The sequence below is a fragment of the Hyperolius riggenbachi genome, chromosome 7 (assembly GCF_040937935.1).
Source record: "Hyperolius riggenbachi isolate aHypRig1 chromosome 7, aHypRig1.pri, whole genome shotgun sequence".
In the NCBI taxonomy this organism is placed as follows: domain Eukaryota; kingdom Metazoa; phylum Chordata; class Amphibia; order Anura; family Hyperoliidae; genus Hyperolius; species Hyperolius riggenbachi.
Genome location: NC_090652.1, coordinates 219,387,619 through 219,459,707, shown reverse-complemented (window position 1 = coordinate 219,459,707; position 72,089 = coordinate 219,387,619). Strand labels below are relative to the sequence as shown.

Below are 72,089 nucleotides of genomic sequence, written 5' to 3'. Positions count from 1 at the left end.
AATTTGCAGATGCTTATACTCCTGAACAGTCATTTTGAGACATTTGGTTTTCAGACTACTCACAGTTTTGGGCCCGTAAAATGCCAGGGCAGTATAGGAACCCCACAAGTGACCCCAATTTAAAAAAAAAGACACCCCAAGGTATTCTGTTAGGAGTATGGTGAGTTCATAGAAGATTTTTTTTTGTCACAAGGTAGCGGAAAATGACACTTTGTGAAAAAAAAAAAACAATTAAAATCAATTTCCGCTAACTTTTGACAAAAAATAAAATCTTCTATGAACTCACCATACTCCTAACGGAATACCTTGGGGTGTCTTCTTTCTAAAATGGGGTCATTTGTGGGGTTCCTATACTGCCCTGGTATTTTAGGGGCCCTAAACCGTGAGGAGTAGTCTTGAAACCAAATGTTGCAAAATGACCTGTAAAATCCTAAAGGTACTCATTGGACTTTGGGCCCATTAGCGCAGTTAGGGTGCAAAAAAGTGCCACACATGTGGTATCACCGTACTCAGGAGAAGTAGTATAATGTGTTTTGAGGTGTATTTTTACACATACCCATGCTGAGTGGGAGAAATATCTCTGTAAATGGACAATTGTGTGTGAAAAAAAATAAAAAAATTGTCATTTACAGAGATATTTCTCCCACCCAGCATGGGTATGTGTAAGAATATACCCCAAAACACATTATACTACTTCTCCTGAGTACGGCAATACCACATGTGTGCCACTTTTTTGCAGCCTAACTGCGCTAAGGGGCCCAAAGTCCAATGAGCACCTTTAGGCTTTACAGGGGTGCTTACAATTAGGCACACCCAAAATGCCAGGACAGTAAACACACCCCACAAATGACCCCATTTTGGAAAGTAGACACTTCAAGGTATTCAGAGAGGAGCATAGTGAGTCCGTGGCAGATTTCATTTTTTTTTTTTGGTCGCAAGTTAGAAGAAATGGAAACTTTTTTTTTTTTCCTTTTGTCACAAAGTATCATTTTCTGCTAACTTGTGACAAAAAATAAAATCTTCTATGAACTCACCATTAGGAATGCTCATTCGGTTTCCGCGGAAATGCAATTTCCAAAATTCCGATTGGAAATTGCATTTCCGCATCGGAATGCGGAAATCGGTAATGCAAGTGCGGTAGGCGGATTTCCGCCGGAAATCGTGGAAATTTCCGCCGGAAATCGTGGAAATTTCTGCCGACTTTAACATCGAATTTGGTGTTTCTAGGACTTACGGGGGCTTTGCTATTAACCGCTAAAGTCGGCGGATTTTTACTGTAATGTAAAATGCAGAAAATCTGCATCTGCCTATTTTCTGCATTTTACATTACAGTAAAGCCCCTGTAAGTCCTAGAAACCCCAAATTTTCAGGTTTTATTACGCAGAATCTTGTGAACAAGATACAAAAAAGTTTTCAAAAAGACCTTATAGTTTTTGAGAAAATCGATGTTAAAGTCGGGCGGAATTTCCGCGATTTCCGGTGGAAATTCCGCATTGGAATGCGGAAATTGGTAGCGGAAAGGCAATGGAGGAATGCGGATTTACAGCGGAATCGGAAATTGGCTATGCCTCTCAGTGAATACTTTGGGATGTCTTCTTTCCAAAATGGGGTCATTTGGGGGGCATTTATACTATCCTGGAATTTTAGCACCTCATGAACCATGACAGGTGGTCAGAAAAGTCAGAGATGCTTCAAAATGGGAAAATTCACTTTTGGCACCATAGTTTGTAAACACTACAACTTTTACCCAAACCAATAAATATACACTGAATGGATTTTTTTTTTTATCAAAGACATGTAGCACAATAAATTTGGACAAAAATGTATACAGGAATTTTACTTTATTTGAAAAATGTCAGCACAGAAAGTAAAAAAAATAAAAATTTTTGACAACATTCATGTCTTTTTGATGAATATAATAAAAACTAAAACTCACAGCAGCAATAAAATAGCACCAAAAGAAAGCTGTATTAGTGACAAGAAAAGGAGGTAAAATTCATTTAGGTGGTAGGTTTTATGACCGAGCAATAAACCGTGAAAGCTGCAGTGGTCTGAATGGAGGAAAAGGCTCTGGTCCTTAAAGAGGAACTCCAGTGAAAATAATGTAATAAAAAAAGTGCTTCATTTTTACCATAATTATGTATAAATGATTAGGCAGTGTTTGCTCATTGTAAAATCTTTCCTCTCCCAGATTCACATTCTGACATGTATTACATGGTGACATTTTTACTGTGGGCAGGTTATGCAAACTGTAAACAGCCATTTCCTGTCTGTGAACATTGTTACATTGTGGCAGTTTGCCCAGAGTACCGTACGGTACCAGAGCTTCTTGTGGGAGGGGTTTCAGCACAAAATCAGTCATACAGCGCTCCCTGATGGTCTGTTTGTGAAAATCATTATATTTCTCATGTAAAAGGGGGTATCCGCTACTGATTGGGATAAAGTTAAATTCTTGGTCGGAGTTTCTCTTTAAGGGGCGAAAAGACTGTGGTCCTCAAGTGGTTAAGGACCACAGCCTTACACCCCCCCCCCCCCCCTAGTGACCAGGCTATTTTATTTTTTTCACAAATAAGTGCTCTGTAGCTTTACTGGCTTGCTGCAGAGCCACACAAGCAAGCACACAAATGAAGCTTTCTGTTGGTGGGCTCTGATTGTTGCTGCAGCTTTTTTTTTATTAATTTAATTATGATTACATTTGTATTACATTTGTTTGTTTCTTTTTTTATTTTCCCTAATCCCTCCCTCCCCCTGCCAGCCAATCACCGTGATCAGCTCTCATACGCATCAGCCTATGAGAGCAGATCGCTCTCTGAGCCTCTCCAGGGGACAGCCGAGTGTCAAGGCTATCCCCAATACAGCGCTGCCGTAGATCACAGCCCTGTACAATGTAAATAGACGGCGTCTAAGAGTCTCCTATCGGCGATCGCTGCTGGTAGACTGATGACGGAGTGGAGCTCTGTCATTCAAGCGGGGATGGACGCGCACCGGTGTGCGTGAACCCCTGCCCAGGACTTGAGGCCTTTTGGGGTTAGGCGGTCCTGGAGCTGCCACCTTCCTGACCCCTATCAGCATTAGGTGGTCGGGAAGGAGTTAAAGGACATCCAAGGTGAAAATAAACTGATGAGAAAAACAACTGTATCTATCCTCCTTCTTCTAAAAAAAATGACTTTTTTAGATATCCCACAGTTTTTTATTTTATATTTAAATTGAAGTATGCCAGAGCTCAAATCTATGAATTATTGACCCTTTTAATCTTTTTCCTGTTCGCAGAAGCCATTTACTGACATGAAAGTGTTTTATGGCTGTAATTACTGATCATTGAGGGTTATGCTATAGTCCAGGCATGGGCAAACTTGACCCGCCAGCTGTTAAGGAACTACAAATCCCACAATGCATTGCAGGAGTCTGACAGCCACAGTCATGATTCATAAAGGCAAATGCATTGTGGGACTTGTAGTTCTGTAACAGCTGGAGGGCTGAGTTTGCCCATGCCTGCTATAGTCTGACCCAGTCCCAACCAGGACAGAAAATGACACTTGCATACCTGATGTTTAACTCTTTCAGGTGGGGAAAGAAAAACAGGCACACAGCCTAGTTATTTGTGTGCTTGGCACTAGACAATCACATGTCAATCTCATCATGTCACATGTCACCCAGTTGTCCATTAAGGATAATTTAGGCATGTTCTAAAGCCATCTTGGAGAGAGCAGCTGAGACCATAAGGACTCCTAAGTTCTGTCCAAGGGACCTTAGTTTGGAAAGACCGGCCGCCCAGCCCCCCCCCCAGTTAAGGACAAGGCGATTTTGCATGGGGGGGGGCATTTGGGGGCTCAGGCAGCCAGATCCCTGGTAGGGCTAGCATGGTGTAGACAGGTGTCCCCCTGTAGCCATCAGCCTTTACTCAACTCACAGGTTCCAGCGATGAGCAGCTGTGGACCCCTCCGCTCTGGCCGGGATCCCCGCTCGTACTGACGCTAAGTTCCGGGTCGCTGCTTGATGACGTGATCAAGCTGGGACCCAACACTTATGTCAGAGTGAGCGGGGATGCCGGCCAGAGCGGTGGGGAGCGCCATTCGCCGGGGGAACGTCAGGAAGGTGAGTGGATCCACTTCTTACCCCCCCACCGCCACAGCTCTAATGGTGATCACTACGATCCACCGGCGATTGTAGTGATCACATGAACAGGAGCCAATCGCGATGACTCCTGATCACTGAGGGGAGATGTCAGCTGTCATAGGACAGCTAAATCTCCCCTCTCAGGTGCGCATAATATTGCGTGGGGAGCGGAAACGGCAGGCGGCATAAATCCTACGCTGCTTCAGGTTAGGACAGCCACAAGTGCGGCGTAGTATTTACATGCGGCGGTCCGCAAAAGGTTAAGTTTGCTACCAGGGCCTGCTGGTATGTATCTGTTATTCTGCTTAGGACTATAAGTACACTGGGACTTTTGTTCATAGGCAATGCAGGTGCAGCATGGATGCGCTCATCCATAAAGAGGAAAAAGGCCCGGATCAAAAATCCGACAAACTCTTGTTGGATTTCTTTCTGGGGTTTGTGAGTGGAACGGCTTGGGAAACCTCTATGAGATCCAGAGTCTTTCTTCCTTCTTATCTAAGTATCCACTTTTTGATCTGAGGGTTCGCCTTTAAGGTCAGAAAACATCAGTCTTGGAGAGAGACCTGCTGAGAGCCAAGGGCAGTTGACATTATGGGTACTACTGAATTTAGACCAGGAGACCCCAGGCTTGGAAACACAGGGAAAAAGAGTGACTCTTCATTAACAGGGATCCACTACTGTGCTCTCGCTGGTCTCACCAGGTCCTCATGCCACTGGTCTCCCCAATACATGCAAAGTATACTGCAGAGCAACATATAAATATGAAGTCTGCCCTAGGGGATCTGTTAACAATCTTTCAGGTCTTCGGTCTTCAGTAAGCTGCTGCTGCTAACTAGCGAGGGTTAATGTGATGCTAATAAATCCAAGTCAATGCAGGATTATGCACATCTTGCATGGAAATATATGCAGCTTGAAAACAGAACAATCAAATTCCACCTTGGCGGGATTGAACTGAAACCAAAGGCTTGATTCACTAGAACATGAACCTTAACCTGTGCAGACAGTGCACATTAAGGTTTAAGCAATTCATGTAAATTGTGTAATTAGCTGCATACATGCACCACTTACGTTGCATGCTACCCAAAAGCAATTTCCAGAAATTGGTACATAAATTGCAGAAATGCTGGAAATATTAACGTGTGCTGTCTGCGCTCATTAACCCCCTTGACGCTATGATCATTTCTGCTTGTTAGAACATGAATAAAGCAGTTATAAATAAAACGCAAAGTCAGCTTTCAGAGCAACAAAAATGTACTTTGGGAACGTATAATTTCTAAATGAATACTAATACTTATGCACAAAAGCAAATATGATAACCATATGGCATATAAAAAGTAGGAAAACATGTTTTTATTGAATATTATGTCAGGGTTTTATACAGCTTTAAAGAACAACTATCAAAGAAACAGTATTTCTGTAAAACCCACATTCCTATAAATCTTCTAGCCAGCAACACTAGAAGCCATTTCAGAGGTCTCTAAGCATGACCTGAGTGGAAAAAAAAACTTTGTTTACCCAGCTGTATGTAAACATTTTGGTGTCGGAATCAGGAGGTAGGGGAGGCAGAGCTGTGATATGTAGCTAGGTCACACTCCCTGGTTGTAAACTGTTTACTTTAGACTGTGTGGCAGAGAAAGACACACACAGACAGGAACACACAGAGCTGGTTGAAGCTATATTTCTCCTTTATATAATTCTGAACTCATTTTACTCAGTTACTTAACTGATAAGTGAGGACTGTCTCTGCATGCTGGATGTCATGGGCACAGTCCTCCATTGTAATACCCACAGTGACTCTTCTCTGTCATTTTTTCTTCACACAAATGAAAAGATGAAAAAAGCCTTTGTATTGCTATTTGCTAGTAATTACTGGAAATATATGTGGTATTTAGAATTTTAGCTAACTGTAATAAAACTCACGGACGCAGCTGCCGACAGCTCTGGGCAGCCGCATACTTTTGCGTTGTCTGGCGGCATCCCCGGCTCCCCTGTGGCTGTGAGTCGGCGCCGCGCTTCCACTCAAGACCCTGGGCGAACGCGCACGGCCCGTAACAGCCTTTATACGCTGAGGAAACGGGTGTGAGGCTGGTCAGCTGACACAGCGGTCAGCTGACTCTGAGGAAGCCTCTGATTGGCTGGAGGGTCAGGGGCGTGCTTGCTCTTCCCTCAAGTATTTAAGTCCTGCTCTGTCAGTTGTCCAGTGTCCGGTATAGCAATCAGGTCACTGCGCGCTGGACCCTGCTTTACTATTGAGTCTAGTTAAAGTTCCGCAGAGCTACATATATATGTAGACACTGCCGATATATAACAACAACAACAAATAACATTTGTAAAGTGCTTTTCTCCCGTGGGACTCAAAGCGCATAAGCATGGCTCCGACCATCGTGGTACGGAGGAAGAATTTTATAAGTCTGGAAATGCCAGGCTAAACAGGTGGCTTTTCAGTCTGGATTTGAATAGCTCCAGGGATGGTGCTGTCTTTACTGGGTGTGGCAGGGAGTTCCAAAGAGTGGGGGCAGCATGACAGAAGGCTCTGTCTCCAGATTTTTTGAGGTGCACTCTGGGAGTAACCAAGTTTATAGAACTTGCTGATCTGAGGTTGTGAGAGTTGTGGTGCAGCTTCAGCAAGTCCTTCATGTATCCAGGGCCCAGATTGTGCAGGGATTTGAATGTCAGCAGTCCAATCTTGGAGAGTATTCTCCATTCTACTGGTAGCCAGTGCAGTGAGCGAAGGATCGGTGTAATGTGACAGGGGCGAGGCTGGTTCGTTGGCAATCTGGCAGCAGCATTCTGCACTACTTGCAGGCGACGCAGGTCCTTTTTGGGGAGGCCAGCATAAAGGGCATTGCAGTAGTCCAGCCGTGATGTGATGAAGGCGTGGACTAGGGTTGGAAGTAGTGTTGGGCGAACAGTGTTCGCCACTGTTCGGGTTCTGCAGAACATCACCCTGTTCGGGTGATGTTCGAGTTCGACCGAACACCTGATGGTGTTCGGCCAAACCGTTCGGCCATATGGCCGAACTAAGAGCGCATGGCCGAACGTTCGGCTAGCGCTGTGATTGGCCGAACGGGTCACGTGGTTCGGACCCGAAAGCGCTCTGATTGGCCGAACGGGTCACGTGCTTCGGGTAAATAAATACCCGATCCACGTCATTTCTCCACCATTTGTCTGTGGGTTTAGCTTTGGGTAGGCAGGCAGGGTAGTTCTCTCTCCAGCCAGGCTAGCCAGGGTCCCCCCAGTCATTGTGTCGGTGCTGGGAACAGTAGTACACCACTCACCCACACTATATAGCATTGTGTTTACTGCCACTCTGTGTACACCGCTCACCACCACTGTATAGCATTGTGTTTACTGCCACTCTGTGTCTCTGCTGGGAACAGTAGTACACCTCTCACCCGCCACTGTATAGCATTGTGCTCTGTGTCGCTGCTGGGAATAGTAGTACACCGCTCACCCACCACTGTATAGCATTGTGCTCTGTGTCACTGCTGGGAACAGTAGTACACCGCTCACCCACCACTGTATAGCATTGTGCTCTGTGTCGCTGCTGGGAATAGTAGTACACCGCTCACCCACCACTGTATAGCATTGTGCTCTGTGTCGCTGCTGGGAACAGTAGTACACCGCTCACCCACCACTGTATAGCATTGTGCTCTGTGTCGCTGCTGGGAATAGTAGTACACCGCTCACCCACCACTGTATAGCATTGTGCTCTGTGTCGCTGCTGGGAATGGTAGTACACCGCTCACCCACCACTATATAGCATTTCTGTACTGCCACTGTACTGCTGCCAGTCAGCGTGTACTTTAAGGATAAGTGAAATGAAGAAGAAATCCTGTGAAAGAGGGAGGGGCAAGGGAAGAGATGTTTCCCCTGACGGTTCACGTACAGGCCACAGTGGAGCACCGAAGAAAACCCACTCAATACCGCCCATGTTGTCCAGGAAATCAACCCTCACAAATCCAAAAGAACAGGACCAGATAATTAATTGGATGACCTCTCAATCGTCCAGCAGTGGGTTAAGCAGCACCAGCACATCACGCACGAGGTCCGAGTCCTCAGCCAGTTACAAGGAGCCAGTGGGCACAAAGCTGACACAACCGGCAGCGACACCACGCACACAACTGCCAAATAACCAGTCCGAAGAATTTCCTCAGGACACAATGGGGTATTCGCAGGAGCTATTCCCAGCCCAACAAACTTCCACCTTTCAAAGGTCAATGGAACAGCCAGAAATGTTGTGCCCGGATTCACAACCATTTACTGTGGGAAATGCACCGCGCACTGAAATGCAAGGCGAGTCCGAGGACTTTGAAACCCAAATCCCAGAGCAAGTTGGGCAGGAGGGGTTTCAATTGCAGGAGGTCGGCCGAGAAGATCTGGAAGACGATGTTGGAGTGAGATTCTTGTCCTCATGCAAGGTCTGGGTTGCGCCTGAAAGCGTGGCCTTCTCCTCCTGCGCCTCCTGTTCCATCACGTGTGCTTCTGCTGGGTTAGTGTTGCCGGTCCCTTTTTACGGAACCTCTTATCTGTATTACATTTATGACTGCATGGCGACAAAATGCATTGCTATCCGCACGCTTCTTGTCCTCATGCAAGGCCTGGGTTGTTGTGTCTCAAAGCGTGGCCTTCTCCTCCTGCGCCGCCCTCCTCCTGTTCCATCACGTGTGCTGCTGCTGGGTTAGCGTTACCGGTCCCTTTTCCTGGAACCTCTTATCTGTATTACATTTATGACTGCATGGCGACAAAAAGCATGTTACCTGTGCAAAGAAAAATGTCATTTTCCGCATTTAAAAGACATTTTTTCCTTTGAAACTTTACAATCAATTTTCTCAAAAACTATAAGCTCTTTTTCAAATATTTTTTTTCCTCTTGTACCCATTTCCAAGGTGCACATACATGGGGTATGTAGCATGTAAGGAAGCTTTACAAAGCACGAAAGTTCGGGTACCCATTGACTTCCATTATGTTCGGAGTTCGGCGCGAACACCCGAACATCGCGGCCATGTTCGGCGAACGTTCGCGAACCCGAACATCCAGGTGTTCGCCCATCTTTAGTTGGAAGATCCTCTGGGGGAATCAGATGTTTAATCTTTGCAATGTTCTTCAGATGAAAGTAGGAAGATTTAACTACAGATGAAATTTGGTTTATGAAACTCAATTCCCCATCGATTAGTACGCCAAGGCTGCGCACAAGATTGGAGCTGTTTATGTCTGAATTCCCAATCCTGCTTGGCGTTGCTTTAGGATAGAGCTGTTTTGATGGCGAGTGCTGGCTTTGGACAAACAGGACCTCAGTTTTGTCAGCATTCAGTTTCAACCAGTTATTATTCATCCATGCCTGTAGCTCAGCTAAGCAAGAGTTTATTTTTGGAGTAGGGTCTGTTCCACCAGGTTTGAAGGACAGGTATAGCTGTGTGTCATCGGCGTAGCAGTGGTACGTCAGGCCATGATGTTGGATAAGTGTACCGAGTGGCAACATGTAGATTGCAAACAGCAGAGGGGATAGGATTGATCCTTGTGGCACTCCGAATTGTAGAGGTTCAGGTTTGGACATTATAGGACCTAGGGATACTCTATGTCTTCTGTCAGTCAGGAATGATCTGAACCACTGGAATACTGATCTACTGATGCCACAGTACTCCTGCAGTCTGTTAAGCAGGATTTCGTGGTCAACTGTATCAAAAGCTGCTGAGAGATCCAACAGGATTAGGATGGAGCATTCCCCTCTGTCCCTTGCTATGAGTAGATCGTTGCAGACTTGGTTGAGGGCTGTTTCACAGCTGTGGTGTTTCTTAAAGCCAGATTGTAGAGGGTCCAGGATGTTGTTTACTGACAGCCTGGTTTCAAGTTGCAAATAGATAGCGTTTTCAATAACTTTACCTAAGAAGGGGAGGTTGGAGACAGGTCTGTAGCTGCTCATAGCATCTGGATCCGTGAAAGCTTTTTTAAGAAGGGGCTTGATGATTCCTTCTTTTAGAGAGGTAGGAAACCTCCCTGCTTGCAGAGAGCAATTTACTATTTTATGAAATGCTGGACCAAGCAGGTCAGGGCATTTCAGCATATGTTTAGTTGGTCCAGGGTCCAGGTCGCAGGTTGTCTGGCGGAGGCGACGGAGGATGTCTGAGATCTCTTCCTCATTAATACTTTTGAAGTCAGTCCAGGGTGTTAGGTTGTTTTTGCAACTATTTCCAGGAGTTGAATAAGTCTTAGGTGCTGTGGACTGAATGAGAGACCGAATAGAGGATACTTTGTCAGCAAAGTAGCAAGCAAATTTCTCACATAGCTCCTTTGAGGGAGTTATAGTAGGTTTTAGACAGGATGGGTTACATAGTCTATCAACTGTGCGAAATAGTTGGGCTGGCCTGTTGGCGGCCTTTGCGATCTCCTGTGATAGGTAGGAGGATTTTTTCTTGGTGATCGCATTTTGGTAGCTTTCCAGGTGAGAGACAAGGGTGTGTTTATCTTTTGAATTCTGAGATTTTCGCCACTTCCTTTCTAGTCTGCGCACTTCTTTCTATAGGTCCTTTAGTGAGCTGTCAAACCACTGTGCATGGTGAAGTGGTGTAGACCGTTTAATGCGAACTGGAGCAAGGGCGTCATAGGAAGATGAAACTGCATGGTTGTACATCAGGACCATGGAGTCTGGGTCTGCGCAATGATTGGTTAATGCGTCAAAGTTGAGGGTATTCTGAACATGCTGGGGTGAGACATCTTTCAGAGAACGGTATTTTATGAGTTCTTTCCCTCTGTGTTTTATCACTGGTGCTGTCAGAGAGAAGTGGATGGTGTGGTGGTCTGACCATACCACTGGGTTTATATCCATATGTGATATTAAAAGTCCGGAATGAAATATAAGATCCAGGGTGTGCCCTTTCTTGTGGGTGGGGAGGTTGACAGCCTGAGAGAAACCCAGTTCACTCATTATGAGAAGTAGTTCACTTCCTAGGCGGGAGTCGTGATCATCCACCCATGCATTAAAATCTCCTAGGATGATCCATCTAGGGTGTTCCACTGTAAGGCAGGATAAGGCTTCAGATATTTCCTTAAGAAAGGCTGGACCATTTTCTGGGGGGCGGTATATGAGCAATATGTTGATGTTTGTCTCTGCTGACAGTTGGGCTGCAAGACATTCAAAGGTTTCATCGGGGCCTATGGGCAGGGGCCTTATGTTCAAAGAGGATCTGAAGCATATGGCAACCCCCCCAACCTTGCGGACTTGTCTCTTACAGTGCAAGACTGAATAATTGGTTGGCACGGTTGCTTCAAGAGTTGGGCCTGCATGTTTCCCAAGCCAGGTCTCTGTCAAAAAGGTCAAATTAGAGAGCTCTATTATGTATAGTTGCAGTCTTATTATTTATCGACCTGGCATTGCAGAGTGTGGCTGTGATTGAGCTTTCCTGGGGACAGCTATGTTTTTTGGACTTGGATCCACTACCTCTCCTCCCCCTTCTGCTTTTCCTGAGTATCCCAAAGGATTTTAAGAGGAGGAGAGCTAGTGAGGTGTTAATTTGTAATTGTTTTTTGGGAGGGCAGGCAGAGAGAAGATCTTTTGACGAGTATTTGTATGTTGACATTAGAGACAATAGACTTGTTTAGATAGCTTTTACTTCTGGGGTCTGTGACGCCTTTCGATATGACATATAGAATGCATCATGCCGTCATAAGCGCAAATTCCGTTGCAAAATAGTAAAAATGACATTTTGGCTTAAACCAACCCCTTTTTTTTTCTCTTACTCTCTGGGTGCTAATAAACACTGGCTAACTACATAGCTTCTCGCATCCAAGGGTGGAATTTGTCACCTAGCCTTGCTGGGTAGTTATATAGCTCATCCATCAGAGGAAGGTGAGATATCAGCCTGACAGAACCAATTTAGGCCTCCACTGGTAGACGGCTAGGCACCGACCCAGCAGGAGTCCGACACGTAGCTGCCTTGTGGCCTGAGTTGAAAGGAGACAGGAATGATCCTTATCACGCCATCTGGGGACACCCAAAGATTCAACAAACCTTAGAAGCTATATTTAATAAATAGGTACAGTTTTGTAATATTTCTGGTGTTCCCAAGATCGCAGTTCCCTCAAATTCACGGAGTTTATTAGATTCCACATGACACTGGTCCTGAAAGATTTTCAGCCCTCTGGATCTTTCGGAACCAGTGCCAGTAAGGTGAAAGGGAGGGGGGGGGGTGCTATTAGCGATCCAGACTCCTCGTGTTTGGTATTAGCAGATTCACACACTTACACTGATTATGAATATTCATTCGGGTTCTTGATATTACCTTCGGGCATGCTGAGAGCGGGCAAAATATGAATTGGCCCAAAACCTCTCCCTGCCTAATGGGGCACTGCCTTATTCAAATTGCACAAGGCTGGACTTGTATGTGTCATAACTCCCCCCACCTACAGTGAGGAACAAAACTGATATGACCCAAAAGTCCAGGTCCTTTACCTTTAATCTGACGCCTAGCAACATCCTGGCAGCCCGCAAGGACACGGGCCAAAACCTCCATCTTGGAACTATTTCTAACAAAGGCCTGTTGGCCGCATGGCAACCGCCATTCTCGACTTTCGCCAAAGACTTGCGATTGCCGCATGGACTACCAATAACGGTATTTGAACTGTATATTCGGACATTCTGTTTCTTTTCACCTCATCTCTCTGTCAAATCAATCTGTTCTAAAATAAGCTGTGTGTATGTAGTTTAGAAATAAACTAACAATTTTTATCGTTCAGCCGTGTGCCTGTTCTGGTCATCTGATTGCTGCTATAACGAATCTGCCCTCTGAAGAGTCAGTCATACTACCCCATTGTTTTATGATTTGCTTATAAATTGTTGATTTGCTAGCTAGGTTGAAAATAACCATTTCTTCCTTCTAGGATTAGCTAGTACCAGCTTTCCTGTGCGAAATCGATAACTTTCGTTTCTAGATTGTAAATACAATTCGAGATTGCATCATATAGGGACCCAGTAACCTTTCTTTAACGTCACATTGCTCACAGTCTTTAAGATGTCGGAAGTGACTATTCCCAGAACGGTGACTGGAGCATGTCGAACGTGATTGGGCTGGCTACCGTATTATGATATTTGGGGTCTCTTCGCCCTAGTTGGAGACTGTCTGCTCCTCAATCAGGCAGTGGTGGCAGTGTATGTACCCGATTTCCAGCGCGAAATCGATATTTTTAGTTTACCGATTGTATATATAATCAGAATTGTACATGTGTGGGCACCTCCAACCAATCTTAACCATTTACTATGCACACAGTGAATTTGCCTCCAGCAGTCTCTAGTGCATGAGACCTGCATGGCAACAGTGGCCTAGTAATACGGGATTGGTGGATGTTTGTCCCATTACATATTGTCGGCAGTTGCGCGATCAATCCTTATTGTCAGTCTGTTCACCGTACTTCCTGCGTATGCTAACGGGAGCAGATTAGACGGGACTGGCACGCTCTGTCGCCTTAACCTTTTCTTTCTTCCCTCTGACGATCCAGCAACCGGTCTCGTTGTCCGTCTGCGCCCGTACTTCCTGCATACGCTAACGGGAGCAGATCTCCACGGGATCGCTGGGCTGGATTGTCACAGGGTCCTGCTGAGATCAAAGGGGATCTGTGCAAAATCCTTTCATTCCTACACAGAGTTGGATCATAGATTTATTTTAAGTAAAGTTCCTTGTTTTAGAGTTAGATGATAAATGATAAAATAAATGTGGAAAATAGTCACTTGGTGCATATGCCTTGGATAATGGATAAAGGATTACTCACAGAGTGGAGTGAGGGCAATCACAGGCAATCAAGTCTTCAGAGAGGTTGAGGGTCTTGTTTCAGGTCAGCTGTTAGAAGGCTTGGTGTGTTCAGCAGTGGTAAGCTTCATGGAGGATTTCAATCCAGTTTAAATCTCTGCCATCCAAAGTAATCCGTTTGTTCAGGTTGGTTGTAGTTGTGGCCTTAGTCGTGGTGGGTGGAATTCCACTGTATTTTGGGTCCAGTTTCAGCATAAATAGGTTTAAAGGTGTAGAAATCTGAGACAAGGTCTGGAGCAGCTTAAGAGAGGTTCATATAGGTACTCTAGTTAGTCTAGTATTGTATATTGTAATTATTCTGATTGTTATTCTTCTGTGTATGACCCGGCGTGCCCTCCACTTTTGATTAAAGTCTCATCCCTCTGTACTACAGTCATCTGTTACTCGATATTGACCTCGGCTAGCCTAACGACCCTGTCTCTGTCTCATCCTTAACTGTACCTCAGCCATCTGACCTACGTGTATGACTTTGGCCTGTGTAATGATTTAGCACCTGTCTCAGCCTTTTGTACTTTAGCCATCTGATTACCAATGTATGGTCCTAGCCTGTCATTGAGCTAGCTCTGTCTTAGTCCCTTTTTACCATATAACACTGACTTCACGTGTATGACCTCAGTTAACGATCTGATTTCGATTATCGTATTTTGCTGTGTACACTTCAAAGCCAGCGTTACACTAACTTTGATAGTTGTCCTTAAAGCAGTTAATCTGCCTTCTGTTTACCTATTCTAAAAATGGTCTGTGCCGCCACCATCACGACAAGTAATGAGTGTTATGATTATAGGAGACAGAAATTAAGCTCTCTGACTGGATGGCTGCTTGAACTGAAACAAATCAAACCATGAAGCCATGCATAGTGAAATGCTTTCTTTTATAATGCCATTATACAATTCAAGAGGAACTGTAAGTTGAAAATGAACTCACTGCCAGTGTGAAGCCCAAATCAAGTTTATTAGGGAAAACCCTGGTTAAGCCCGAACATCTCTTCACTACAGAACTACTTCTGTGGCAAATTTCATCCCCTCAGCCCCGCTGGTTCCTGAGATAGCTCTCTATGCCTTATCCGGGGAGCCAGTGGGACTGGGGCTGCAATAAGGCACAGGGGAAGTTTTGGGGGTTTCCCTCTTTACCCTCAAAGTTTGTTGTGTGCACGAGGTATGGGCGTGGAGATACCTGGCTTTAAATATCAGCAGCATGAAAATAACAGTGATTTTGCCAATATTTTCAGTGTGAAACAGGGCCCTAAGTGGTCTGAATAAATTTGGATATTTATATAAGAAAACAAGGAGCATATTTTCAGTTAAGAGAATAAAAAAAAAACTCTTGATCTGCGTGTGCCAGCAGTGAACATGATTCCTTCCATGCTGCAAGGAATTACACCATACTGGTAGCGTAAGATGATTTTTTTTTCTCTCTTGCTTATTTCTTTTTCTTCTCCTTATAACACACTCTTCCTCTGAAGAAGCAACAGTTTGTTGCGATACATGTGAGGGACAGCACGGCGGACGTCTTTTGTAGGGCGGCCTGTGGTAAGATACTTTTATATAATATTATATGGAGGTCTTGGTGCCAATTGTTCGCTTTGCATTTTTTTCATCCTTCTCTACTTGTTTTTTCACACCTAGACTGGGTGTCTGTGTTTACATAGGTATTATCTCTGTGTTTTTTGCTTTGCTTATTGGCCCAGTATACACTATTGATCTGTATCTTATCCGCAACCCCCTGTGTGTTATATATAGACTTTATATTTTGTATATCTCCTTGTGAGTTATATCTATGAGAGATATTGATTTCTATTCACTTATGACGCCCATATGTGCTGTGTTTTGTAGTTTTTAATTGTTTTTATTGTGTCAGTTACTAGAGATGGCCCAAACCGTTCACCGGGCGAAACTCTCTGGGCCTTGTACTACTTCAGGGTCGCTACGACCCGGAGTAGTACGCCTGCGCTGGCCCGGCGGTGCGCGTCCTATATCGCGCTTCTGTTGCCGGGCACTCTCTGCACATAAGCGTGACATCACTCATGACATCACGCACATGCGCAGAAAGTGCCCGGCAACAGGAGCGGGATCTAGGACGCGCACTGCCGGGCCAGCGCAGGCGTACTACTCTGGGTCATAGCGACCCGGAAGTAGTACAAGGCCCACACATTCTGAGATGTTTGCCGGCGAACGGTTCGGGAACCGTTGGCAACATCTCTATTAGTTACCCATTTAATAAAGATTTTTGATAATTTTGAGAAATTATTTTTGATTCATTATCATTATTGCCGTATGGATGGCTTTTCTTCTTGATGCATAGTGTCTCATAACACACTCTTTTCTTTATTTTGTAAAATAATTTCTTCTCCTTACAGTTCCTTTTTAACCTTCAATTTGTGATAGTGGTCCTGTAAATGAATTGAATTGATGCATCCTGACTGGATCGCATTATTTCCAAACTTTGCACATTCTACATGAAAAGCAACAAGTTATTTTTCTTACTGCGTAGCATACTATAATACCTAAGCATGTTTACAGAGATCCCCAGGTAGAAGGCAGATGACAGAGGAGATCCCGACAGGAGTTGTAGGTGCAGGTATTGTGACTCTCCCCTCTATTTCCTGTTCACTTTGCCGCAGCTTACCATTCAGCCTCAGACTCTGAGGGAATTCTGAAGGCATTCAGCACCGCAGGCAAAGTAACCTTTTGGATTGGTTGGTGAGTCCACACACAATACAATTTTGATTGTATGTACAATCAATACAATCTGCAATCTCATATAGAGATCAGGTAAGCTGCCACCAATCCGCATTAGTGTGCGAATACGCAAATTTTACTCTAGCTATTCCTGTAAGATAAAGGGTTATTTTAACAACCTTTCTAGAGATAGCAAAATATAACCATATCAATAAAAACAGTTATGGTAATGTTCCCTTCTTTGCAGATATATTCAGAACAAGCACTTATTTTATAATAAAATAATGTATAAAATTTAGTCCACAAAATGTTTAAAAAGTATCTAACAATGAACAGATTGATATAGTATAATAATAGGGATCAAAAGTTAAAATGATAACTGGCTACAGTCTGAGTAGCCTGTAGAATTACTCAGTCCTTTTGGAATTGTAAGTTCAAACAGAATTTAGAAAGTACTGTGCATAATAGTCCAAAGATAAAATGCCCAGGTCTTACTTGGGCTAGCAATCATTGATGGTATATGGATTGGCAAGCAGGGACCCTGGACAGTCTGTGTGTCCAGTAATGTAACCCTTTCTCCCATGGAGGGTAAAAAAAACAAAAGTTTGCTTTCCTAAAACAGAAAGAATTTGCGATAATTTAGGTTGGAGTGAGCTTGAGATGTCTCCCAGTGCAACACTGCTGAATATATGCAAATTAACCATTGGACCCTTTGAAGCTAAACACACCTCCAGAACCGCTGGAATGCAATGATGTGTCAGCTTGTTAATTTGTACAGAGCCATAATAATCCAACATGCATACAGACTGTTTCGGATTGTTTGATCCTCATCAGTGCATGGCATGGATTAATTTAGCTGTATGGAGTAGGGCTTGTAAATCCGAGAGGGACAGACTAACCAGCAAGCTCATGTGGACCCAGAACTCATTGGAGTGTGTAAGGGACTACAATGGCCCTAAATGCCTCCTTACTAAGATGTTAAGAAAAACAAAAGTTTGCTTTCCTAAAACAGAAAGAATTTGCGATAATTCAGGTTGGAGTGAGTTTGAGATGTCTCCCAGTGCAACACTGCTGAATATATGCAAATTAACCATTGTACCCTTTAAAGCTAAACATACCTCCAGAACCCCTGGAATGCAATGATGTGTCAGCTTGTTAATTTGTACAGAGCCATAATAATCCAACATGCATACAGACTGTTTCGGATTGTTTGATCCTCATCAGTGCATGGCATGGATTAATTTGGCTCTATGGAGTAGGGCTTGTAAATCTGAGAGGTACAGACTAACCAGCAAGCCCTGGAGGGTGGGGCTGGTAATAAGAGATGGACAGTCTCTGCCACATGATCCAGTTCCACCCCTTTCATTAGAGGGAGAAAGTGGTATGAAATATCTGAAGTTATCATATCTCTGCATCAGTTCAACACATAATGTGGAGAATAAGATATATGGGTTCCTTGTGTTCTCTGCTGCTCTCAGAGGCCAAACACGCATTCATTATTACATTTAATTTCAGAGAAAACCATATCTTTGTGACAGAAGGTGATAGACAATAATTTTCTGGCATAAACACCTTCAGGATGTGTCCAGCGACCATCTAGATAATTTGAATATGGCTGGCATTTATGGAAAGGCTGGAAATATAGTAATATTAATATTATTTATTCCAAGGTTAATTATAGGGAATTCCCCCTGACAGGACATGTGGAGGAATGCAGCTTCTGTCAGTTAGGAATTTACGACTGGTGATCTGGTTTTCTGGTTCCTGGCTCCCCTGAGTGCCCTTACCAATATCCTTTAAAAAAGGGTTTTTATTGCACCCTCTCCAGTGGCAGAATAAACAAATCACATAAACAGTGACACTGTACAGAGTAAGCAGCACTGAAGATGAGCTCCTGATTCTATACAACTTATACCTTGTAATGAGCAAATTGAAGGACATCACAAAAGCAAGGAACAGACATACAGACAGAATGAAAAACTAAACACTAGACATGGACTAAACAATTTTAAACAAGGACATCCAGACAAAATAAAAGAAACAAGCTTTTGGAGTTACAACAAGCAGACTGCTGAAGAGACCCCTGCCCTGCCCTCAGAGAGATAACAGAGATCCAGAGGAACAGAACACAAGCCCTCTCCAAGGTAAGGGCCTTTTTCCACTACCCTGCGATTTGCGATTTGCTTCTGATCGCAAATCGCAAGGTACATTAAACTAATGGAAACTGCAGCAGCAATTTCCATTAGTGCGATCCGATTGCGATGCGATTTTGGTCAAAGCGCATTCGTCGTCCTGCTGCGTTTTGTATGCGATTGAGCTGTACTATAATGAGTATAGTAGCTCAATCGCGTCGCAATCGCATAGTGGAAATTGAAACGCGATTGCGATCGCGATTGCAATCGCGATCGCAATCGTAATCGCGTTTCATAGTGGAAAAGAGCCCTAAGGGCTTTCTGCCATACAGCTGCATAAACTGCATAAACTTGTCAATACATTATAATAGAAAGACAAAGATATAAAATAAGAAAAGTACTGTGATAATGGAAAGGCAAAGGCAAAGCAGCATAGACAAGACTGAAGCCTCAGAGACAACAGGCAGAGCCAGCAGGGGGTCAGGAATCCTAAAGATAACATACCCACAAGGAACAAACAAAGATCAAAGGAAGGCAATTAAGAGGTGGATACTGAAAGACAACACAGAAACTCTATGTGCAGATTATAACAAACTAGGGAGCATAACTAATTTAATATTATATACAGAACATATCTTCGCATGGCACAAGGCAATATGTGAACACTACAAAGATATTACAATTGTGAACATCAACCAGGATGGGGACACAGGCAGGCAAATCAGAACTCAGGATGAGGACTCCCCCCAGCAGACAGCATTAACCATCAGTGTTTATAACAGTGGAACCATCTTGATCCAAGGTGCTAAATGCAGACTGGAGGAATTTGAGAAGCTATTTCCCCATATCAGAGCGAAAGCAGAAAACTATAAAACCATAAATAACCCTGCTACACAAAAATGTGAGGATCAAACTACAAAACAGGGAGAAAAACTGCCCCCCAGAGACTCTCAATCACACCCCTCCCTGGAGACCCTCAGATATTGTTTGTCTAATCTAGAGATAGACTTCACCCTCTTCAGAGAACAATATCAAAGAAGCCAAGGTGTGAAAAATGCAAATGACCAACTGAGAGAAGAACTAGCCAGGCTGAAATCTGAGTAGGGATGCTCATTCGGATTCCACGGAAATGCAATTTCCGAAATTCCGCTCGGAAATTGCATTTCCGCATCGGAATACGGAAATCGGTAATGCAAGTGTGTTAGGCGGATTTCCGCCGGAAATCGCGGGAATTTCCGCCGGAAATCGCGGAAATTCCGCCCGAGTTTAACATCGATTTTCTCAAAAACTATAAGGTCTTTTTGAAAACTTTTTTTGCATCTTGTTCAGGAGATTCTGCTTAATAAACCCTGAAAATTTGGTGTTTCTAGGACTTACGGGGGCTGTGCTATTAACCGCTAAAGTAGGCAGATTTTTACTGTAATGTAAAATGCAGAAAATCCGCATCTGCCTATTTTCTGCATTTACATTACAGTAAAAATCCGCCGACATTAGCGGTTAATAGCAAAGCCCCCGTAAGTCCTAGAAACACCAAATCTTCAGGGTTTATTAAGCAGAATCTCCTGAACAAGATGCAAAAAAAAAGTTTTCAAAAAGACCTTATAGTTTTTGAGAAAATCGATGTTAAAGTCGGGCGGAATTTCCGCGATTTCCGGCGGAAATTCCGCATTGGAATGCGGAAATTGGTAGCGGAAAGCGGAATCAGTATTTGGCAATGGCGGAATGCGGATTTACCGCGGAATCGGAAATTAGCATTTCCGACCATCCCTAAATCTGAGCACACTGAAGCTCTGTGTGATATCAAAGCATCTCTTCAACAACTGCAGGAGGAGAACTCACAGCTTAAGGAGGAGATCCGGAAAATACAGATATTAAATCAGCCAAAAGAAGAGGTTACAAAAAAATGTACAAGGGTTCCCACAAGTCCTGCGCTGATTGAGGACTGCACTGTACACCACACACAAGATACAGTAAACACCAAAGACCACCACAGCCAGCTGGACCCCTCCCCAAATGCTACCAACACATGCCTACCCAACACCCCAGAGCCCAGCCACTGCCAGCCAGACCCCTCCCCAAATGCTGCCAAGACTGCCCCACCCAACACTCCAGAGCTTAAGCCTAAACACCAAGCAAATGGCTCCTATAGACCTCGCAGTCCTGACATTGTGCTGATTATAGACTCTAATGGGACATACCTGGACATAAAGAGACTCTTTCCAGGGAAGAATGTCATTAAAATCACCTGCTCAACTATTGAACAAGTAGCAGGGGTCATTAATGAGCCTCATTTCACTGACCCAAAACATCTCATCCTGCACACCGGGACCAATGACATTAAACAAAACACCATAGACCAAAAAACCATCACAGACAAACTGTCACAAATTGCAAAAAGGGCACAGCTGAAATTCCCCAATACAAAGATTATCCTCTCTTCCCTGCTCCCAAGAAAAGATATCTCACACCAGACAATCCAATAAATCAATGCAAAGCTGGCCTCCCATCTCAGATCCTCACCAGGCATACAACTGGCACAGCACCCTACAATCTCAGCTCACCGCCATCTGTACAACAACAAGCACCTTAGCAAACAAGGAGTCAGCCTCCTTGCAAAGGAGTTTAAGGACATGGTACTTAATAGACCTCGGACACCCCAAGAAAGACCTAATCCAACACACAGATGGCAAACTCCAATAAAGCGTTACCAAAGAGAGCCCCCACAAACACAACAAATGCGGAGGAAACCGCCTGACCCACAATGGCAACACGGAACAAGGGAGGACAGAAACACGGCGGAAATCAGGACTTTGTGTAGCACTTTATATAGTACTAGCCGACCCGCGGCGTAGCATATGCCGCATAAGAGGGTAAAGGGCAGGAAGGGGGTATTGGGCACAACGGCGGGGAGGGAGGTCAGACCCCCCTCAACTGGGTTCCCCATGTGTGCTCTGCCTCCAGCTTAAGCTCAGCAGGAACCTCCCACTCCTGCTTAAGCATAGTAGCAGCCGCCACTATTAGTAAGAGGCAGCGGGCGGGGATGACTCACCTCTTCCGTGTTCCATCGTGCGTTCCACTGTCGTCACTTCCTGCAATGCCGCACACTGTATTGGTGTAAATTGCCTTTTTAAAAAAGAAGGAAATCTGCAAAAATTTAGCTATAAGTGAACATTTGTGGTTACCCACAATGCACTACTACTAAATATGCAAATTACCCCTTTTCTCCCTTGGTAAGCCAAGCAAGCATCCAGAGCTGCTGGTGTATAGCAAGCATATAGCTTTACATTTTACACACTCATACCAAACCCACATGTAGACAGCCTGTTTCAGACTTTTGGTCCTCATCAGTACATGGCAGGGTTTGATATGGCTGTAGGGTGATAGGGCTTGGACCAGTACAACAGAGTAACCAAGCAGCTCAGGGTGACCCAAACCACTCAGAATGTATAGAGGGATAAAAGGAATCAAAAATACCTCCTACTAAGAAAAGCAAAGCTTGGCCTAATTTGCCTTCCTAAAACATAAGGAAATATGCAATAATTCAGCTATAAGTGAACATTTGTGGTTACCCACAATGCACTGCTACTGAATATGCAAATAATTCATTTTCACCCTTAGTAAGCCAAGCAAGCATCCAGAACCACTGGTGTATAGCAAGCCTATAGCTTTAAATTTTACACAGCCATATCAACCCACATGTGACAGCCTGTTTCAGACTTTTGGTCCTCATATGTACATGGCAAGGATTGATACGGCTGTATGAGATAGGGCTGGGACCAGTACAACAGAGTAACCAAGCAGCTCAGGGTGACCCAAACCACTCGGCATGTATAGGTGGATAATAGTCTTGTCCGGATCATGAACGATTCGGATCTTTGATCCGAATCTCTTTTGTTAGACGAATCATCCAGATCATCAAAATGAACAGATTCGGATCAAAAGGGGTCTGCCAGGAGCGGCACGCCCCCCTCTCTCAGCGGGCACCGGGGTCCTGGAAGCAGAGCGGAGATGGATCGCTCAGTTGAAGGGGAGCCAGCCAGCCTTGCACAGGGACAGGTAGTTGGGAGAGGGGACATGGGTGCCACTGCCAGATATGTGTGGAGCACACTACTGGCTGCAATGTGCTGCTGATTATAGGCTGGCTGTTGTAGTTGTGAACAAATGGGAAACTTTTGGCTGAGAAGCACAGCTCAGTAACTCTGCAGACAGCTTGGAACACAGGCACTGTGATTGCTGTGCAATATGATCCTCCTGCACTGCTCTAAACAGCTGCACTTATCTTCTCCCTAAATGTATGATGTGTTCAAGGTGAGAAAAGGGGAATGCTTTCTTTCACTGTGAGATGTTTGCATTCAGAGTATACAGATGAACATATAGGTGAAATATATGTAAAGCATATGATTGCAGCATGTGGGTAATGTGTGCAAAAAAACATTTCTGCTCTCTGCTCACCCCTCTTCGTTCACCTCCTCCCTTCTGTTCACTCCCTGCCCATCTCTGTCCACCATCCCCCCTTCTCTATCTGTCCACCCCTCTCCCCTTCTCTGTCCATTCGTCCACCCTCCCCTTCTCTGTCCGTCCACCCCCCTCCCCTTCTTTGTCTGTCCACTGCAGGGAAAGTCCTGTCCTGCTAGTCGTTTCACCCACCCCCACCCCCAAATTCGAATCATCCGAATCATTGAAAAGATCCGAACTTCGCATCTCTATTGGACAAAAGGGACCAAAAAGACCTTCTACTAAAAATATCAAAGCTTGGTTTAATTTGCCTTCTTAAAACAGAAGAAAATCTGCAATAATTCAGCTATAAGTGAACATTTGTGATTACCCACAATGCACCACTACCAAATATGCAAATTACTCCTTTTCACACTTAATAAGCCAAGCAAGCCTATGGCTTTAAGTTTTACACAGTCATATCAAACCCACATGTGACAGCCTGTTTCAGCCATTTGACCTTATCAGTACATGACAGGGATTGATAAGGCTGTATGAGATAGGGCTTGGACCAGTACAACAGAGTAACCAAGCAGCTCAGGGTGACCCAAACTACTAAGAATGTATAGGAGGATAAAATAGACCAAAAAGCCCTCCTACTTAAAAAAAGCAAATCTTGGTGTAATTTGCCTTCTTAAAACAGAAGCAAATCTGCAATAATTCAGCTATAAGTGAACATTTGTGGTTACCCACAATGCACTGCTACTGAATATGCAAATTATCCCTCTTTGCCCTTGGTTTGATATGACACTACTTCTTCTTCTTGCTTGGACCAGCCCCTTCTTCTTGCTTGGACCGGCCCTGGGGGCAGGGCGCTACTTCTTCTTCTTGTTTGAAGGTTGAGGCACTTACTCTATTATATATATAGATACTGATGCGACACCCCGAAAATATTGAGTCCTATGACAATCCCTGCTGATTACAAGGTATACAGACCCAAAATGACATCACTCATTATCAGTAGCTGGAACATTCAAGGGCTGAATGCCTCAGCTTTTGGATGCAAAACAAATGATCCAGACTTTAAAAAGAGACTTGAAAACATTGATATTCAAATCCTCCTGGAGACATGGACCCGGGCAGAGGATGAATCTCTTGCACCCATGGGATACAGGGAATTCTCTGTATCTTCACAGAAAAACAAGAACGTTAAACAGGGTCGTCGTTCATGAGGCATACTAATCTGGTACAAGGAGGAGCTTACAGAGCACATTAAAGCATTAAACAGCTCCATCCTCACCTCTCAGTCTGACATGTACCTGTGTGCAGCATATATCCCCCCAACAGAGTCCCCTTACTACAAACCTGATATTTATGAGGTCCTACAAAGAGAAGCCAGCCACTTCCAGTCTCAGGGCAGAGTACTCATCTATGGAGACCTTAATGCCAGAACAGGCACAGAGGAGGACTATCTGACCTCTGAGGGAAACACATACATACTTGGAGGAGAGAGCTACTACCAGGAACCAATGCAGACAGCAAGAAACAGCTATGACAAGACAGTAAACAAAAGCGGGAAAGCCCTGTTGAACCTGTGTCGGAGCCTCGGCCTATACATAATGAATGGGCGAACCAGGAGACCTGGAACCATATCGGTGCAAAGCCTAAAAAAAGCCCTCTTCATATCCAAAATGGCCACATCTGGCTCCACTACTTCAGGAACCTTTACAAAGACATCCCAGAAAATGCCCAAACCCTGGAGCAGAAACAAATAGCCGCAAAACTGAAGGACATGGAGGAGACAATCAAGGACTTTCAAAACCCTCTGGATACACCAATCACGGTGCAGGAAATAAGAGAAAGAACAAAGCTGATAAAATGTAAGAAGGCTAGCGGTACCGATGGCATCCTGCCAGAGATGATCAAATACAGCCCCCAGGAAATACATGATACACTCGCAAGACTATTCAACCTTATCCTGAGGGTGGGCTCCTTTCCTCAGGCCTGGAGTGAAGGCCTCATAACACCCATCTACAAGAATGGAGACAGATATGATACAGCAAACTACAGAGGAATCTGTGTCAGCAGCACACTGGGGAAACTGCTTAACATCATCATCAATAAGAGGATCCTCTCCTTCCTCACACAGCAGGACGTACTCAGCAAAAGCCAAGCAGGGTTCATGCCAAACCACCGCACAACCGACCACATCTACACACTGCACAGCCTCATCAAGACCCATGTCCACAGCTCACGTGGCAAAATACACGCTTGCTTTGTTGATTTTAAGAAGGCGTTTGACTCAGTGTGGCACCTAGGCCTTTTCCTAAAACTCCTAGAGAGTGGAATAGGAGGAAAAACCTATGATGTCATCAAGAGTTCATATACTGGGAACCAATGCAGTGTGAAAGTAGATGGGAAGAGAAGTGCGTTCTTCAAGCAGGGTCGAGGAGTCAGGCAGGGCTGCAGTCTGAGCCCAACACTCTTTAACATATACATTAACCAACTGGCTGTAGCCCTGGAATCCTCCCCAGCTCCAGGCCTCCTCCTGCATGACCGTGAGGTGAAGTTCCTGCTGTATGCAGATGACCTTGTGCTGCTCTCCCCAACAGAGAAAGGACTACAGGACAGCCTGTCAGTATTGGAGACTTTCTGTACCACATGGGCACTGCCCATCAACCCAAAGAAGACAAAAGTGATGGTGTTCCAGAGGAAGAATGGAAATAAAACCCCCACCTCCTCATTTATATTAAATGGCTCCCCACTGGTGTCCACTAACAGCTACACCTACCTGGGGCTGGAGATCAACCAATCAATAAGCTTTAAACCAGCAATACAGGCCCTGAAAGACAAAGCCTGCAGAACATTTTATGCCATCAGAAGACAGCTTTACCACCTAAAACCACCAGTGAGAGTGTGGGCAAAGATATTCGACAGCATCATCACCCCAATCCTGCTCTATAGCAGTGAGGTATGGGGCCCGGTCACCTACCCTGACCAATCAAAATGGGACTCCAGCCCAACAGAAATCTTCCATCTAGAGTTCTGCAAGTATCTCCTCCAAGTCCATCGAAGCACTTCAAACTCAGCCTGCTGGGCAGAGCTAGGCAGATTCCCACTATGGCTTACTATCCAGCAGAGGGCACTCTCATACTGGGCGCATATACAGAGCAGCAACCCCAGCACTTACCACCATAAAGCCTCACTGAGCCAGGGTGGCGAGGCCATACCACGCGCTCTCAAGCAAAGCATCAGCAGCCAGCCCAGCCAAGGACACCAACACAGGCTGACAAAAGCCCAAATAAAACGGACCATAGAAATCTGCAAGGAACGATACATAGAGGAATGGAGAAGTGACATAAAGAATTCCAAGAAACTTGCTGTCTATCAATCACTACAGAGGGAGTACACAATGGCTCCATATCTGGAGAGGCTAAATCACCACAAAGACAGACAGGCCTTGAGTTTGTACCGTCTGAGTGCCCACAGCCTGGAGATAGAGACAGGGCGGCACAGACAGACATGGAAGCCCCGGGAGGAGAGACTGTGCAGACAATGCGACCAGGAGGTCTTGGAGGATGAGGCCCAACTTCCTGCTACACTGCAGCAAATATGCACCTGTGAGGACCGCCCACTTCCAGAGACTCTCCGCCCACATCCAGGATTTTACCTCCACAGATGAGGAGAGGAAACTCTACATCCTACTGGGGGTGGAGGAAACAACCGTGCAAATAGCTGCCCGATATGTCACAGCCTGCCACCAACTGAGAGGAACATGATACCACATGGACTGTATTCCCCCCAATACCCCCCTATGGACTGTATATCCCAGTCCCCCATGCTGTCCCTTACATCCTCCACACACCTATGGACTATATACCCCAACCCCCTTTATCCTTCCCTTATTCCCACAATCCCCCCCCCCCCCCATGTTAATGTTTTGTTTTGTTTTGCTTTGGCAATGCTAAATGTATTTGGTCCTGCCAATAAAGCTTTTTTGGATTTGGATTTGGACTTCCTATGGAAAGAAACTGGACCTACAGAAACACTTGTTTTTGAAGCCAAGCTAAAACTTAAAGGGGTATTCCCCAGCACACCTTTGTGGGCATATTTTTATAAGACGGGTGCATCTAGCACAGATGAATCCGTCACAAGTATGTCATGTGAAATTCCTCTGAGAAGCAGAGCCTCAACTCAAACCTCTGAGGAGTGTTTTATTTGTAACTTTTTGCATTAGAGAATGCAAGAAATGTTTTCAAAAAATGGAAATCGGAAAATCAGAAATCCCCCCCCAAAAAAAAATCTTGTGATTGATTGGGTTAAAAATACCACAGTAGTGTGATTTTTGCAAAAAGATAAAATGAAGTTATTCCCCTATAACTTCAGTTCCCAAAGTACAGTGCTTAGAGGTAATATTTGACCACTCTCTCTCCTTTATTCCTCACATTCACTCCCTAACCCGCTCCTGTCATCTCCAACTCAAAAACATTTCTCGCATTCGACCTTTTCTTACTCAGGAAACTAATAAAATGTTAATAATGCTCTTATACTACTACTTTGTAAAAAAAAAAACCAACAGATGGGCACTGCTCCAATCTGTACTGAACTTGGCTGATCGTCTCATTCATCTTTCTTCTCGCTCTTCCTCTGCTGCTTCTCTCTGTTAAGCTCTTCATTGGCTACCAATTAAGCAGAGGATCTAGTTCAAACTCTTAACTCTAATGCTGGGCATACACGGGTCGATCCGGTGGCCGATTAGCCGCTGGATGGACTCCCGCCGCGTCCCCGCTCGTCCGCGCGGATCGATTCCCGCTCGTCTCTGCCGGCGCTTCATTATCACCCGCTTGATTCCCTGCCATTGACTGCCGGCGGGGATCGAGCGGGCGGGGATCGAGCAGCATCATTGGACCTGCTGAATATTATCAGCTGGCCGCATCAGCTGCTCGATACACAGTACAGAAACGTACCATGTATCCCCAGCATAAGTCACCAAGCTCTCCATAATCTTTCTCCTGTGTACATCTCCTCACTAGTTTCAAGATAGCAACCCAATCACATTCTCAGATCTCCAGCTGACCTTCTATTGTCCTCTAGAATCACCTCCTCCTTGCTCTTACTTATACAAGATCTTGCTCGTGCTTCACCACTCTTCTGGAATCTTCTGCCACAATACATCCATCACTCTCCAACCTTTGATATCTTTAAATGTGCCCTCAAAACTAAATTTTTCCGTCAAGCATACAACCTACCTTAGGCTAGTTCACCTATTGACCTCCGGCCAAGTTGTACTTCCTACTAGAAAACCTAAAACCCAGTGCCTCTAGGTATTAATACTGTATACTACCCAACCTCTTGTCCCCCCCCCCCCCCCTCCATTCCTTTAGAATGTAAGCTTGCAAGGGCAGGGCTCTCTCACCCTTTTGTGTCTTGGATTTTGTTACACATTTATTTATATTAATGTTGACACTGTTATTGCCAATTCTGTACTTTGTACTGATTCTGTATTTTATGCTGTATTTTGTATATTGGTGTATAACTTTGTTTGTAATATTTTGTACCCCATGTTTGTTTCTTACCTTGTACAGCGCCACGGAATATGTTGGCGCGTTATACATCAAAAAAAATAACTCAATTATAATATGCTAGTGCATGAAAAAAAGAACTATTCACACTTTGTACATTTGTAATTGTATATTTTATTGCTGTTGTTACGCAGGACAGTTTAAACCTCAGTCACGTCATTTTAACATCAGTATTAGTAGAAACAAGTGAGGTTGTAGCATCAAATGACCAGTGTGCCTCGTAAACTCATCTTCACTCTGCAATGGAAGCGAGAAAAACAAATTAGCGGATATTACAAACACATTTATCTGAAAAACAAAATCAAATTTTCTATCCATGGGTCACAAACTTTGCTACATTGGCTACATTTTCCTTTCCTTCAAACACTTGGGAGCAGAGTTTGAATATGCTAATTATTATGCTAATTATTATTTGGCCAGAAAGTTAACTACTTAGTTCAGACAGCCAGTGATATAATCTTCTTCTAACCAGCTTTACCGGATCAGACTTGGCAGTAGGGATGCTCATTCGGATTCCGCGGAAATGCAATTTCCGAAATTCCGATCGGAAATTGCATTTCCGCATCGGAATGCGGAAACCAGTAATGCAAGTGTGGTAGGCGGATATCCGTCGGAAATCGCAGAAAAAATCTCCACCGACTTTAACATCGATTTTCTGAAAAACTATAAGGTCTTTTTGAAAACTTTTTTTTGCATCATGTTCACAAGATTCAGTTTAATAAACCCTGTGTTTCTAGGACTTATGGGGGCTTTGCTATTATCCACTAAAGTCGGCAAATTTTTACTGTAATGTAAAATGCAGAAAATCTGCATCTGCCGTATTTTCTGCATTTTACATTACAGTAAAAATCCACCGACTTTAGCGCTTAATAGCAAAGCCCCTGTAAGTCCTAGGAACACCAACTTTTTGGGGTTTATTAAACAGAATCTTGTGAACAAGATGCAAAAAAAAGTTTTCAAAAAGACCTTATAGTTTTTGAGAAAATCGATGTTAAATTCGGCAGAAATTTCCGCAATTTCCGGCGGAAATTCCGCATTGGAATGCGGAGATTGGTAGCAGAAAGCGGAATTGGTAATTGGCAATGGCGGAATGCGGATTTACCGCGGAATCTGAAATTGCCATTTCCGACCATCCCTACTTGGCAGGCTCTACGCTCAGCTGTTGTTACCAGTGACATTCTCCTAATCAGCTAAATAACTTCTCAGAGGCAGAGTTTGGAGCTAGCAAATCACTAAAGCTGGCCATACACTGGCCCGATTTGCCGCCGTTTTGACAGCAGATTCGATCACTGGGATTGAATCTGCTGCCAATCGTTCGCGCTAAACGCACCCGCCAATCCGATTTTCTCCCATCGATCGCGCCGTGGGGAAATTACCGTCGATCGCCCACGGGTAGGGAGAGTCGCTAGCGGCGGCCAATCCGATACAGTTATACATTACCTGTGCTGGCTCCTGGACATCTTCTCCGCGCTGCACCGCTCTGTTCCTGCTTCCATCCCAGCGTACATTAACTTCCTGTGTCACTCTAGTGACTAGGAAGTTCAGATAGAGGGCGCTCTATTTGAACTTCCTGGTCACGGAGTGACACAGTGTACGCTGGGATGCAGTGCAGGATGCTGGGATGCGTGCAGCGCGGAGAAGATGCCCGGGACCAGGCTTCAGGTAATGTATACGGGGGGGGGGGGCAGGCGGCAGGAGCAGCTCAACAGATTGTGATCGGTTTCAGGCTGAAATCGATTCACAATCTGTTTGCAGTAATGGCAGCCATACGATCCCTCTCTGATCAGATTCGATCAGATAGGGATCTGTCAGTTGGTCGATCTAATGGCAAATCGACCAGTGTATGGCTACCTTAAGTAATTAACAGAGTTGAAAGGGAGCTGGATCAGATATTACCAACTTTAATTTGCTAATATTTATTTTTGCCTCCTGAATGTGGCTAGCTAGATAGCTAGGAGAATGTGTGGATCATTATCAGGCGTACATTTTAAAAGGGTGCCTGGAAAAAAGGGCCTGATATGGATGAAAAAACGCCAAATTTGGCTACAAAAGGCGCCTGGTGTAGTTGAGATGCCAAATTTGGCTACAAAATGCGCCATATGTAGACGAGATGCCAAATTCTGCTACAAAAGCCTCCTGGTGTATGTGAAAAGTTAGTTTTAGTTTATAAAAAAAAAAAAGATGCTGTTATAGTCGAAATTTGTTCGGCTATAAAAGGGCACTGGATATAGCCGAGAAAAGTGATATAGATGAGAAAAGTGATTACTATGACCTAACTTCTCCCTACTCTCACAAAGAACCCCCCTGGTGGTGCCTAAGCCTAAGACCCCCTCCCGGTTGTGCCTAACCCTAAGACCCTTCCTGGTGCTGCCTAACCTTAAGACCCCCCTGGTGGTGCCTAACCCTAAGACCCAACCCCCAGTGGTGCCTAACCTTGAGACGCCCTAGTGATTACTATGACCTATCTTCTCCCAACTCTCACATAGAACCCTACCCTGGTGATGCCTAACCATAAGACCACCCTGGTGGTACCTAACCCTAAGACCCCCTCCCCCAGTGGTGCCTAACCCAAAGACCTCCCTGGTGCTATATAAACCTAAGACCCCCCTGGTGGTGCCTAACCCTCAGACCCCCTAGTGGTGCCTATCCTTAAGAACCCCCAAGTGGTGCCTAACCCTAAGACCCACCCCCTGGTTGTGCCTAACCATAAGACCCCTCCCCCTTGTGATTACTATGACCTAACTTCTACCAACTCTCACACAGAAGAACCCTCCCCTGGTGGTGCCTAACCCTAAGACCCCTCGCTGGTAGTGCCTAACCCTGAGACCCACCCCCTGGTGGTGTCTAACCATAAGACCCCTGGTGATTACTATGGCCTAACTTCTCCCTACTCTAAACACAGAACCCTCCCCTGGTGGTGGCTAATCCTAAGAGCCCCCTAGTGGTACCTAACCCTAGGACCCCATGGTGGTGCCCAATCTTTGCCGCATTTCATGTCAAGCATATATGTTATTATGAACTGAGCAGCCGCGGCGAGACTGGCAGCCATCTTTATTGGGGAAAAGCCAGACGACCTGGGGGATAGGGTCGGGACCCAAATGGAGGGTGTAAATTAAAAAACATGGCGGAATGAAATGGAGGGCGCGGATGGCGTCCCCTGAGGCTACAGCATCTAGCCAGGTATTTAACTTTTTTTTTAACATTCTCGCTCGGAAGTCTTTTAAGTCGGAATATAAGCAGGTCTCTTTATTCACTGCTGTTCACTGTAGAACACCATCATTTGTTTTTAAAAGGTTTTACACTCTTTTTAATGGAAAAGTGGTGCTAAATTTGAATAGGGCTAATACATTATTTGAAAAAAATTGTGGATATAGTAGTCTGGTAAAACAGTTCTGGTGAATATATGCAAAAACCATAAAAATCAGAATGCTATATTTGTGCCTGTAATTTTCATACAACCATTTTGGCTTACTTGCTGTTTCTTTGTTTTAGTTTTCTTCCCTTTTGCTTTTAAAACTACATTATTTTTAAACTAAAATGACAATATGTTTGATTGTCAAGACAATTCCATATACTTAATTAAAGACAAGGTATGAAATCTTTTTTACTTTTTGATTTTTGCTTAAAGAGACTTCGTAACAAAAAATGCATCCGGTTTTTTATCATCCTACAAGTTCCAAAAGCTATTCTAATGTGTTCTGGCTTACTGCAGCACGTTCTACTATCACCATCTCTGTAATAATTCAACTTATCTTTCTCTTGTCAGACTTGTCAGCCTGTGTCTGGAAGGCTGCCAAGTTCTTCAGTGTTGTGGTTCTGTGATGTATCTCCCCCTCCAGGCCCCTCTATGCACACTGCCTGTTTGTTATTTAGATTAGTGCAGCTTCTCTCTGCTCTATTCTCTTTTACAAGCTGGATAAATCATTCTCTGAGCTGGCTGGGCTTTCACATACTGAGGAATTACATACAGGCAGAGCTGTCTGCACTCTGCAGGAAGAAACAGCCGGACACTTCAGTGGAAGATAGCTGCAGGGGGAAAGAAACACACAAATGATCTCTTGAGATTAAAAAGGAAGGCTGTATACAGCCTGCTTGTGTATGAATGTATTTTCTATATGTGGACATACTGTACATCAACCTACTTCCTGTTTTGGTGGCCATTTTGTTTGTTTATAAACAAACTTTTTAAAACTGTTTTTAACCACTTTTAATGTGGCAGGGAGCGGCGAAATTGTGACAGAGGGTAATAGGAGATGTCCCCTAACGCACTGGTATGTTTACTTTTGTGCGATTTTAACAATACAGATTCTCTTTAAAAACATGTCAACTTACTTTCACTTTTCCATATACATATCAAGACCAGCAACGTCTGTAGATGGGTCGGTAACAATAGCCATTAGCCCAGCGGTTTCCTCCATAGCCACCATAGCTTCCATAGCTACTTTGGCCTCCATAGCTGCCATAGCCCTTGCCGCCACCATAGCCTCCATAGTTACCATAGCCTCCATTGTTACTACAGCATACATAGTTAACATTACGACTGTACCCTCCATAGTTACTGCAGCTACCTGAGCCACCACAACCACCAGAGCCAGTAGACCCAAGGGTTAAGAGGCTACCAACCAGAGCACCAGTACCTAAGACATAAGAAAGCATACATTTCATAACAGTTAATAAACAGTTAATAAAATCAATGCACTTTTTGTAATATTGAAAACCATCTAATTATATTGCTAGCATGCTGATAGAAGATTAATGTCATTCGCACCATATTATTTTTCAACCAGAGCTGGACCATCCCAAATGCTGTTCACAAAGGGTGCTGTCTTTCACCTTCAAGATAAACATGATCTATTTTCTATAGTATTGCCATGTGTTTTGTTTGCTATATAGCATGTATAATTCAGTTTGCTTCAACATGAAAGTATGCATAGCTCACAAATGTCCATTTTTTGGTAGAATTGAGTACAGTGGGACACTGCTGGGAGATAAAGTACAGAAAATCCCCCTTTTTACCAGCACTCTAATTATAAATGTCTCATACATACAAGCAAACATGTCCTCAAATATAAAAGGCCCTGTACTGTTTTAGTATTATCTAGATTTATTAGTACATGTCGCAGTATTGTATAGACCAGGGATGGCTAACCTTGGCACTCCAGCTGTGACAGAACTACAAATCCCATCATGACTCTGCCTCCCCCAGTTATGCTTAGAGCTGTCAGAATATTGCAATGCCTCATGGGACTTGTAGTTCCACTATAGCTGGAGTGCCAAGGTTAGCCAACACTGGTATAGACTGTTATACATTGTTTAAGGCACATTGAGGACAGTTTTACACCTGGCAAGAGCATTGCGGTGTGATGCTCTGCCCCCTCGCATCGCACCACCAAAAAAGTTTCATATGACCCTTTCGGCAGAGGGGTCCATCTGAAAAAGGCGCAGGGAGAAAAATGGCGCACCGCTCTGCCGATAAATGTAGCATAAAACGCTATTTACCGTTTTAATGTAAATGCAATAAAATGGTAAATTTCGTTTTATGCTACATTGATTGCGGAGCGGTGCGCCATGATAAACATGCAGGGGGCTGCTAGTGTAGGCAGCGGGGGCTGTGGGAGAGATGCAGCGGGACACTAGCGGGCATAGGCAGCGGGGGCTGGGGAGAGAGGCTGCGGGACACTAGCGGGCATAGGCAGCGGGGGCTGGGGAGAGAGGCTGCGGGACACTAGCGGGCATAGGCAGCGGGGGCTGGGGAGAGAGGCTGCGGGACACTAGCGGGCATAGACAGCGGGGGCTGGGGGAGAGAGGCTGCGGGACACTAGTGGGCATAGGCAGCGGATGTATGCATACATTACCTTGTCCTGGGCCGGCGATCGCTCCTTCCCTCCGCTCCTTCTATTAGTTTGCTGTAATCCTGCAGCCGGCCAATCACCATGTGGAGACTGAAGCCACATGGTGATTGGCCGGCTGCAGGACTACAGTAAACGAATAGAAGAAGTGAAGGAGCGGAGGGAAGGAGCGATCGGCGGCCCAGGACAAAGTAACGTATGCTTCTGCACATCCTCCCCCGACGCCTATGCCCTCCAGTGTCCCGCTGCCTCTCTCCTCCCCTGACCCCGCTGCATTTTCAAACACTTATACCGCTATTTAGCGTTATAAGTGTAAGGCACACTGCCTGCGCCATTTTTTAACACTTATAACGCTAAATAGCGTTATATAATGTAAGTCTATGGGGCGCCCTTCTTATTCCCCTGGCGCTGTGCGCCATTTTTAACTGACACGTCGGCAGAGTGTGCATAAATGGTCACATGTATAGCTCCCCCCCCCCCCTGCCTGCATGTCAACATACCTATTATGGAGAGGTAAGGCTCTGGATCCTATAGAGCCTTCTCAGTCTGAGGGCTTCCGAAGACTGCAAATTTAAATGGTGGACAGTACTGGAACCAAGACACTGAGAAAGGACAGGGAAGACTCTATAGGATCCAGAGCTGTCGCTCTCCATATGTGACTTTTTTCAGTACAGAGTTGCTTTAACCTTTTCCGGATCACTGTAGTTGAAATCTATGTCCTGCTGATGGCTGTGTGGCTCTGTCAGGACGTAGATTCCAACTAATCAACACCGCGCACTGACGCCGTCCTTGCCATTTTTACCGCTCTTCCATCACTGCCCCTGCTCACTCTGCTGTCACAGTGACAGCAGAGTTTCTGCATCTTGGTCACTGGTGGTCATTGGTTCTTGGCCCTGCGATTACTATGAGCCAATCACAGTAATCACAGGGCACAATAGGGAAAGGATGGCTTTAATCCTTAAAGGGACTCTGACCTCAAAATAAATACGAATAGGCCCTGTCCAGAAATGGCTGCCCGGCGGCTGTCCGGCTTGACAGATTAAACCGCGCATACGCCATACTGTCAAGCCAGCCGCCGTGATGGTGGCTGGCGTGTGACGAAAGCAGTGACGTATAAGGAAGAAGGAGCCCGACACTCGGGCCCAGTGTCGCCGGGCAGCGGCTGGGCAGCCATTTCTGGACAGGGCCTAGGAGAAGAGCCAGGACGCCGCCGTGGGACGTCCTAACCTACACTGGGCTGCAGAAAGCCCCAGGTGAGTACTAAATTCGTATTTATTTTGAGCTCGGAGTCCCTTTAAGGTGCCAGACTCATCCAGTCCCAAAAGGGTTAAAGAAATCATTGCTACATTGCTAATTCTTTTGTAGATTGACACAATTACAAATTCACATACAAAATTGTGTGACAAAAACACAATCATACCAAAGAAAACATTGGTTGTGATATCACACAGTTGTGTAATAGACTGGCGTTTCACCAACACAGAAACTGGGCAGCAGTTACATGGAGGAGGTAGTAACAACTAACAGAGCTACTGAGGTGGTCAAATCCAATTGTCCTTGCGCTGGCAGGTTCTTAAATTAGGCGATGGGAGCATTGCCTAATCCAATTAAATTGAACACTTCCCCAGGTGATAAAGAACTCGCTTGGGCAATATTATTGCCCAGCGAGTTCTTTACACGCTATCCTATTATTCATTTCATGCTTTCATGCAGACATGAGCATTAGCTTAGACCTGCAAAGAGCAGGTCTAAACCAGCTAATGCACGTTGTCTCTGCTGCCTCTGGGGGTCTCTTTTAACAAGGAGACCCCCAGAGCTCCCTGTTGGGCTGTCTGCACATTGCCTCCCTCACTGCAGCTGTGCCAGGTCCCCCTGTCAAATTACCTACCGCCGCTAGACATCCACCGCCTCCAGAGCAGGGATTACCAAGGATTGACACAAGATGAGTGCTTTTCCTTGGTAATATAATCCCATAGAGCTGACTTTATTCCTTATGTGTACACTAGAATACAGCAGGAATGCTGGCTCTACATTGTTTCCTCTGTTTGTTCAGTAGAAGAGACCTCAGTGATTGAGTCAGCCATAGCAGCAGGGATGGAGCTTGGTCAACCATAGCAGCAGGGTTGGAGCTTGGTCAACCATAGCAGCAGGGGGTGGAGCTTGGTCAACCATAGCAGCAGGGTTGGAGTTTGGTCAACCATAGCAGCAGGGGGTGGAGCTTGGTCAGCCATAGCAGCAGGGTTGGAGCTTGGTCAACCATAGCAGCAGGGTTCGAGCTTGGTCAACCATAGCAGCAGGGTTGGAGCTTAGTCAACCATAGCTGCAGGGGGTGGAGCTTGGTCAGCTATAGCAGCAGGGGTGGAGCATGGGATTACAGGTGGGATATGAAGGAGGGAAAATGAGGGGTAGCCTAGTATGGCGCTACACTAAGCCTTATAGAAGAGTTGGGCAGTTAAATAACATGCAACTTGATAAGCCAGACATACAGGTGTCAATCCAAAAATATAAGAAATGATGTAGTAAAATTACTGACCAAATAATAAAGCCATGATGACAAATCTGAAAAAGACAAACAAACATGCATCCAATTAATGTACATTTATGGGAAGATACAAAACCCGTATGTCAAATCACTATCTGTGGCATCAGTCACTATCTGCAAAAGACAAGCCTGATGATTATACTATGAAACATTTGCCACACTCAATTACAAAATAGCTGAGAACTCAAAAATACCATTTTTACTCATCAGTATTGATTTCTGGACCATGCTGTTCTCTATGAGCCATTTTATGCTTACTATAGAGCAGTATAACACCTTTTTTAGAGTGTCTTCACACTTTGCACATTGCTGTGTGGTGCGTTGCTGGATATGAACACACTGCCCATACAATTGTATGAACATCTTCATATCTCTGCGTTGTAACAAATCACATTATCAAAATGGACTTTCCACGGTGCATTTCTGGAAAACGCATGTGATAAGGAACACCCTAACAATTCTCATGCTATGAAAAATAGTGTGCAAGTTACAACTGTTAGAGGTTTAACAACATTATTACCTATACTGCAGTATTGTAAAGCAACCACAAGATGTCACTGTCTATAAAATGATGGAATGATCTCTATGGTATTGTGATTTCCTGTATTTACTCCGTTTTCCTCTCTGTTCTAAGTAAGCTGCATTTCCTGATGGTGGTGTATGTTTTATCTCAGCATGCTTTTTTCCAGTAAAGAGTTCTAACTTGTTATACTGGGTGTCTGTCTGCATGTACAGACCACTCTGCTCCATTAACGACGTTGATGTTGTGGTGCGGTGTTACATTATGCACATTGCACTTGATTCACTTAACCGTGATAACTCATATGACAGGCACGCTAGCGTTTTCCCGTGTGTTTTCGCACGCAATGGCGAATTTTGTAATGCAAATATCTGCGATTGTGCGTGAAAATTTGTGATTGCGTGTGGAAATTCGTGATTGCGCTTGAAAACACGCATAAAAATGCTAGCGCGGCCGTTATCATGGTTTAGTGAATCAAGCCCATAGTGTGAAGTTAGCCAACATTTGGCAGTAAAATCAGCAAATATCCTACTTTTGTTGGTGATATTTACCATTTTCTTACAACATTAATGTTCGGTGTTAATACTACTATACAAAGAGATGGTCAGCGAGATGTAAATGATTCTGGCTTACACATTGAATGCAGTTGGAATTAGACCAATCTAGATCATTAGGAAAAGAATGTGACTGGCCCAATATCAAGCTGCATACAAACTGCATTAAAAGACCACGATCGCCAAAAACATTTACCATACATGTGAACACATAAAAATATGAAGTACATTTCTTCCTGAGTAAAATGAGCCATAAATTACTTATCTCCTATGTTGCTGTCACTTACAGTAGGTAGTAAAAATCCGGCAGAACCAACAGGTTTTGCACTAGCCTATCTCCTCATGGGGGATTTCAGTGTTTTCTTTATGTTCTAAAGCACTTAGAGCACAGAGCAGAGAGGCTGACCAGCATCTTTGTATAGATCCTTTTCAGGGAGTGTCTTTCTAAAGAAAAAAGGCCATGCTGAGAATACCCCATGAAGAGATGGACTAGTCCAAAACCTGTCAGATTTCCACTAACTACTATAGCAACAGCAACATAGGAAAAAAATCCTTTATGGCTCATTTTACTATGGAAGAAATGTACTTCTTTTTGTATGCATACACATGTATTTTAAATTTAGCAATTTTTCACGATAGTGGTCCTTTAATGTTGCTTGCAAAATGGAACTAGTAGCATCTTTTTACCATCTCTAATCATAGCATTAGCAAAAACACAGCAAAACAGCTTAGAGAATAAATGTGCATCAAACAGAAAGCATCATTCTACCAGCATCATTTGTACACTCATATAACTAACCAAACATTTGCCATAGGCTGCAACTGCATGTTGAACAAAGAACTTAGCCTTTATTTAATGGATAAAGTTTACTCACCAGAGATGGGATCCTTATAGTAGATTCACAATGAATATTATATTTTCAGAGATGCAGACTGTTTTATAGCAATATTCAGAAAGGGAGGAGATAAAAGATTGTTGACTAGGCAGAACATATATTACAGCAGGTGTTACTCATATCCCATATTCATATTTAAATTTTTGCCATTTTAGTCCACTATCTTTTTTAGCTATCTGCCTAAGTTAAGCCCCAGTTTAAATTATGTGACATTCCTGTATCCTGATACAGCTGCTGAGCCACATGTGACATTGCTATAGTATGATCACCTGATGGTTAAACATAACCATTAAGGCTAGTAAATCAGAACTCCAGACAAAATGTAAGACGAGCATGCTGTACCAATGTACTCACATAGTTGCATAATTAAAGGAAAAATATCAAAGCAAGTGTTCTAAAATGACAATGTACAAATCATGTCCATGTAGCTGTGTAAACATTTTCCTACTTTTCATGTTAAATATCAGAGGCAAAAGCTTTAATTCATTGTGTGTAGGATTTAGCTCTATTGGGACAAATCATTCTCAAAAGGGGTGTCTGCGTCAATGCGCAGCCAGTGTTGTTTTTTGCATATCAACCACAGAGTATTTTTCTCTGAAAGCAAAAAAAAGTATGAAAAGCTGTGGTGTCACAGACAATTACAAATGTTTATAACAAGTTACATTTCCACTGCTCTCTTTAGACACTTCAGTCGGAGACACAGGGCATGGGACTTTCTCTCACACACACACAGGGAGATAAAGCAGAAAATCGAGAGCCCAAATTAGTGTAGTATGTATTGGATCAGGAAGGAAAAATGAAATGCAAGTATTATACTTACAAACATGGCTTACCACCTAGGCAACCACTGTATACGCAGGTAGGGAGATTAGGCCTGTCCCTACTCAGGACTAAGATGTCGCTCTCTGTAGATAGGAGAAAAGAGGGTGTACCACCCTTCCACCCGGGGTGGAGAACTTGATATAAAGATGTACAGAGGCGCCAAAAGAGTAAAATATACTAAAAAGTTTAAAATATTCAGGTGGCGGTGGTGAACCTGCCACACCAAAACAGACACGATGCTGTCGCTTGAGGTTTAAACAATTTATTCACATCCTCCTATAAAAAACTGCAACGCATTTCACGGGCACAATCCCGCTTCATCAGGCAATCAACAAACGGAGTATCACACAACTTTGGGTCCAATAGCAGCTTGCACAGAGGAGTATGTGAATCAATCGTGTCTGTTTTGGTGTGGCAGGTCCACCACCACCACCTGAATATTTTAAACTTTTTAGTATATTTTACCCCTCTGGCGCCTCTGTACTTCTTTATCTCACACACACAGGGTTAACAGATCCACTGTGAGAGAATTCCCCATCCCCTCATAGCCCCCTCACTCTGCCCTCAGATTAGAACAGACTTGCCATCAGTTCAGAGTGAAAGGAATTTGCTGCAGTAAACAAAATAGATAAGCAAATGAAATGTATACATTATTATTTATCAGCACTTAAGGAACTCTCTCAATCTCAGGTTAAAAAACATGTTAATCGATATTGTCCCTCTAATGATATTCTGGTATGTGCATGTAAAATGCTTCTAATTGACAACTAAACTGTAGGGGTTGCTTGACAACTAGAGCATAAATAAGAGCAAGAATGTTGCCTGTAGCACAATGATAATCCATTATTGACCAAATATCATTTAATGACCATAAATAAATTATTCATATTGCATCACCCTTCACTGCTTTACCTTAAAAGATTATATACAGTATACACATTCTCGCTCACCATCAAAACACATTATTGCACATGATTTTCCATTTTAAAAAAATGAAAACAATTTATAGCACTGGTTCTTTTAATCTGCAGGTACAATTCTTGCTCTTATTTATGCTCTAGTTGTCAAGCAACCCCTACACTTTAGTAGTCATATAGGGGTGTTTTACAGGCACATACCAGAATAACATTTAGGCTATGCATGTGATGTTTACCGTCAATTTGTAGCTTGATACAATTTTTTTGTATGTTTAATATTTTTAGGTACTCCTTTTTGTACTTTGCCTGAAGAAGCAGGTGATAGACCCGGGAAATGCGTTGCAGATTTTATTGGAGTAACAAATAAACATTGTATTTCCTTTATGATAACATTATCTGTGGGGAGGTAAGTCCACTAATACCCCCTTATTTTTAAGCTGTTTTTGAATATGTTATTCTGTACTGGCTCCTCGGTACATCCCACATAATTGAATGTCCACCCGGGCAATGGGTGAGCCTCACCCTTTTATCCTATTTCTATAGAGAGTGACTTCTTAGCCTGAGTGAGGACAGGAAAAATTCCCCACGTGCCTATACAGTTGTTGCTTTTGGTGGCAACCCATCTTTGTGAGTACAGTTTAAATACTTACCTCAATACTTCATAATCACAGTAACACACTGTTTGGGGCTCTTGATTTGTTCCCGTTTAGCTATGCAAAGAAACTTGTGAGTAACTTACATTTTAGGACTTGAACGTGAAATGGCAGCATCCAGCCAGTCAAGTCCCATAGAAGCTTTTTCTGTAGTGGCAACAAGCAAAAGCTCAGCAGCGGCGAGCAGGTGCAGAGGTCCTCCCTCCACTCTCTGTGTTTCCCTCACCTCAGTTCTCTTCAGGGTCTGCACTCTGTATCCTCTGTTGGCTGACTGACGCTCTGGAGAAGGCTGTGGCAGCTAGCGAAAGGTCAGAGGTGGCGAGCAGGTGCAAATGTTCTACCCTCTGTGTTTTCCTCACCTCTGTTACCCTTCCAGATCTCCGCTCTACACCCTCTGTTGGATGGCTGGCTGCCGCATTGGAGAAGGCTTTGGGACTTGGCCGGCTGGCTCCTGCCATTTTGCTTCCTGACAGGCGTCCAAAAGTTTAAGTTAAATACAAGCTTCTTCACTTATTGGTTGCATTACATCCCAAAATGGTCAACAAATGAGAATGAGTAGTGTGCACAGATATTTTACTGGGGAATGTCTATAGCCTTAATCATAAGCTAACGAAATAGAAAAACAATAATCACTGCAATTACTCTGATTTTACTGTATGTTGGGAATTGTTCTCTAGATTAGTTGCTTAAGTTCTACCCGGTATAATGCTGCTGACATTTTCTTCTACCCCTAAAGGGCATCAGGCATACATGCTAACGTTGGTAGTAACAATATTGTTACCTAAACTGTAGTATAGTAAAGCAACCACAAGATGTCACTGTATATGCAAAGTGCTGCAATGATATCTATGGTATTGTGATTTCCCGTGTTCATCCTGTGTTCCTCTCTGTTCTAAGCAAGATGCATTCCCTGATGGTTGTGTGTGATTTATCTCAGCATTCTTTTTTTTTTTTAGTAAAGAGTTCTAACTTGTTATACTGGGTGTCTGTCTGCATGTACAGACCACTCTGCTCCACCAGCTGGAATAAGCCCGGCAGGAGATGGCAGCACTGGGGATTGTGAAGGTTGGGAGACAATAGTATAAGCAGGTGTTGCTGATGGAAACTGAGAAGTTAAAGATAGAGGCCATGCTAGAGTGACCCAGTTGAATAACATGAACTATTAATTATGGAAGTTTAAAATGGAAATGCTGCTATCTAGAGATGACCTGTGGCATGTAATTATCACAGATAGACCAGATAAAAACCATTAGGAATTGAATAAGAAAAACAGGCAAGCCAGGGCAACCACAACCCTTTTAGTGCAAGGTGATCGGCTTATTCACATAAGGAATCAGGACACAGCTAGAGGCATGTGGGATGCATTGAAAAAGCTGCATGAAAGATCCAGTTTAATCAGCAAGTTATTCCTATTAACCACTTGAGGACCACAGTGGTAACCCCCCCCCCCCCCCCCCCCTAAAGACCAGGCACATTTTAACTAAAATGGCCACTGCAGCTTTAAGGCCAAGCTGCAGGACCGCACAACACAGCACACGAGCGACTCCCCCCCCCCTCCCCCCCCCCCCCCACCAACAGAGCTCTCTGTTGGTGGAGTCTGATCGCCCCTCTCTCCACACACCGCTAGACTATGGGTGTGTTTGCGTCAGGCGTACAGTACGCCTGATGCAGTGATTTTATATGAAGAAAATAAATGCCTTATATCTACAAACGGGTATGCTTCACTGATGTGCTGGGGTGAGGCATAAACATAGAGCGAGAGATCCACCTGAAAAACGAGGTGGCTGGAATCTGGTGAGCCTCTCTGATTACGGGTGGTGGTGACACGAGTGGATGCACTGGTTGCTCACACTGCACGGGTTTCTGAAAGTGTGGACTTGTAAAAGCAGTATTACGCTATGTATAGTGTGCTTGTTTCTTTATAGGATTATCTTTGGAACGGGAGCGCAGTGGACTTATTCTGTTTGATATTTCACCATTGGACAACCCCACAGCGAACCCTTTGGACTTATTATTGAGTAATTGAAGTGTTTAGACTATAAGAGTGGCGCTGCTGATTGATATACATACATATTTATTTATTTATTGTATTTATAAAGCGCCAACATATTACGCAGTGCTGACATAGTTGAGATGAAAGCAAATCTTTGCACACCTGGACATACTAATTGCATTCATGTGTGGAACAGACGTCTAGGATACAGACACCCTGGCAGCATACAGGAACTAAATAGACGAAACCTGAGAAATGGTGTGATGATTTCATCCGATCATACAACAGAAGAGATCTACACGGAGCAACCAAAAGGATTTGTGGACTCACAAAAGCCAGATCTAGTATGCAAACTTCAAAAAGGAATCTATGGTCTCAAGCTAGCAGCTAGAGCAGGCATGGGCAGACTTGGCCCTCCAGCTGTTACGGAACTACAAGTCCCACAATGCATTGCAGGAGTCTGACAGCCACAGTCAAGACTCATAAAGGCAAATGCATTGTGGGACTTGTAGTTCCGTAACAGCTGGAGGGCCAAGTTTGCCCAAGCCTGAGCTAGAGCATGAAACATGAAAATCAATGATGTGCTCACAAAGGAGAAAGTTCAAGGGAATAAAACAGACCCCTGTCTGGATACAAAGAAGCAGAATGGCAGATGTATATTTGTACTAATATTCCGTATATACTCGTGTATGAGCCGAGTTTTTGGCCCCAAAAAAGTGTCCCAAAAGTGGGGGTTTCGGCCTATACACGAGTCATGCTTTAATCAGTGGTTCCCCCAAAGGTCCTCAGCATGTGCCTCCCCCGCTGGAGCGGTAAATAAGTCTGTATTTGTCCCCGGCGTGCTGGTTATTGCTTAATGTGCAGCGGCATGTGAAAGCGGTACTCGCGGCTGTTTTCCCACACTGTCCCCCACCTAAGTAGTATGCACAGACACTGTACATTGTCCATCTCCGTCCTCACCGCCTGAGTGTCCCCGGCATGAGCTTACATACAGTAATTGGCCAGCAATACTCGCGGCTGTTACCCACAGCTGTGTCCGGCAGTTATCTCGGATGCATAGTTCTGGTATGATGCGGCTATTTTCCCGTAATGTCCGCCTCCAAAGTAGTATGCAACATTACTATATGTCCCCGAGTGTCCCCGGCATTTCCAGAGTCGTGCACAGAGGCGCAATCACTCACTCGTTCTCGCCGCCAGGATACATCTTCAGCTTCTCTGTCCTTCTCATTTCTATGTCGCCCTCTAGTGGCGCCTCACATTGCGAGTGCCACTGAAGGACACGTCATAGAGAAGTGACGACAGAGAAGCTGAAGATGTATCCTGGCGGCGAGAACCGGTGAGTGATTGCGCTGCTCTGCACGACTCTGGAGATGCCGGGGACATATAGTAATGTTGCATACTACTTTTGGAGGGGAACAGTGGGGGAAAACAGCTGCACAGTACCGTAACTATGCATCTGCAAGTACTGTTGGACACACAGCTGCGGGTAACAGCTGCCTGCAAGTATTGCTGGCTAATTACTGTATGTAAGCTCATGCTGGGGACACTCGGGGCTGTGGGGATGGAGACTGACAGCATACAGTGACTATGCCAACTGCTTTGGCGGGGGACAGTGGGGGAAGATGGCTGCAGGCAATGCTGTGGTAAAGTGGCAGGTAGTCACAAGCTGCTGCACGTAAAGCACCAGCACATGCCAGGGATACTGGGGGGGGGGGGGGGGGGGAGAAGTTCTTTAACTATGTATACTGTTTTTTCTATGGGCCCTAATCATTGCACAGAGAGCAATTGTAACATGTGAAATCCCAGAAGGAGCCAATGGTCAAACGTTACCTTTTCAGCTGAAGATGCTGGGGTCAGAGTCTTGGGTTAATGATCAGAGAGCCCTAGGAAGTCCTCAGTAAGTGCATCATTATATTCTCGGCTTATACTCGGGTCAATGTTATTTTCCTGTTTTGGGGGTAAAAGATGGGGGGTCGGCTTATACTCGAGTATATACAGTATGTGGATGAACTGCTAGTATGTTACAAGCAAAAAGGGAATCCCTTCATAGTCTTAGAAATTCTAAGCTTTGAAACAAAAGATCTAGGTAATGTGAAACATTTCCTAGGTATACAGACTGAGAGAGATGAAGATTGGAGATTTCTTCTTGACCAAAGTCATAAGATAGAGGATGTGATTGAAATTTTTGGGATGAAAGATGCTAAACTCTCCTATGGAAACAAATTACCTGAAGGAAGTGAATAATCAAGGTGATTTACTGCCAAACAATTGTCAGTACAGAAAAGCCATGCAAGACATTGCTACAGCAATAGGATTCCTATGTAAAAAAATGTATCTCAACCAGGTCAGATGGACTGGAATGGTGTTAAAAGAGTCATATCATATGCTACTTGAAGGGCATCATGCACTTCAAACTAAGAAGACTACCATTGATTGGGAAGAATGGTCAGTTTGGGTATGTAGATGCAGATTGGGCTGGTGATTCAAAGTATCAAAAGTCTACCAGTGGTTATCTGTTTGTATTCGATGACTGACTAATCAGCTGGACCAGCAGGTAGCAGCCAAGTGTAACACTGTCTTCAACTGAAGCCATATATGTAGCAGCACAAGCAAGTATTTTGGAAGACCTGGATGAAATACAGACAGGTGCTATACCAATGTTTGAGGATAACCAAAGTTGCATTGCACTTGCACACTCGGAATGATTCAATCCGAGAACCAAGCTTATAGATAAGAAGCGTCATTTCTTGAGAGACTTACAAGAACAAGTACAAGCTGAATTGCAGTATTGTCCAACTGAAGACATGATAGCTGATGTTCTTACAAAGTCTTTACCCATGAAAAGACATTGGAACTGATAAAGAAAACTGGGCTCGCAGTTTAAGGCTAATATGTTGAGAAGGGATGTAATAACATTATTACCTAAACTGCAGTACAGTTAAGCAACCACACTGTGTATGCAAAGTGCTGCAATGATCTCTATGGTATTGTGATTTCCTGTGTTCATTCTGTATACACTAGGAGACCTCTCAGAGCTCACTCCAACCTGAATTATAGCAAATACTTTCTGTTTTAAGAAAGCAAACTTTTGTTTTCCATAACGTTTTAGTAAGAGGGCTTTTTTGGTCCTTTGTATCCCCTTACACACTCCTAAAGAGCTTGCTGGGTACTCTGTATTTTTGTTCTAAGTAAGCTGCTTTTCCTAATGGTTGTGTATCATTTATCTTTGCACATTTTCTTCAGTAAAGAGTTCTAACTTGTTGTACTGGATGCCTATCTATGTGTACAGACCGCTCTGCTCCATCAACTAGAATGTGCCCAGCAGGAGATGGCAGTAATAGGGATTGTGAAGGTTGGGAGACAATAGTATTAGCAGGTGTTGTTCATGGAAACTTAGAAGTTAAAGATAGAGGCCATGCTAGAGTAGACAATTCAGTGGAAGGTGGTGTCAGCATATAAGAGGGGGTGATGAGAGATGGTGCACATCATAGTTGCTGCATGTGCTGAAATTAGAGGGGGAAGTGTGGTGGTCAGGGGAGTGACTCCAGAATGTGGCTGGAAATATGGGAGTGGTAAGGGTGGAGCAGTATCAGTCCTTATGGTGAATTGGCATTATGCCAAGTGCTGAAGTGCTCCCCTAGTGCCTTCAATTTTAGGTGCCCCACAAGTGTCCCTCATGTACAGCTCCATAGGACAACCCCATGTGAGGGAGTCATCTCCATGTTTTATCAAGTCTTGGGAGAGCTGCTGTTACTGCTGGAGATGATGGGGGGCAGGGTAGTGAAACATTTGAGAAAGGGGGAGAAGGAGGCCAGTATGGGAAATATATAGGAGAACATAGACCATATTGGAGGTCTGGTGCAGCTACACATGGCATCGTAGATAGAACCATAGGATCCCAAAACACGTTACTACAAAAAGGAATTTGTAAAATGCAAAAAATACTTTTTGTGAAATGCAGCAAAACGATCGCTATCTGAGTTGATGCATTATGATTATGTTCCTGTGCATATTTATGTTTGTTATCACTCTGAATATAGAGAACTTGGCGTGGAGTCTGCAAAGAAAAAACAAACTAAACAACATTCCTCAATCCAAGCAATGGTAATGAGGCTACACGGTGAATAAGTATTTGGCAAAATGCCCCTCCCATAGTGCCTACAATTTTAAGTGGTCCACTAGTCCCAAATTGACAGCCCCATATGACAACCCCTGTTAGATCGCACAAGCTCAGTCTTGTCTGTTAATCTCCATACCCACCCAAAGATAATTGCAATGAGGTTACCTGACGTCGGGCAACATCCTTTAACAAAAAAAAATCATGTTAAACTATGTTGCCTAAGAAAAAAGGTCTTGGGATGCGCTGAAGTATATTAAATAACTGTACCCATATAGGGGAGCCACCTCTTGTCACACAGTCACTAGCAGAAAAAAAGCTTGCAAGGGGTGTCTTCAAACAGTATCACAATTTATTGAAAATATGTATCATGGACAACCACATAAAACATTCCCTTTTCCCCCCTTAAAAAATGCACGGCCGTGTATAAATCAATTCAGCTGACGTCACACACATCCATACACCATGCCCATACAGCACTCACTAAGGGTCATATGATATGGGGGTCCCCCCTAAATCACAAGAGGTCCCAGTCGGGACACTATCCTCAGTTAGCTTGCTAGGCTTAGTGTTATTATATTACATTCTGTGCACCATAAGCGTTGCGTTCCTCTATACAAGGAGTATAGCAATTGTCCCATCAACTACATGGATTTTAAGGAGTTCCACAGAACATTCACTTCTAGCAATTCTTGAACCAGTCAAACAGCATTTGAAAAAGCTTGGAGAGGCCAGGCGAAATATGTCACGTGACACGGGCGTGACAAGCAGCTGACGTATGCATGCTGATCAGCGCTACATGCTGTGCACCGGCCGGCAACTCCGGAGAGAGGCGTCCCTATTCCTCACCTTAGTGCGCGCATGAAACAGAGCAGGACACTGGACGAACACTGATGACAGCAAGCGGGGAAAGTCCCATCTGACCAGCGCTGGTGAGAGCCCGACTGGGCAACTATGTGGACCCGCTTTATGTGATATAGCATGATGAACCTTTTGCTAGTGTGCCAATGATCTAGGGAAGATGCATGGAGCTGAGACATGAAGCATGTCTTTGCTGACTAGCTAAAATACAAGCTTTGGAAACTGTCTCGTGCCTGTGTTAGTGCAACATGAAAATGCAAGCAGCCCTATTTTCTGGCAATACAAAGGTTATGTGCTTGTGTGGAGCTGGGAAGTTAAGTCATATTGTTGCTGTATAGCTGAAATAGTGACTGTGAGATCCTTCCATACTTGCTAATACACGAAAAATCGAAGGAGCCTGTTATATTAAACTGGACTGGTTTAAGAATTGCTAGAAGTGAATGTTCAGTGAAACTCCTGTAAACAATGTTGCCCCCTTAATTCCCATTCGCGCCCATCATGTAGTCACATGACGTCGGGAGCAGGAAGAGGCGTTGCTTAACGACTGTCGTCAAGGGGACGTCGCTGGACCCGTCGGGTGGTGAGTACATAGCTTTAGGCTTAGATGGAGCTATTGAGAAAAAAAATACATAAATAAATAGTGTTATCTCCTGTTTTGGCATTATTATACAGTATATTGCCCTATTCAGCCAGGTGTTTGTCTTTCTCCCCACAGAAGACCCATTTAGAGGGGGAGATGAAGGGAAGCCCTTCCATCAAGAGGACTTCCTGTTCATTAAAAAGAATACCTATGTACCAAATCATTGTGCACTGCCCTATTCAGTGTTTATTTTTTATTCCCAGATGAGACATATTCAGAGGGGCAGAGGCAAGAGGATCCATCTCCCTACTTCATCAAGTCTTTGAATAACTGCTGTTTCTGGTGTGAAGATAATCAGGGAGACTTCTGAGTTCAGGTCATAAGATGTCGGGCCTGGTAGAGATACGTATAGAGCAGGGAGCTACTAAGAGCATTGGACTTCTCCTCTCCTGAGCAAACCAGAACTGAAAATAAACATATGAGATACTGTAATTATTTGTCTGTGTAGTAGGAAGGGTAAATAGCACGTTCCTGCAGTCTACATTTTTATTTTCATGATCTGCAAATGTAATATAAAGTGTAAAAAGCAGACATGACATTGTGAGGAAGAACATGGTTCATTCAGCTCCCGGGGAAGAGATTTAATTACTATTTTCAATCAGAACTGTAGTTTTATCAAGAGTATTTGTGCCCCCAAATAAATGTGTTTTGCTTTCTATTTAATTTTTAGAGCAGCCAAGCTGCCTTTACTGTTCCATTGCCTTATTTGCATAGGTAAAAGCACAGTTTATTTAACTCTTTCAATGCAAAACATAGAAAATCAACACAGGCAACCTTTAAGTAGATTTGGTACTATATGTTCCCATGTTTATCTCATCATGTTACATGTCATTTTAGGTATGTTTTTAAAGCCGTCTTGGAGAGAGTGGCTGAAACCATCAGGACCCCTAAGCTCTGTCCAAGTGACTAATTTGGAGAGAGACCTGCTGAGAACCAAGATCTCAGAATATCAATGGAACCAGAATTGAGTCTCCTGCTGAAAGCTTGCTGCTAGACTGGTTGGGGCTTGCTGTTCACCAGCACTTTTATTTAATCCGCGGTGCTCAGGAGAATATACATTGTAAAGACTTTAAGTTTGCTACCAGGACTGCTGGTTTATCTAGTAATCTGTTTAGGACTATAACTACACTGGGACTTTTGTTTATAGGTAATGCTGGTGCAGCATGGCTGCGCAGTGCGCACCTCCATGAAGAGAAGTGCAGCCCCGATCAGAAATCTGACAAGCTCTTGTTGGATTTATTTCTGGGGTTTGTGAATGGAAAGGCTTGGGAAGCCTCTATGGGATCCAGAAGCTTCTTTCTTCCTAGGTAGGTATCCACTTTTTGACCTGAGGTTCGGCTTTAAAGTGTACCAGTCTACGCAGGAGAAGTGTGTCCTCTACGTATCTCTCCAGCAGCTGCTGGAGAGATATGCAAAGAGCGCACTTCTCTTACATCAGACTGGAGCCAAAGCTGTGGGCAGCGGAGGACAGCGGTGTGGGAGCGATCCGTGTGTATGGGTCTGGCACCGGCCCCAGGTATGTATAGAACATTAATCTTAACCTATGTAGACAGTGCACATTAAGATTTATGCAATTTATGTAAATTGTGTAATTAGCTGTTTACATGCACCGCTTACATTGCATGTTACTCAAATAACAAAAGTGGTACATGTACCGTATTTTTCGGAATATAAGACGCACTTTTTCTCCCCCAAAAATGGGGAGAAAAAGTTCCTGCGTCTTATATTCCAAAGGCAGGGAATACCCGACATCAGAACACCGCTGATACAAACCGCCGATCCGCCGCATTGTCAGGGACTCCCTGCCTTGTCCCCCTGTGTGGTCCCCGCTTGTCTCCGCTCCGCCTTGGAAAAAATTACGGCAGAGAAACTCACCTTTCTATGGATTCCAGCGCTGTGTGGTCCTCCGCCTCCAGCATATCAGCGCTACATCTGTAAAAGAAAAGTTAGCTGCAGAGCAGCTCGCCTACCAAGTGGCGACGATCTGCAGACCTCTCGAGTACCGCATGGCTTCTCTAGTGACTGCTACTGTCAATGACTCATTGAGTCATGGGGAATGACTCATTGAATCATTAACAGGAGCCGTCACTAGGGGGAGCCACGCAGTACTCGAGAGGACTGCAGATCGTCGCCGCTGTGTAGGTGAGTCGCTCTGCAGCTAACTTTTCTTTTACAGGTGTAGCGTTGACATGCTGGAGGCGGAGGACCACTCAGCGCTGGGATCCATAGGTAGGTGAGTTGCTCTGCCGTCATTTTTTACAAGGGAGAGCGGAGACATGGGGGGACCACACATGCGACTGGAGGACCACACAAGGGGGTGAAGGGGACACAGAAACACACACAAGGGGGGGCAGGAGGGGACACAGAAAGACACACACACACAGGAGGACAGGAGTGGACTGGACACAAGGGGACTGGAAAACCACACAGGGGGGCTGGAGGACACACACGCAGGACAGGAGGGGACATATGGGGCAGGAGGACCACACAGGGTGGCTGGAAGGGTTGACACACACAGGAGGACAGGAAGGGACACATAGTGGACACAGGAGGACAATGGGGGAGAACATGTACAAGACGCTCTTGGAATATGGACGCACCAGGTTTAGTATATACTGTAATTTTTTTTCCCCCTGATTTTTGGCCTCTAAATCTAGGTGCGTCTTATATTCCAGAGCGTCTTATATTCCGAAAAATATGGTATATAGCGAGTTATGCAATTTCAATAAATTGATATATAAATTGCATAAATGCTGGTAATATAAACGTGCGCTTTTTGCACTTGTTAAGATTTACGTCCTTTAGTGGATAAAGCCCCGCATAAGATAAACTACATTTTTATCATTGCATGTAATTAATTCCTTAAAGGAATACTGTAGGGGGTCGGGGGAAAATGAGTTGAACTTACCCGGGGCTTCTAATGGTCCCCCGCAGACATCCTGTGCCCGCGCAGCCACTCCCCAATGCTCCGGCCCTGCCTCTGGCTCACTTCTGGAATTTCCGACTTTAAAGTCAGAAAACCCCTGCGCCTGCGTTGCCGTGTCCTCGTTCCCGCTGATGTCACCAGGAGTGTATAGCACAAGCCCAGTATGGTCTGTGCCTGCGCAGTACGCTCCTGGTGACATTAGGGGAAGCGAGGACACGGCAACGCAGGCGCAGGGGTTTTCTGACTTTAAAGTCACAAATTACAGAAGTGAACTGGAGGCGGGGCCGGAGCATCGGTGAGCGGCTGCGCGGGCACAGGATGCCTGCGGGGGACCATTAGAAGCCCCTGGTAAGTTCAACTCATTTTCCCCGACCCCCTACAGTATCCCTTTAAAGTGGTCTGAAACTCAGCATTTATTTGATCTAAAAGATTCCTTACAGCCTTATACCTACTAGGACAAACACAAATTGTAGCAGAACAGCATTCAAACAGTTAAACACAGCACTTTGTCCTGCCATGTAAAGCCCCTTCAGCTTAGGATCCAATCCGAAGAGGAGATAATATTATCTTCTGTTTACATTCCTCAGTTGTTACATTGTGTGTAACAACTGAAAAGGAGCTCTCTCTCTCTCTCTCTCTCTCTCTCTCTCTCTCTGCTTCAAGCATACACCCAGTTCAGATGAGTTCACTAGAAGATTTTAATATATAATAAAAAAAAGCAGCTTGAATAAAATGCAATGGCAGCTTTCAGAGCAGATAAACTGTACTTTTTCTGAAGTTAATTAATCCTTGAGATCTTTGACATATCAAGAATTGATGTGTGTAGCTTGGCAAGGCCAATGGGTAGATGTGATTAAAGTATGGTCTTCAGATCTCTTAACATATCCACACAGTATTGTATAATTATTTGCAGGACTTTCCTTGATCATTACTTCTGTACTATATACTGTACTGTGTTACATACTGTTTTGTATTGTTAAAAAAAATTCAATAAAAATTGACTATAGAAAAAAATAAATAAATAAAACAGTCTGCCAGCCGCGATCGCTGGCTGGAAGGCATACACACAGGCTGGCTGGCAGGCTGATGGTTGGGCCCCGCTCTGTTTACTGACGGGCGCTCATGATCGTCCGAGTGTGAGCTCCTGTCTAATGTCGCTCCTCGTGAGTGTGGCCTATGGTGTCATTGAGACCTGAGAGAGCCACTCTCCCACCGCCATCCTATGTTATGGGGTTGGGGGGTGGTTAATTAAACACTGCTGCAGCCAAATATATCAGCTGGGCTGCCAGGCAACTGGTATAGTTTAAAAGGAAATAAATATGGCAGCCTCCATATTCTTAAATATGACATCCTCCATAATCTCACTTCAGTTGTCCTTTAAGGTGGAGGTCCCAATGTAATTGTAGTAAGTAAATGCTCGCTGCCTCAAAAAGCACCCATGCTTTATGAACCTTCCTTAGGGGGAGTTTTGTTTAATACTGATTTTTTTAACCTAGGAGTACCCATATGCTTAGAGTCCCTCACTAGTCAAAATGGAGTGCTAAACCTCACATTACTCTCACTTCTCTGTATTACTACTTTTTGCAATCTACAGCTGTAAGACCTGTTGCTCAGCTATCAGGAGGCAGTAATGCAATAAGCTAATAACTAGTAGCTTATTCATTACACACTATTTGGGTCTTAGCAAAAGAAACAATAAACAGCAGAACAGCCTCTTTCCTGTTCTGTACATTAAAGCGGAATATAACCCTGCATTTCAACTTGCTCTAAAACATTATTTACAGCATAGTATATGCAACCAGCATTTTTTTTTTTACTAGACCAGCATTGGAAGGGCTACACACAGAGCTTTAAAATTCCGTGGAGAGAAATGCAGACGCATCAGAAGTTTAGATAGATACATTTAAGGAAACACAATGTAACAAGTGAGGAATGTGACTCACTCTCTCTCTGTGTCTGGGAGCTCCTGCACAGTCAGAGTGTGTGTCACATTCCACACTTGTTACATTGTGTTTACTTAAATGTATCTATCTAAACTTCGGATGCGTCTGCACTTCTCTCTACGGAAGTTTAAAGCTCTGTGTGTAACCCTTCCAATGCTGGTCTAGTAAAAAAAAATGCTGGTTGCATATAATATGCTGTAAATAATGTTTTAGAGCACAGTTGAAATGCAGGGTTATGTTCCGCTTTAAGCAGTTAACTACTTCTCCTCCCTCAGCACAAGTAAGTATGTCCTTGCAAAATCCCACAACACCGCATAGGGACGTAGTTACTTTGTGCCTATGCTGCCGTGTACTCCCACTCAATCCCACGCTCGTTATTGTGCCAAATTTTAGACTTGTTTGTCTTGTCCGTGCCAATGTGGCTTTTTGCTATCGCTGGGGCAGCGATTAGATTGATAAGCATTCTGTCTGTCTTTGTTACTCAGTGTGGTGGACATCAGATGCTCAGTGCTGCGGTCGCACTGAGCAATCATGGTGTCTTGTTAACTGGCAAGCTTACCATCTGTCTGTCTGTAGTCTGTCTTTGCTACTCAGTGTTGTGGACATCAGATGCACAGTGCTGCGGTCACACTGAGCAACCATTGTGTCTTGTTTATTTGTGGCGGTTATTGGAAGCTCAGAGCTGCAGTCACTCTGAGCAATCTTGCTCCCTTGTTCCTAGCTCCTGGTGTGATCTGTGTAACTTCTTCCACAAAAACATTCTGCTATACTACCTAATATCACCTAGTTGCATAGCCTTGTTTGCTCTGGTGGTACTCTGGCTTTCTCTGGGGGTAATTGAAGTCAGGAGACATATTCAGTGTCTTGTTCAAGGTGGGGGGGGCCTGTCTATAGGTGAAGATGTGGGCCAAGCTCAGAGCTACAGCACTAGATTGGGGTATAGTGGCTGAAAGAAAGCAGGAGATCTTCCATGCATTACAGTAGCCAAATAGTAAAATTACCTATACGAACATAATTTTTTTCATTAAAATACATTTTTTTACATTTAAAACTAACCCCATACCTCCTACACTCCCCAATAGTTACCCCCCAAAAAATGATTGTAAAAAAAAAGATATATACAGTGGCTTGCAAAAGTATTTGGCCCCCTTGAAGTTTTCCACATTTTGTCACATTACTGCCACAAACATGAATCAATTTTATTGGAATTCCACGTGAAATTCCACGTGAAAGACCAATATAATGTGACAAAATGTGGAAAACTTCAAGGGGGCCAAATACTTTTCAAGCCACTGTATATATATATATATATATATATATATATATATATATATATATATATATAATAAAAAAAACAAATAGTTACCTTGGAGACTGAACCTTTTTAACCAATCAAGCCTTTTGGATGTAGCTGCTACGTCCAAAAGGCTGCTTCCCCGCCGCTGCATGCTCCAACGGGCGATTGCGCCACCGCCGTCCGTTAGCCTGGAGTTCAATGAATATGAACACAGTTCCCATTCATTGATCTAAGTCCCCGTTAGAAATACCGATGGCTTTTATGAGAAGCCGTGATCTTCCTGAAGAAACAAAACGTTTCACATTCTTCCTTCACTTCCTGTAAGTGTGATTGCACGCTTACAGGACGAAGAAAAAAATGACTGAGGTCATCTTGTGGCCAAATAGTAAAACTACATCTAAATACATTTCATTTAACAAAAATACACACACTTACATGTAACATTAATTGCTTTCCTCTCACACTCTAGTACTAATTTTTTGCATTAAAAAATTACAAAAAATACATAGTTATCTTAGGGACTGAACTTTGTTAATATGTATGGCAAGAGGGTATATTAATGTTATTTTTTTTTTAAATATGGGCTTGTAAATAGTGATGGATGCAAAACTGAAAAATGCAAATTAATTTCCAAATAAAATATTGGTGCCATACATTTTGCTAGGAACATGTATGTAATAACCGGGAGAAATGGGCAAACAAAATACTTGGGTTTTAATTATGGTAGCATGTATTATTTTAAAACTAAAATGGACGAAAAGAGTGGAATAAAAGCAAAATGTACCACCCAAAGAAAGCCTATGTGGTGGCAGAAAAAACAAAAAAAACAAGATATAGATCATTTTGTTGTGATTGGCGCCATACATTGTACTAGGAAAAAAATGTAAATGTTGCAATAACTAGGGCTAATGGGCAAATAAAATGCGTGGGTTTTAATTACAGTAGCATGTATTATTTTAAAACGGTAATGGCTGAAAACTTAAAAATAATTAATTTTTTAACATTTTTTTCTTTTTTTTTTCTTGTTAAAACACAGTTAGAATAAAATAATTCTTAGCAAAAAGTACCCCCCAAAGAAAGCCTAATTGGTGGTAAAAAAAAATATATAAATATATATATACTGTAGATTGTTTCATTGTGAAAAGTAGTAAAAAAGTAAAAAAGGCGAATGAATGGAAGGAGCACTGACAGGTGAAAATTGCTCTGTTTTTTTAAGGGGAACAACCCTTGGAGGTGAAGTGATTCATCTTTCTTCTGTTTACGCTAAAAATGGTCTATGCCAACAATGCCACTACAAGTAATGAGTGGTATGATAAAAGAAATTCAGCTCTCTGACTGCTGTTCGAACTGAAAACACAAACAAAAAAAAACTTGAAGCCATGCATACTGAAATGCTTTTTTTTTATAATGCAATTATACAATTAAAAAGGAACTGTAAGTTGAAAATAAACACACTGCCATTGTGAAGTCCAAATCAAGTTTATTAGGGAAACCCTGTTTTTCTGAGGGAGAGAAAATAAGCATCCAATGAAAATACAGCTTTAACAAAAAAAAATTCTGCCCACTCAATGACTTTTATCATAGGCTAATTAAAATTGAGCCTAGGTCGCAAAGCCTTGTGGGTAAAGATGTCACATGGAGCTCCTCCCTGGTTTCAGAATAGATTATGCTGCTGATATTTATGCTCGACTATCTCTTCAATACAGAACTACCTCTGTGCCAAATTACAGCTCCTCAGCCCTGCTAATTCCTAAAATAGCTCTCTACACCTTATCTCGGGAACCAGCTGGACTGGGGCTGCAATATGGCACAGATGAAGTTTGTTTTACACCACACTGGTAGGGTGAGATTATTTTTGTTCTCTCTTTTGTTTATCTCTTTTTCTTCTCCTCATAACACACTCTCTTTTCCTTTATTTTGTAAAATAATTTCTTCTCCTTACAGTTCCTTTTTAACCTTAACCACTTTGTCCTCCTTGACGTAGAACTACGTCAAGGAGGCCATGTGCACTCCCGTGCGCTCCCTGGCCAATCGCACGCGTGCACACGGGCGATCGGACGCGGATCGTTAGCCCAGGAATCAATGAATCGGGCCATGGTGCCCGATCACTCATTCCTCTCCCCCGCAGAAAAAGCGACAGCTTCTCTTTTTCTGCCTCCTATGTCCCTTTAATCGTACATTGTACGCTTAGAGTGACTTTTACATATGCTTGTAAATAGTGATGGATGCAAAACGGAAAAAATGCTCTTTTATTTCCAAATAAAATATTGTCGCCATACATTGTGATAGGGACATAATTTAAACGGTGTAATAACCGGGACAAATGGGCAAATACAATACGTGGGTTTTAATTATGGAGGCATGTATTATTTTAAAACTATAATGGCCGAAAACAGAGAAATAATGAATTTTTGCAGTTTTTTTTTTCTTATTCTTACTGTTAAAATGCATTTACAGTAAGGTAGCTCTTAGCAAAATGTACCACCCAGAGAAAGCCTAATTGGTGGCGGAAAAAACAAGATATAGATCAGTTCATTGTGATAAGTAGTGATAAAGTTATAGGCTAATGAATGGGAGGTGAACATTGCCCGGATGCATAAAGTGAAAATGACCGAGGGCTTAAAGGAGTCGTCAGGCAAAAAAGAAAAAAAAGACTTTTACTTACCTGGGGCTTCTACCAGCCGCATGCAGCCATCCTGTGCCCTCATAGTCACTCACTGCTGCTCTGGTCCCCCTCCATCAGCTCGTTTAGTTTTTGCCGACCTCGGGGTTGGCGGGCCGCATTGCGTACATTTTTACGCATTCCCGCTGATGCAGGAACATTAACGCATACTGATGCGTAAAAATGTATGCGTTAATGTTCCTGTACTAGCGGGAATGCGTAAAAATGTACGCAATGTGGCCCGCCGACCTCGAGGTCGGCAAAAAGTAAATGAGCTGACGGAGGGGGACCAGAGCAGCAGTGAGTGACTACTAGGGCACAGGATGGCTGCATGGGGCTGGTAGAAGCCCCAGGTAAGTGAAACTCGTTTTTTTTTTTTGCCTGATGACTCCTTGAAGTGGTTAAATTTGTGATAGTGGTCCTGTAAATGTTGTGAATTGATGCATCCTGACTAGATTGTATTATCAGTATCAGTATCAATATTATTAGAGTATCAGTATCAATATTATTAGAGATCCCTAGGGACAAGGCAGATGACAGAGGAGATTCCAACAGGATTTGTAGTTGCAGGTGTTGTGATGTCACCCTCCATTTCCCGTTCCCTTTACCGCAGTTTACCATTCAGCTTCAGACCCTGAGGAAATTTTGATGGCATTCAGCACTGCAGGCAAAGTAACCTTTTGGATTGGTTGGTGTCAGTCCCCACACTATATAATTTCGATTTTATATACTATCTATACAATCTGCGATCTTATATAGAGATCAGATAAGCTGCCAACAATCCACATTAGTGTGTGAATACGCAAATCTAACTTAAAGAGACTCCGTAACAAAAATTGCATCCTGTTTTTTTATCATCCTACAAGTTCCAAAAGCTATTCTAATGTGTTCTGGCTTACTGCAGCACGTTCTACTATCACCATCTCTGTAATAAATCAACTTATCTCTCTCTTGTCAGACTTGTCAGGCCTGTGTCTGGAAGGCTGCCAAGTTCTTCAGTGTTGTGGTTCTGCTATGAACTCCCCCATCCAGGCCCCTCTCTGCACACTGCATGTGTGATATTTAGATTAGTGCAGCTTCTCTCTGTTCTATTATCTTTTACAAGCTGGATAAATCCTCCTCTGAGCTGGCTGGGCTTTCACATAATGAGGAATTACATACAGGCACAGCTGTCTACACTCTGCAGGAAGAAATAGCCTGACACTTCAGTGGAAGATAGCTGCAGGGGGAAAGAAACACACAAATGATCTCTTGAGATTCAAAAGGAAGGGTGTATACAGCCTGCTTGTGTATGGATGTATTTTCTATGTGTGGACATACTGTACATCAACCTACTTCCTGTTTTGGTGGCCATTTTGTTTGTTTATAAACAAACTTTTTAAAACTGTTTTTAACCACTTTTAATGCGGCGAGGAGCGGCGAAATTGTGACAGAGGGTAATAGGAGATGTCCCCTAACGCACTGGTATGTTTACTTTTGTGCGATTTTAACAATACAGATTCTCTTTAAGCTATTCCTGTAGTAAAAAGGGTTATTTCAACAACCTTTCCAGAGATAGCAAAATATCAATAAAAACATTTATGATAACATTCCCTCCAAAAAGAGGGATTCTTTGCAGAGATATTCGGAACAAGCACTTAGACAAATGATTTATAATCGCTTATTTTATAGTAAAATCTATATATATAAAAATCGGATGTGTGTGTATGTGCCGCGATCACGCGAAAACGCCATTACTGATTTGAACGAAACTTGGTATACAGATCCCTTACTACCTGGAATGATATGTTCTGGGGGTCTTGCGTCCCCCCTGCACACGTGTGCGGAGCTACAAACAGAAAATCAGATTTCACCCATTCATGTCAATGGAAAAAATGTAAACGGCTGCCATTCTCACAGTAATCAAGCCAGAGTCCCCACACTTGGCACAGTTGGTCACTTGGTGACGGAGGTTACAAATCCAGGAAAAGTGGGCGGAGCATAAAACAGCCAATCAAATTTCAGCCATTTATTTTCAATGGGAAAATGTAAACTGCAGCCATTCTTAGATGGTTAATCGCAGGGTTTTAAAACTTGCCACACTTGACTGGGATTAATATTCAGGAAAGTGGGTGGAGCCTACAACAGTCAATCAAAATCAACCTATTGATTTTCAAGGGGAATATTGAAACTGCTGCCGTTCTTACACTGTTAATGGCAGAGGCTTCAAACTTGCTATAGTCGGTCATTGGGTGACTAGGGTCCAAATTCTCTAAAGGGGCCACAAACAGGCAATCAGATTTCCTTGGTGAATAAACTGCTTCCTTTCACACATTTTTGATGCCAGGAACCTGAAAGTTCACAAACTTGGTCATTGGGTGACTGTGTGTCAAGGTTACGAAAAGTGGGCAGAGCCAAAAACACAGTTTACTGTGAACATGTAAACTGCAGCCATTCTTACACTGGCAATGGCAGGGTTCTCAAACTTTGCAGTTGGTCACTGGGTGACTGGGATTGATATTCAGGAAAATAGGTGGAGCCTACAACAGCCAATCAAAAATTCACCTGTTGATTTTCAAGGGGAATATTTAAATTGCTGCCATTCTTACACTGTTAATGGCAGAGGTCTCAAACCTGGTACAGTTGGCCATTGGGTGACTGGGGTTCAAAATCAGAAAGGGGTGGAGCCACAAACAGCCAATCACATTTGTGTAATTTCAATGGGAATACAGAAATTATTGATACCAAGGACCCCAAAGCTCATAAACTTGGTAATTGAGTGACTGTATGTCAAGGTTAGAAAAAGTGGGTGGTGCCAATAACTACATTTTTTTACATGGAAAAATATAAACTGCAACCATTCTTACACTGTTAATGGCAGTGTTCCCAAACTTGACACAGTTGGCCACTGGGTGACTGGGATTAATATTCAGAAAGTGGTTGGAGCCAATCAAAATTCACCTATTGATTTTCAAGGGGAATACTGTATGTACATTGCTACCATTCTTACAATGTTAATAGCAGAGGCCTCAAACCTGATACAGTCAGTCATTGGGTGACTAGGGTCAAAATTCACCAAAGGAGGAAATTCACCAAAGGAGGAGATTTCAGCCATTCCTTATTTGTAGGGTTTGACAGTTGGTCACTGGATGACTAGGATTGATATTCAGGAAAGTAGGTGGAGCCTACAACAGCCAATCAAAATGCACCAATTGATTTTCAAGGGGAATATTTACATTGCTGCCTTTCTTACACTCTTAATGGCAGCTGCTTCAAATCTGGTACAGTCAGTCACTGGGAGACTGGGGTTTAAATTCTGAAAAGGGGGGATACAAACAGTGAATCAGATTTGTTTAATTTCAATGGAAAATGTAACTTATTGATGCCAAGGACCCCAAAGCTCATACATTTGGTAATTGAGTGACTGTATGTCAAGGTTAGAAATAGTGGACGAAGTCAAGGTTAGTAATAGTGGACGGAGCCAAAAACAACTAACTTTTACATGGGAAAATATAAACTGCAGCCATTCTTACACTGTTAATGGCAGGGTTCTCAAACTTGACACAGTTGGTCACTGGTTGACTGTGATTAACCACTTGAGGACCCAGCCTTTACCCCCCCTTGAGGACCAGCACTGTTTTAGAAGATCTGTGCTGGGTGGGCTCTATAGCCCCCAGCACAGATCAAACAACAGGCAGAGCGACCAGATCGCCCCCCTTTTTTCCCCACTAGGGGGGTGATGTGCTGGGGGGGTCTGATCGCTCCTGCCTGTGTGTGGCTGGCGAGCACCTCAAAGCCCCCTCCACCGCAGGATTCCCCCTCTCCTCCCTCCCTTCCCCAGGGGTTCGGAGGCTGCACAGGAATGGATCTGTCCTGTGCAGCCTCTAACAGGCTCCTGCCTGTCATGTGACAGCGATCCCCGGCCGCTGATTGGCCGGGGATCGCTGATCTGGTACAACGCTGCTACTGTTAGCAGCGTTGTACAAATGTAAACAAAGCGGATTATTTCCGCTTGTGTTTACATTTAGCCTGCGAGCCGCGATCGGCGGCCCGCAGGCTATTCACGGAGCCTCCCGCCGTGAATTGACAGGAAGCAGCCGCTCGCGCGAGCGGCTGCTTCCTGATTAATTAGCCTGCAGCCGGCGACGCACATCTGCGTCGCTGGTCCTGCAGCTACCACTTTGCCGACGCGCGTTATGAGTGCACAGTCGGCAAGTGGTTAATATTCAGAAAAGTAGGTGGAGCCTACAAAAGCCAATCAAAATTCACCTATTGATTTTCAAGGGGAATTCCAATAAAAAATATTGAAAACGGATTTTCAAGGGGAATATTGAAACTGCTGCCATTCTTACACTGTTAGTGGCACAGGCCTCAAACCTTCTACAGTCATTACGTCATTAAATGACTGGGGTACAAATTCACTAAAGGGGTGCATCCACAAACAGCCAATCAGATTTCTTTGCTGGATAAACTGCTTCCATTCACACAATTTTGATTGCAGGAACCCGAAAACTCATAAACTTGGTCATTAAGTAACTGTGTGTCAAGGTTACAAAAGCTTAGTGGAGTAAAAAACAAATTTCCCTGGGAAAATGTAAACTGCAGCCCTTCTTCACTGTGAGGCCCTGTTCACACTGCACGCGTTGCCGTTCGGATTTCAGCAACGCGTGCGGGAGGCCGACATGCACAACATCAGACAGTGCATAGACTGCACTGTCTGATGTTTACACTGCATGCGTTCCGGACCAGTGCGGTCCGGGAACGCATGCTGCACGCATTTTTTCCCAAAATGCGCGGCTGACCCATTCACTGAAAGTGAATGGGTTTAGCCATGCAATGCATAGAAACGCGGATGGCGTTGCGTTCCAAACGCCCGGCCATCTGCGTTTCATAATGTGAACATAGCCTTAATGGCAGGGTTCTCAAATTTTGCACTGTTGTTTACTGGGTGACTGGGATTAATATTCAGAAAAGTGGGTAGAGCCTAAAAAAGCCAATATTGATTCATCTGTTGATTTTCAAAGGGAATATTAAAATTGCCCCCATTCTTGCACTGTTAATGGCACAAGCCTCAAACCTGGTACAGTTGATCATTCTGTTACTGGGGTTCAAATCCAGAAAAGGGGGTGGAGCCACAAACAGACAATCAGATTTGTTTCATTTCACTGGAAAATTACAAATTGATGCCATGGACCTCAAAGCTCACAAACTTGGTCATTGAGTGAGGTTACAGAAAGTGAGCAGAGCCGAAAACAAATTTCACTGGGAAAATATAAACTGCAGGCCTTCTTACACTGTTAATGGCAAGGTTCTCAAACTTTGCCCAGATGGTCACTGGGTGACTGAGATTAATATTCATGGAAGTGGGTGGAGCCTATAATAGCCAATCAAAATTCACCTGTTGATTTTCCAGGGGAATATTTAAATTGCTGCCATTTTTACACTCTTACTAGCAGATACCTCAAACCTGCTACAGTTGGTCATTGGGTGACTGAGGTTCAAGTGCTGGAGAGGGGCGGAGTCACAAACCGCTAATCTGATTTGTTTAATTTCTATGGGAATATACAAAATATTGATGCCATAGACCCCAAAGTTCCAAAACTTGGTCATTGAGTGTTTGTGTGTTATGGTTAGAAAAAGTGGGCGGAGCCAACACCAGCCAAATACATACCCGGTCATCAGCTAGTAATGCATAAAAATGAGTATAGATAATGTTAAAAAAAAAAGTATCTAACAATGAACAGATTGATATAGTAAAATAATAGGGATCAAAAGTGAAAATGATAACTGGCTACAGTCTGAGTAGTCTGTAGAATTACCGTGTCCTTTTGGAATCCAAAAAGAAGTTAGATAGTTATGCGAGTAATAATCCAAAGATAAAAAACCCAGGTCTTATTTGGGCTAGCAATCCCTTATGGTATAGATTGGCAAGCAGGTACCCTGGAGTCTGGACAGTCACCCTGGACAGTCTGTGTGCCCAGCAGTTTAATCCTTTCCCCCCTGGAGGGTGGGGGTGGTAATCAGAGACAGACAGTCTCTACCACATGATCCAGTACCACCCTGTCATTAGAGGGAGAAAGTGATATGAATATGAAATATCTGAAGTTATCATATCTCTGCATCATTTCAACACATAACGTGGAGAATAAGATATGTAGGTTCCTTGTGTTCTCTGCTGCTCCCAGAGGCCAAACACGCATTCATTATTATATTTCATTTCATAGTAAACTATATCTATGTGACAGAAGGTGGTAGAAAATCGTTTTCTGGCTTAAACGAGGGTACGCGTCATCACGTAGAGGACGTGAGGTCAGAGAAAGGGTGGAAGTACCACAAGGGTACTACCGCTGAAACGCCCGCTGCCCGGCCTCAACGCGTCCTAGTCGGACTCCTCCTCCTCACTCACACCACTGCCAGCCAGCCACTGCAGCCAGCCACCGGTACTATTAACTTTCAGAAAACTTTTTTTATGGGGAAGCGGGCAGAGGGGGGAGCGCTAGCGGTGGGGGGAATTTCCGACCCCCCCCCGCGATCGGGGCATGCTCCCCCCTTATGCCTGCGACCCCATAGGGGGGGCGTATTGCGACATGTTCGGGGGTCCCATTGACTTCCATTGAGTTCGGGGTTCGGGCCGAACATGCCGAACATCTGGCCCATGTTCGGCCTGTTCGGCCCGAACCCGAACATCCAGGTATTCGCCCAACACTACCAGGCAGCGCTGAGGGGTAGATCGGGACTCCCAATAACGTCACGATGGGGGAAGCCCTCCAGGAAATCCGGAGGCGATCGAAGAGGGTAGGGGGATGCCGCTACACAGCGGCTATCATGTAGTGAGACCTGGACTCGCTACATGATTTAAAAAGAAAAAATTAAAAAAAAAACTGCTCTGCTGCCCCCTGGCGGTTTTTAATAGACCGCCAGGAGGGTTAAAGGGCATTCCCCCTGACAGGATATGTGGAGGAATACCGCCTCTGTCAGTTAGGGATTTACAACAGGAGATCTGGTTTTCTGGTTCCTGACTCCCCTTACCAATATCCTCTGAAAAAGAAATCAAAGAATGTGCAGAGCCTGCTGGAGAGTTTTTTTTATTGCACTCTCTCCAGTGGAATAACAAATCACGTAAACAGTGATTTCCTATGGAAAGAGCTTGGACCTACAGAAACAATTGTTATTGAAGCCAAGCTAAAACTTAAAGGGGTATTCCCCAGCATAAATTTGTGTGCGTATTTCTATACGATTTGCACAGCGGGAGAGATGGCAGCACTTTTAAACAGAAGCTTTACCTGAGTGATTTAACTGCATGGATGCGCAGAGCTCCAGTATATGGACTAGGGATGGTCGGAAATGCCAATTTCCGATTCCGCGGTAAATCCGCATTCCGCCATCGCCAATTACCGATTCCGCTTTCCGATACCAATTTCCGCATTCCAATGCGGAATTTCCGCCGGAATTCGCGGAAATTCCGCCCAACTTTGACATTGATTTTCTCAAAAACTATAATCTCTTTTTGAAAACTTTTTTTTGCATCTTGTTCACAAGATTATGCTTAATAAATCCTGAAAATTTGGTGTTTCTGGGATAACGGGGGCTTTCCTATTAACCGCTAAAGTCGGCGGATTTTTACTGTAATGTAAATGCAGAAAATAGGCAGATGCGGATTTTCTGCATTTTACATTACAGTAAAAATCCGCCGACTTTAGCGGCAGAAATTTCAACTCTGCGGAATCCAAATGAGCATCCCTAAGTTGATATGCTATAGCCGAACACTAGGAATCCAGCGCAGGAGGTTTGGGCACAGACGGTGCCACCATAGACCGTAATAGGAATTACGGTTATAGCGGCACTGAGTGACTTCGGTGCCGTCAGAAGACTGGAGTTACTTTTAAAACACTGTAATTCGGCCACCAGCAATTGCTTGAAGCCGCATTACGTATTTCCCTACCATCTTCGTCGACCTGGAGAGGGAATTAGTAATTAACGCCGCCGGGAGTTGTGCAGGAGCAGGCTAAGCCGTATATCGGCTGTATCCTGCGCCCAAGTCTCCCAGCAGCGTATTCATATGTACGTGCTATAGCACCTAGGTTCTCAGCGTGTGGCAAGCGTACCCCAGGGGGTACTACTGATGGTTGCAAGGGGTACTGAGGCTTGGTATACTCAACCAAGAACAACAAATGTAGAGTTATAGAAAATTATAAATCTTATTTAAACCACACCAAATTAGTGTTTTAGCGAATTCAAAGCAATAGTTAATGCTTGGAAAGTGTTTAGAACCAATTATCATGTACTACGATTGTAAGCCTTTGGGCAGGGTCCTCACTCCTTTTGTGTCCTACCTGATCATGCACCTCTATTACTGTGCACCCATGCTATGCATTTGAGTGAACCTAATCCATGCTCCCATCCAGTGACTGACTAAGCATTACCTTGTACTCATTCTGTGCTGTGTGATCTGGTTTTCTTGTATTCCTGTATTGTCATATTGCTGTTTGTCACCCCTAAATATTGTCTGTAACCTAAATTAATGTTCAGCGCTGCGTAATATGCTGGCGCTTTATAAATACAACAAATAAATAAATAAATAAATAATTAAATATATATTTTTCAAGGGGTACTTGGGAGTAATAGGGGGTACTTGGTGAGTACAGGATTTTAAAAGGGGTGCATGCCAATACAATATTGAGAAACACTGCTATAGCAGACTGTTTGTCTGCTGAACCCTCTTTCTTGACCTCTCGCTTCTTAAAACTTAATATTGTAAAACAGAACTAATCATTTTTCCACCTTCTCTGTCCACTTGTCTGCCTGATATAACAATAAATGTTATAAACGTTAATAACATCCCTAGAACTTTGGGCGCTTAAGATCTTCTGTCTCCTTTATTCCTCACATTCACTCCCTAACCAGCTCCTGTTGTCTACAACTCAAAAACATTTCTCTCATCCAGCCTTTTCTCACTCAGGAGGACACTACTAGAACGTTAATACATGCTCTTATAAAACATTGTCTGGGCTATTGTAACAGGATGGCACCGCTCCAAACTGTACTGAACTCGGCTGCTCATCTCATTCATCTTTCTTCTCGCTCTTCCTCTGCCGTTCCTCTCTGTCAAGCTCTTCATTGGCTACCAATTAACCACAGGATCCAGTTCAAACTCTCTAACTCACAAAGCTCTCCTGTAACGATTGGTGTCAGCAAGAACAGATACTCTGATTATTGGTGATCTGCAGTATCACCAATAATACAGACATTATACCTGATTATGTGTGATCTGCAGAATCACCACTAATACTGGTATAGCCAAGACTAGTGTTGGGCGAACAGTGTTCGCCACTGTTCGGGTTCTGCAGAACATCACCCTGTTCGGGTGATGTTCGAGTTCGGCCGAACACCTGACGGTGCTCGGCCAAACCGTTCGGCCACATGGCCGAACTAAGAGCGCATGGCCGAACGTTCCCCGAACGTTCGGCTAGAGCTGTGATTGGCCGAACGGGTCACGTGGTTCGGGCCCGAACGCGCTCTGATTGGCCGAACGGTCACGTGGTTCGGGTAAATAAATACCCGAACCACGTCATATCTCCGCCATTTCTCTGAGGGTAGTTCGCTCTCCAGCCACGCTAGCCAGGGTCCCCCCCAGTCATTGTGTGTCGCTGCTGGGAACAGTAGTACACCGCTCGCTCAGCCACACTATATATATAGCATTGTTTACTGCCACTGTGTACCTCGCTCAGCCACGCTATATATAGCATTGTGTTTTCTGACACTCTGTGTACACGGCTTAGCCTGGCTATATAGCATTGTGTGTACTGCCACTGTGCACCTCGCTCAGCCACGCTATCTATAGCATTGTGTTTTCTGACACTCTGTGTACACGGCTTAGCCTGACTATATAGCATTGTGTGTACTGCCACTGTGCACCTCGCTCAGCCACGCTATATATAGCATTGTGTTTTCTGACACTCTGTGTACACGGCTTAGCCTGACTATATAGCATTGTGTGTACTGCCACTGTGCACCTCGCTCAGCCACGCTATATATAGCATTGTGTTTACTGCCACTCTGTGTACACTGCTCAGCCAGACTATATACCATTGTTTACTGACACTCTGTGTACACCGCTCAGCCAGACTATATACCATTGTTTACTGACACTCTGTGTACACGGCTCAGCCTGACTATATAGCATTGTGTGTACTGCCACTGTGCACCTCGCTCAGCCACGCTATATATAGCATTGTGTTTTCTGACACTCTGTGTACACGGCTTAGCCTGACTATATAGCATTGTGTGTACTGCCACTGTGCACCTCGCTCAGCCACGCTATATATAGCATTGTGTTTACTGCCACTCTGTGTACACCGCTCAGCCAGACTATATACCATTGTTTACTGACACTCTGTGTACACCGCTCAGCCAGACTATATACCATTGTTTACTGACACTCTGTGTACACGGCTCAGCCTGACTATATAGCATTGTGTGTACTGCCACTGTGCACCTCGCTCAGCCACGCTATATATAGCATTGTGTTTACTGCCACTCTGTGTACACCGCTCAGCCAGACTATATACCATTGTTTACTGACACTCTGTGTACACCGCTCAGCCAGACTATATACCATTGTTTACTGACACTCTGTGTACACGGCTCAGCCTGACTATATAGCATTGTGTGTACTGCCACTGTGTACCTCGCTCAGCCACGCTATATATAGCATTGTTTACTGACACTCTGTGTACACGGGTCAGCCAGACTATATAGCATTGTGTGTACTGCCACTCTGTGTACACCGCTCAGCCAGACTATATAGCATTGTGTGTACTGCCACTCTGTGTACACCGCTCAGCCAGACTATATAGCATTGTGTGTACTGCCACTCTGTGTACACCGCTCAGCCACACTATATAGCATTGTGTGTACTGCCACTCTGTGTACACCGCTCAGCCAGACTATATACCATTGTTTACTGCCACTCTGTGTACACCGCTCAGCCAGACTATATACCATTGTTTACTGACACTCTGTGTACACCGCTCAGCCAGACTATATACCATTGTTTACTGACACTCTGTGTACACCGCTCAGCCTGACTATATAGCATTGTGTGTACTGCCACTGTGTACCTCGCTCAGCCACGCTGTATATAGCATTGTTTACTGACACTCTGTGTACACGGCTCAGCCAGACTATATAGCATTGTGTGTACTGCCACTCTGTGTACACGGCTCAGCCAGACTATATATCATTGTGTGTACTGCCACTGTGTACCTCGCTCAGCCACGCTATATATAGCATTGTTTACTGACACTCTGTGTACACGGGTCAGCCAGACTATATAGCATTGTGTGTACTGCCACTCTGTGTACACGGCTCAGCCAGACTATATATCATTGTGTGTACTGCCACTCTGTGTACACCGCTCAGCCAGACTATATAGCATTGTGTGTACTGCCACTCTGTGTACACCGCTCAGCCAGACTATATAGCATTGTGTGTACTGCCACTCTGTGTACACCGCTCAGCCAGACTATATAGCATTGTGTGTACTGCCACTCTGTGTACACCGATCAGCCAGACTATATAGCATTGTGTTTACTTCCACTCTGTGTCTGCTGGGCCTGGGAACAGTAGTACACTGCTCACCCGCCACTGTATAGCATTGTGCTCTGTGTCGCTGCTGGGAATAGTGGTACTGTATAGCATTTCTGTACTGCCACTGTACTGCTGCCAGTCAGCGTGTACTGTAAGGATAAGTGAAATGAGGAAGAAATCCGGTGAAAGAAGAAGGGGCAAGGGAAGAGGTGTTTCCCCTGACAGTTCACGTACAGGCCACAGGGGAGCACCCAAGAAAACCCACTCAATACCGCCCATGTTGTCCAGGACAACAACCCTCACAGATCCAAAAGAACAGGACCAGATAATTACTTGGATGACCTCTCAAGCGTCCAGCAGTGGGTTAAGCAGCACCAGCACATCACGCACGAGGTCCGAGTCCTCAGCCAGTTACAAGGAGCCAGTGGGCACAAAGCTGACACAACCGGCAGCGACACCACGCACACAACTGCCAGATAACCAGTCCGATGAATTACCTCAGGACACAATGGGGTATTCGCAGGAGCTATTCCCAGCCCAACAAACTTCCACCTTTCAAAGGTCAATGGAGGAACAGCCAGAAATGTTGTGCCCGGATTCACAACCATTAACTGTGGGAAATGCACCGCGCACTGAAATACAAGGCGAGTCCGAGGAGGACTCGGAAACCCAAATCCCAGAGCAAGTTGGGCAGGAGGGGTTGCAATTGCAGGAGGTCGGCCGACAAGATCTGGAAGACGACGTTGGAGTGAGCTGCGCAGAGGTTGTTCTGGGGAGCTCTACTCCACGGCGGCGGCCCCCCACAATGACATATGACGAGTTTGAGGAGATGGAAGAGGAGGGTATGGACAATGTGGACATAGACCCAGATTTTGTTTGTGAACGAGAACATCGCCGTCGTAGCAGCAGCACAGATGAGTCTGTTGAAGAACCCACTGCTGCACGAGTTCGCCTTGTGCCACAAGGTAGGCGGCGCGCAATTTCAGGCACCACAAGCGTGGAAGTTCAAGTGAGAGGCAAAAGAGGAGCAAACAGAAATCGCCAGCAAGGAGGCAGGTGCTCCAAAGTCTGGGCTTTCTTTGAAGACTGCACTGAGGATGTTACCATGGCGATTTGCAAGGTGTGCAAGACCCGCCTGAGCAGGGGGAAAAGTATTAACAACCTCTCCACCACCAGCATGAGCCGCCACATGCTATCCAAACATCCCACTCTGTGGGCAAACGCGGCAGGACAGGGTACCAGCAACACTGCCTCCCTTGGGTTCACCAGACTCACCACCAGACCCGCCTCAGCAGCAGCAGTAGCCCAGCCATTACGTGGTTCACAACATTCACAAACATCAGACGACGCTGACACTGTCACTTTCCGGAGTAGTGCTCTTGAGGTCTCCCAGTGTTCATCAAACACAACAACCAACAGCCCTTCCGTGTGCAGCGCTACGGTTCAGTTGTCTGTGTCGGAGATGTTTGAGCGCAAGAGGAAATTGCCAGCAAATGACCCCCGGGCCGTGGCAGTAACAGCCAGCATAGCCAAGCTTCTGGCCTGCGAAATGCTGCCATATCGAGTGGTGGAGACAAACAGCTTCAAGGGCATGATGTCAGTGGCCATCCCACGTTACGTGGTTCCCAGCCGCTACCACTTTGCGCGCTCTGCAGTGCCTGAGTTGCATGAGCACGTGGTCAGCAAAATAACCCGAAGCTTGAAGAATGCCGTTGCCTGCAAGGTTCACCTCACCACTGACACTTGGACGAGTGCGTTCGGACAGGGTCGATACATCTCCCTTACCGCGCACTGGGTGAACCTTGTGGAGCCTGGCAGCGATTCCTCACCTGCTACGGCGCGGGTGTTGCCCACGCCGCAAACAGCTGCACCGCCGTCCCTCCCACTGGATAACAACAGCAGCACCTACCTCTCTGACTCCTTCTCCTCCAACGCATCTCAAAGCTGTACCTCATCCGGAAACGCTAACCCAGCAGCAGTAGGATCGTGGAAGCAGTGCAGCACAGCTGTTGGCATGCGTCAGCAAGCGTTGCTGAAGCTGATCTGCCTTGGGGATAAGCAGCACACAGGGGAGGAAATTTGGAAGGGAATAAAGGAACAGACGGATTTGTGGCTGGCACCGCTGGACCTGAAACCGGGCATGGTTGTGTGTGATAATGGGAGTAATCTCATTCGCGCTTTAAGGTTGGCTAAGCTGACACACATCCCTTGCCTGGCGCACGTGATGAACCTAGTAGTTCAGCGGTTCCTGAGGACATACTCAGGCGTGGCCGATCTTCTGTTGAAGGTGCGTCGAGTGGCCAAACATTGTAGAAATTCCAGTACTGCTTCGGGGGCACTCGCCAAGATGCAGGAGCGCTTCAATCTCCCCCACCATCACTTGCTGTGTGATGTCCCTACGCGCTGGAATTCTACGCTGCACATGCTAGCACGCTTTTGTGAGCAGAAGAGTGCAGTGGTCCAGTACATGACGGCGCAGTACCGAGGCGCATCCGGACAGCTGCCAAGCTTCTGTGGATCCGATTGGGCCAACATGTTGGACCTCTGCCAAGTCCTCCAAAATTTTGAGCAATCCACGTTGCTTGTG

The 72,089-nt window shown here is 44.3% G+C and overlaps 2 long non-coding RNA genes across 2 annotated transcripts; one reads left to right on the top strand and one right to left on the bottom strand.

The window, feature by feature from the left end:
- Positions 1-28,832: 28,832 nt before the first annotated feature.
- LOC137524852 (uncharacterized) lies at positions 28,833-39,164 on the bottom strand. Its single transcript, XR_011022793.1, has 4 exons — positions 39,083-39,164; positions 37,125-37,150; positions 33,075-33,379; positions 28,833-28,979 (listed from the first exon to the last, which is right to left on the bottom strand). It is a non-coding gene; the product is annotated as an uncharacterized lncRNA (long non-coding RNA).
- On the top strand, positions 36,807-49,487 carry LOC137524854 (uncharacterized). Its single transcript, XR_011022795.1, has 3 exons — positions 36,807-36,968; positions 41,128-41,248; positions 49,310-49,487. It is a non-coding gene; the product is annotated as an uncharacterized lncRNA (long non-coding RNA).
- The last annotated feature ends 22,602 nt before the right edge of the window (positions 49,488-72,089 follow it).